The sequence below is a fragment of the Balaenoptera physalus genome (genome assembly GCF_965194825.1).
Source record: "Balaenoptera physalus genome assembly, contig: HAP1_SCAFFOLD_122, whole genome shotgun sequence".
Taxonomy (NCBI): Eukaryota; Metazoa; Chordata; class Mammalia; order Artiodactyla; family Balaenopteridae; genus Balaenoptera; species Balaenoptera physalus.
This window is the reverse complement of record NW_028126439.1, coordinates 231,628-300,304: the sequence shown is the minus strand read 5'-3', so window position 1 is coordinate 300,304 and position 68,677 is coordinate 231,628. Positions and strand designations below refer to the sequence as shown.

Genomic DNA, 68,677 nt, shown 5'->3' with positions numbered 1-68,677 from the left:
TGGTGGTAGGAGTAGCAGAGCCTGTGGTAGAAGTAGGTGCTCTCGTGGTGGTGGGAGAAGCATGAGGTTTTTTGGGGAAGTAGGCGCACTCGTGATATTGGCAGGAGTAGTAGTATCTGTGGTAGAAGTAGTTGCACTCGTTTTGATGGTAGAATTAGTATTTTCTGTGGTAGAGGTAGGAGCGTTCCTGGCGGAGGTAGGTGTAGTAGTGTCTGTAGTAGAAGTAGGGGCGCCCGTGGTGCTGGTGGGAGTAGTAGTTTCTGTGGTAGAAGTAGGAGCACTCGTGGTGGTGGTAGGAGTTGCAGGGCTTGTGGTAGAAGTAGCTGCTCTTGTGGTGGTTGTAGGAGTAGCTTGTTCTGTGTTAGAAGTAGGAGCGCTCGTGGTTGTGGTAGGAGTTGCACAGTCTGTAGTAGAAGTACTAGCGCTCGTCGTGGTGGTAGTAGTACTTTCTCTGGTAGATGTAGGAGAGCTCGTGGTGGTGGTACGAGTAGTAGTTTCTTTGGTAGAAATAGGAGTGCTTGTGGTGGTGGATGGTGTAGTAAAGTCTGTGGTAGAAGTAGGAGCGCTTGTGGTGGTGGTGGGTGTAGTAGTGTCTGTGGTAGAAGGAGGAGCACTCGTCTTGGTGGTAGGTGTAGTATTCTCTGTGGTAGAAATAGTTGCGCTCATGATGGTGGTAGGTGTAGTAGTTTCTGTGGTAGAAGTTGGAGTGCTCGTGGTGGTGGTAGTAGTAGTTGATTCTGTGGTATATGTAGGAGCGTTCTTCATGGTGGTAGGAGAAGTAGTGTCTGTCGTCGAACTACTGGTGCTTGTGGTGATGGTAGGTGTAGTAGTGTCTGTTTTAGAAGTAGCAGCCCTCGTGGTGTTGTTAGGAGTAGTATATTCTGTGGTAGAAGTACTTGAGCTCGTGCTGCAAGTAGGAGTAGTATGGTCTGTGGTAGAAGTAGGAGTGCTCGTGGTGGTGGTAGGAGTAATACTGTCTGTGGTAGAAGTAGGAGGGCTAGTGGAGGTTGTAGGTGTTGCACGGTCTGTGGTAGAAGTAGGAGTGCTTGTGGTGGTAGTAGGAGTAGTAGTGTCTGTATTAGAAATTGTTGTGCTCGTGCTCATGGTAGTAGTAGTACTTTTTGTGGTAGAAGTAGGAGTGCTCGCGCTATTGTCAGGAATAGTATTGTCTGTGTTAGAAGTAGTTGCACTCGTGGTAGTGGTAAGAGTAGTAGTGTCTGTCGTAGAAGTAGTTGCACTCTTCATGGTGGTAGGAGTAGCATGTTCTGTGTTAGTAGTAAGAGTGCTCTTGGTGGTGGTAGGAGTTGCACACTCTGTGGAAGAAGCAGAAGCACTCGTGGTCTTGGAAGTAGTCCTTTCTCTGGTAGAAGTAGGAGAGCTCCTGGTGGTGGTGGGAGTAGTACTTTCTTTGGTAGAATTAGGAGCGCTCGTGGTGGTGGTAGGAGTAGTAGTTTCTGTGGTAGAAGTAGGAGCGCTGGTGGTGGTGGTAGGTGTAGTACTGTCTGTTGTAGAAGTAGGAGCGATTGTGGTTGTAGTGGGAGTAGTAATGTCTGTGGTAGAAGTAGGAGCGCTCGTCTTGGTGGTAGGAGTAGTAGTGTCTGTAGTAGAAGTAGTTGCACTCGTGGTGGTGGTAGGGGTAGTAGTGTCTGTGGTAGAAGTAGGAGCACTCATGGTGGTGGTAGGAGTAGTATTGTCTGTGGTACAAGAAGGAGCGCTCATAGTGGAGGTAGGAGTAGTAGTTTCTGTAATAGTAGTAGGAGCTCTCGTGGTAGTGGTAGGACTAACAGGGCCTGTGGAAGAAATAGGAGCCTTGTGGAGGTGGTATGAGTAGCACGGTCTGTGGTAGAAGTAGGAGCACTCCTGGGGGTGGTAGCAGTAGTAGTGTCTGTGGTAGAAGTAGGAGTCCTCATGGTGGTGGCAGGAGTAGTAGTGTCTGTTGTAGAAGTAGGAGCACCTGTGGTGGTGGTAGAAATAGTTGTGTCTGTTGTATAAGTAGTTGCACTCGTGGTGGTGGTAGGAGTAGTAGTATCTGTGGTAGAAGTAGGAGCTCTAGTGATTGTGGTAGTAGTTGTATGGTCTGTCGTAGAAGTAGGAGGGCTCGTGGTGGTGGTAGAAGTAGCAGGTTCTGTGGTAGAAGTAGGAGCACTAGTGATGGTGGTAGGAGTAATAGTGTCTGTGGTAGAAGTAGGAGCGCTCATGGTGGTGGTAGGGTTAGTATTGTCTGTCGTAGAAGAAGGAGCGGTCGTGGTGGGGGTAGGAGTAGTTGTTCCTGTAATAGAAGTAGGAGCTCTCGTGGTGGTGGTAGGAAGAGCAGGGCCTGTGGAAGAAATAGGAGCGCTTGTGGTGGTGGTAAGAGTTGCACGGTGTGTGATAGAAGTAGGAGCGCTCATGGTGGTGGTAGCAGTATTAGTGTCTGTGGTAGAAGTAGGAGTGCTCGCGGTGGTGGCAAGAGTAGTAGTGTCTGTGGTAGAAGTAGGAGCGCTCGTGGTGGTGGTAGAAATAGTTGTGTCTGTGGTGTAAGTAGTTGCGCTCGTGGTGGTGGTAGAAAGAGTAGTTTCTGTGGTAGTAATAGTTGCACTTATGGTGGTGGTAGAAGTAGTAGTGTCTGTGGTAGAAGTAGTTGCGCTCATGGTGAGGGTAGGAGTAGTAGTGTCTGTGGTAGAAGTAGAAACACTCGTGGTGGTGGTAGGAATAGTAGTGTCTGTGATAGAATTAGGAGCGATTGTGCTGGTGGTAAGAGTAGCAGGGTCTGTGGTAGAAGTAGTTGCAATCATGGTGGTGGTAGGATTAGCAGATTCTGTGGTAGAAGAAGGGGCACTCGAGGTGGTGGTAGGAGTTGCAGTATCTGTGGTAGAAGTAGGAGCGCTCGTGGTGGCACTTGGAGTATCAGTGTCTGTGGTAGAAGTAGGAGCATTTTTGGTGCTGTTAAGAGTAGTATTGTCTGTGGTAGATGTAGTTGCGCTGGTGGTGGTGGTAGGAGTAGTAGTTTCTGTGGTAGAAGTAGTGGCGATGGTGGTGGTGGTAGGAGTAGTAGTGTCTGTGGTAGAATTAGGAACGCTAGTAGTGGTGGTAGTAGTTGCACGGTCTGTAGTAGAAGTAGTTGTGCTCGTGGTGGAGGTAAGAGGAGCAGGTACTGTGGTGGCAGTAGGAGCACTCATGGTGGTGGTAGGAGTAGTAGTGTCTGTGGTAGAAGTAGGAGCGCTAGTCTTCCTGGTAGTATTCGCACGGTCTCTGGTAGAATTAGGAGGGCTCGTGGTGGTGATAGCAATAGTAGTGTCTGTGGTAGAAGTAGTTGCGTTCGTGGTGGGGGTAGGAGTTGTAGTGTTTGTGGTAGAAGTAGAAGCACTTGTGGTGGTCGTAGGAGTAGTAGTGTTTGTGGTAGAATTAGGAGCGCTCGTGGTGGTAGTAGGAGTAGAAGTGTCTGTGGTCATAATAGTGGAGCTCGTGGTGGTGGTAGGAGTAGTTGTGTCTGTGGTAGAAGTAGGAGCACTGGTGGTGTTGGTAGGACTAGTAGGGTCGTTGGTAGAAGTAGGATCTAGGTAGGGAGATCTGTGGTAGTAGGTCTGTGTTAGAAGTAGTTTCACTCGTGGTCGTGGTAGGAGTTGCACAGTCTGTGGTAGAAGTAGTAGCGCTCGTGGTGGTGGTAGTAGTAGTTTTTCTGGTAGAATTAGGAGAGTTCGTGTTGGTGGTAGGAGTAGTAGTTACTTTGGGAGAAGTAGGAGCGCTCGTGGTGGTGGAAGGAGTAGTTCAGTCTGTTGTAGAAGTAGGAGTGCTTGTGACGGTGCTTGGAGTATTAATGTCTGTGGTAGAAGTAGGAGCACTCATGGTGGTGGTAGGTGCACTATGTCTGTGGTAGAAGTAGTTTCGCTCTTGGTGGAGGTAGGAGTAGTAGTTTCGGTGGTAGAAGTAGGAATCATCTTGTTGGTGGGAGTAGTATTTTGTCTTGCAGAAGTAGGTTCTCTCATGGTGGTGGTAGCATTAGAAGTGTCTGTGGAGGAAGTAGTGATGCTCATAATATTGGTGGGAGTAGTAATGTGTTTCATAGAAGTATGAGCGCTCGTGGTCGTGGCAGGAGTAATAGTGTGTGTAGTAGAAGTAGGAGCGTTTGTTGTGTTGTTAGGAGTAGTAGTGTCTTCGGTAGATGTAGTTGCACTCATGGTGGTGGTAGGGGTAGTATTTTATGCGATAAAAGAAGGAGTGCTCATTTTGGTGGTAGGAGTCGTAGTTTCTGTGGTAGAAGTAGGATCACTCGTGGTGGTGGTAGGAGTAGCAGAGCCTGTGGTAGAAGTAGGTGCTCTCATGGTGGTGGGAGGAGCAGGAGGTTTTGTGGGAGAAGTAGGAGCACTCGTGATATTGGCAGGAGTAGGAGTGTCTGTGGTAGAAATAGTTGCACTCGTTGTGATGGTAGAATTAGTATTTTCTGTGGTAGAGGTAGGAGCGTTCCTGGTGGAGGTAGGTGTAGTAGTGTCTGTAGTAGAAGTAGGGGCGCCTGTGGTACTTGTGGGTGTAGTAGTTTCTGTGGTAAAAGTAGGAGCACTCGTGGTGGTGGTAGGAGTTGCAGGGCTTGTGGTAGAAGTATCTGCTCTTGTGGTGGTTGTAGAAGTAGCTTGTTCTGTGTTAGAAGTAGGAGCGCTCGTGGTTGTGGTAGGAGTTACACAGTCTGTGGTAGGAGTACTAGCACTCGAAGTGGTGGTAGTAGTACTTTCTCTGGTAGATGTAGGAGAGCTCGTGGTGGTGGTACGAGTAGTAGTTTCTTTGGTAGAAATAGGAGTGCTTGTGGTGGTGGATGGTGTAGTAAAGTCTGTGGTAGAAGTAGGAGCGCTTGTGGTGGTGGTGGGAGTAGTAGTATCTGTGGTAGAAGGAGGAGCACTCGTCTTGTTGGTAGGTGTAGTATTCTCTGTAGTAGAAGTAGTTGTGCTCGTGATGGTGGTAGGTGTAGTAGTTTCTGTGGTAGAAGTTGGAGTGCTCGTGGTGGTGGTAGTAGTAGTTGATTCTGTGGTATATGTAGGAGCGCTCTTCATGGTGGTAGGAGAAGTAGTGTCTGTCATCAAACTAGTGGTGCTCGTGGTGATGGTAGGTGTAGTAGTGTCTGTTTTAGAAGTAGTAGCCTTCATAGTGGTGGTAGGAGTAGTATTTTTTGTGGTAGAAGTACTTGAGCTCGTGCTGCAAGTAGGAGTAGTATGGTCTGTGGTAGAAGTAGGAGCTCTCGTGGTGGTGGTAGGAGTAGTACTCTCTGTGGTAGAAGTAGGAGCGCTCGTCTTGGTGGTAGGAGTAGTAGTGTCTGTAGTAGAAGTAGTTGCACTCGAGGTGGTGGTAGGGGTAGTAGTGTCTGTGATAGAAGTAGGAGCGCTCATGGTGGTGGTAGGAGTAGTATTGTCTGTGGTACAAGAAGGAGTGCTCGTAGTGCGGGTAGGAGTAGTAGTTTCTGTAATAGTAGTAGGAGCTCTCATGGTGGTGGTAGGACTAACAGGGCCTGTGGAAGAAATAGGAGCGTTTGTGGAGGTGGTATGAGTAGCACGGTCTGTGGTAGAAGTAGGAGCACTCCTGGGGGTGGTAGCAGTAGTAGTGTCTGTGGTAGAAGTAGGAGTGCTCGTGGTAGTGGCAGGAGTAGTAGTGTTTGTGGTAGAAGTAGGAGCACCTGTGGTGTTGGTAGAAATAGTTGTGTCTGTTGTATAAGTAGTTGCACTCATGGTGGTGGTAGGAGTAGTAGTATCTATGGTAGAAGTAGGAGCTCTAGTGATTGTGGTAGTAGTTGTACAGTCTGTCGTAGAAGTAGGAGGGCTCGTGGTGGTGATCAGTGCAGTAGTGCCTGTGGTAGAAGTAGTTGCGCTCGTGGTGGTGGTAGAAGTAGCAGGTTCTGTGGTAGAAGTAGGAGCGCTAGTGATGGTGGTAGGAGTAGTAGTGTCTGTGGTAGAAGTAGGAGTGCTCGTGGTAGTGGTGAGAGTAGTAGTTTCTGTGATAGAAGTAGGAGTGCTCATGGTGGTGGTAGGAGTATTTGTGGCTGTGGTAGAAGTAGATGTGCTTGTGCTGGTGGCAGGAGTAGCAAGTTCTGTGGTGGAAGTAGTAGCGCTTGTGGTGGTTGTAGGAGTTGCATGGACTGTGGTAGCAGTAGGAGCGCTTGAATTGGTGGTGGTAGTAGTCGTTTGCGGGGTTGAAATAAGAGCTCTCGTTGTGGTGGTAGGAGTAGTAGTTTCTGTGGTAGAAGTGTCAGCGCTCGTGGTGGTGGTAGGTGTAGTAGTGTCTGTGGTAGAAGTAGTGGCGCTCGTTGTGGTGGTAGGAGTAGTAGTTTCTGTGGTAGAAGTAGGAGCGCTCATGGTGGTGGTATGAGTAGTAGTGTCTGAGGTAGAAGTAGTTTCGTCCGTGATTTTGGTAGGAGTAGTATTTTCTGTGGTAGAAGTAGGGGCACTCTTGGTGTTTGTAGGAGAAGTAGTTTCTGTGGTAGAAGTAGGATCGCTCATCATGGAGATAGATGTAGCAGGGCCTGTGGTAGAAGTAGGTGTTCTGGTGCTGGTGGTAAGAGTAGCAGGTTTTGATGTACAAGTAGTTGCACTCGTGGAGGTGGTAGGAGTAGTAGTGTCTGTGGTAGAAGTAGGAGCGCTTGTGGTGGTGGTAGGAGTAGTAGATTCTGTGGTAGAAATAGTTACGCTTGTGGTGGTGGTAGCAGTAGTAGTGTCTGTGGTAGAAGTAGAAGCACTTGTGGTGGTGGTAGGAATAGTAGTGTCTGTGATAGAATTAAGAGCAATTGTGGTCGTGGTAGGAGTAGCAGGGTCTGTGGTAGAAGTAGTTGCAATCATGGTGGTGGTAGGATTAGCAGATTCTGTGGTAGAAGAAGGGATACTCGAGGTGGTGGTAGGAGTTGCAGTATCTGTGGTAAAAGTAGGAGTGCTCGTGGTGGTGCTTGGAGTATTAGTGTCTGTGGTAGAAGTAGGAGCTTTTTTGGTGCTGTTAAGAGTAGTATTGTCTGTGGTAGATGTAGTTGCGCTGGTGGTGGTGGTAGGAGTAGTAGTTTCTGAGGTAGAAGTAGGTGTGTTCGTGGTGGTGGTAGGAATAGCATGGTCTGTGGTAGAAGTAGGTGCTCTCGTGGTGGTGGTAGGAGTAGTAGTGTCTGTGGTAGAAGTAGGAGCGCTCGTGGTGGTGGTAGTAGTAGTTTCTCTGTTAGAAGTAGGAGAGCTCGTGGTGATGGTGGGGGTAGTAGTTTCTTTGGAAGAAATAGGAGACCTCATGTTGGTGGAAGGAGTAGTACTGTCTGTGGTAGAAGTAGGAGTGCTTGTGATATTGGCAGGAGTAGTAGTGTCTGTGGTAGAAGTAGTTGTGCTCCTGGTGGTGGTAGGAATAGTAGTTTCTGTAGTAGAAGTCGGAGCGCTCGTGGTGCTGGTGGGATTAGTACTTTCTGTGGTAGAAGTAGGAGCGCTGATGGTGGTGGTAGGAGTTGCAGGACCTGTTGTAGAAGTAGGTGATCTCGTGGTGGTGGTAGGAGTAGCAGGATGTATGTTAGAAGTAGTTTCACTCGTGATGGTGGTAGGAGTATAATGTTCAGTGTTAGAAGTAGGTGCACTCTTGTTGGTGGTAGGAGTTGCACAGTCTGTGGAAGAAGAAGGAGTGCTCGTGCTCTTGATAGTAGTAGTTTCTCTCATAGAAGTAGGAGCGCTCGTGGTGTTGGTAAGAGTAGTAGTGTCTGTGGTAGAAGTAGGAGCACTCCTGGTGGTGCTTGGAGTGGTAGTGACTGTGGTAGAATTAGGTTCTCTTGTGGTGGTGGTAGGATTAGTAGTGTCTGTGGTCAAAGTAATGGTGTTCATAGTGTTGGTAGGAGCAGTAATATCTTTGGTAGAACTATGAGCACTCGTGGTTGTGGCAGCAGTAGCAGTGCCTGGGGTAGAAGTAGGAGCGCTCGTGGTGTTGGTAAGAGTAGTAGTGTCTGTGGTAGAAGTAGGAGCACTCCTGGTGGTGCTTGGAGTGGTAGTGACTGTGGTAGAATTAGGTTCTCTTGTGGTGGTGGTAGGATTAGTAGTGTCTGTGGTCAAAGTAATGGTGTTCATAGTGTTGGTAGGAGCAGTAATATCTTTGGTAGAACTATGAGCACTCGTGGTTGTGGCAGCAGTAGCAGTGCCTGGGGTAGAAGTAGGAGCGCTCGTGGTGTTGGTAAGAGTAGTAGTGTCTGTGGTAGAAGTAGCAGCACTCCTGGTGGTGCTTGGAGTGGTAGTGACTGTGGTAGAATTAGGTTCTCTTGTGGTGGTGGTAGGATTAGTAGTGTCTGTGGTCAAAGTAATGGTGTTCATAGTGTTGGTAGGAGCAGTAATATCTTTGGTAGAACTATGAGCACTCGTGGTTGTGGCAGCAGTAGCAGTGCCTGGGGTAGAAGTAGGAGCACTCGTGGTGGTGTTAGGAGTAGTAGTGTTTGTGGTAGATATAGTTCAACTCGTGGTGGTGGTAGGAGAAGAAGTTTCTGTGGTAGAAGTAGGAGTGCTCGTGGTGGTGGTAGGTGTAGCAGGGTCTGTGGTAGAAATAGTTGCACTCGTGGTGGTGGTAGGTGTAGTAGTTTCTGTGATAGAAGTAGGAGCACGCTTGTTGTTGGTAGGAGTAGTAGTTTCTGTGGTAGAAGTCGGATCGCTCGTGGTGGTAGTAGTAGTAGTAGCAGGGCCTGTGGTAGAGGTAGTTGCACTCGTGGTCTTGGTAGGATTAGCAGGTTCTGTGGTAGAAGTTGGATCGCTCCTGGTGGTGGTAGGAGTTGCATGTTCTTTGATAGAAGGAGGAGAGACCCTGGTGACGGCAGTAGTAGTTTCTGTGATAGAAGTAGGAGTGATCGTGGTGGTGTTAGTGGTAGTATTTTGTTTGGTAGAAGTAGGAGTGCTCGTGGTGTTGGTAGGAGTAGTAATGTCTGTGGTAGAAGTAGGAGTTCTCGTAGTGGTGGTGGGAGGAGTAGTTTCTGTGATTGAAGTAGTTTTGCTAGTTTTGGTAGGAGTAGTAGTGTCAGTGGTAGAATTAGGAGTGCTCGTGGTGGTGAGAGGAGTAGTAGTGTCTGTGGTAGAATTAGTTGCCCTCGTGGTGTTGATAGGAGTACCAGGTTCTGTTGTAGAAGTAGGAGTGCTCATGGTGGTGGTTGGATTTGCACAGTCTGTGGTAGAAACTGGAACGCTTGTGGTGGTGGTAGGTGTAGTAGAGTCTGTGGTAGAAGTAGGAGCACTTGTGGTGGTGGTAGGTATAGTAGTGTCTGTGCTAGAGGTAGTTGCGCTCATTGTTCTGGTAGGAGTAGTAGTTTCTGTGGTACAAGTAGGAGCGCTCGTCATAGTGGTAGGAGTAGTAGGGTCTGTGGTACAAGTAGGTGTTCTCGTGGTTGTGGTAGAAATAGTAGTCTCTGTGGTAGACGAAGTGGCACTTGTGGTGGTTGTAGGAGTAGTAGTGTCTGTGGTAGAAGGAGGATCGCTCGTGTTGATGGTAGGAGTAGTAGTTTCTGTGTTAGAAGTACATGTGCTCTTCGGGGAGGTAGGAGTAGTATTGGCTGTGGTAGAAGTAGGAGTGCTCGTGGTTTTGGCAGGAGTAGTAGTGTGTGTGATAGAAGTAGGAGTTCTCGTGGTGCTGGTAGGTGTAGTAGTGTCTGTAGTAGAAATAGTTGCGCTTGTGGTGGTGGTAGGAGTAGTACTTTCTGTGGTAGAGGTAGGAGCACTTTTGGTGGTGGTGGTAGTAGTTGCATGGTCTGTGGAAGAAGTAGGAAGGCTGGTAGTGGTGATAGGAATAGTAGTGTCTGTGGTAGAAGTAATAGCACTGGTGGTGGTGTTAGGAGTAGCAGGTTCTGTGGTAGAACTAGTAGAGCTTGTGTCAGTGGTAGGACTAGTTATATCTGTGGTAGAAATAGGTGCTCTTGTGGTGGGGATAAGAGTAGTATTGTATTTGGTAGAAGCAGTGGTGCTCGTGGGTGTGGTAGGAGTAGTAATGTATTTCATAGAAGTATGAGCACTTGTGGTGGTGTTAGGAGATGTAGTGACAGTGGTAGAAGTAGTTGTGCTCATGGTGGTGGTAGGAGTAGCAGTGTATGCCTTAGAAGTAGGAGCGCTCATGGTGGTGGTAGGAGTAGTAGTTTCTGTGGTAGAAGTAGTTGCGCTCGTGGTGGTGGTAGAAGTAGTAGTGTCTGTGGTAGAAGTAGGAGCGCTATTGTTGGTGGTAGCAGTTGCATGGTCTGTGTTATAAGTAGGAGTGTACGTGGTGTTGGTAGGAGTAGTAGTGTCTGTGGTAGAAGTAGGAGCGCTCGTGGAGGTTGTAGGAGTTGTAGTGTCTGTGGTCGAAGTAGTTGCGCTCATGGTGATGGTAGGAGTACTTGTGTCTGTGGTAGAAGTAGGAGCAGTCGTGGTTTTGGTAGGAGATGTAGTGTCTGTGGTAGAAGTAGGATCGCTCGTGTTGCTGGTAGGAGTAGTAGTTTCTGTGGTAGAAGTAATTGCACTCGTGGTAGTGGTAGTAGTATTGTCTGTGGTAGAAGTAGGAGTGCTAGCGGTGGTGGAAGTAGTTGCATGGTTTGTGGTAGAAGTAGGAGTGTTCATGGTAGTGGTAGGAGTAGTAGTGTCTGTGGTAGAAATAGGAGCGCTCGTCATAGTGGTAGGCGTAGTAGTGTCTGTGGTCGAAGTAGTGGCATTCGTGGTGGTAGTAGGAGTAGTAGTGTCTGTGGTAGAAGTAGGAGCGGTAGTGGTACTGGTAGGAGTAGCAGGTATTGTGGTAGAAGTAGGAGCGCTCATGGTGGTGGTAGGAGTAGTAGTGTCTGTGGAAGAGATAGGAATGGTAGTCCTGCTTGTAGTATTTGCACGGTCTCTGGTAGAAGTAGGAGGGCTCGTGGTGGTGATAGCAGTAGTAGTGCCTGTGGTAGAAGTAGTTGCGCTCATGCTGGGGGTAGGAGTAGTAGTGTCTGCTGTAGAAGTAGGAGCACTCGTGGTGGTGGAAGGAGTAGTAGTGTCTGTTAAAGAAGTGCTTGCGCTCGTAGTGGGGGTAGGAGTAGTAGTGTCTGTGGTAGAACTAGAAGCACTCGTGGTGGTGGTTGGAGTAGTAGTGTCAGTGGTAGAAGTACTTGCACTCATGGTGGTGGTAGGAGTAGTACTTTCTGTAGTAGAAGTAGGAGCACTCGGTGTTGGTAGGAGTAGTAGTTTCTCTGTTAGAATTCGGAGCGATCATGGTGGTGGTAGGAATAGAAGGGCCTGAGGTAGAAGTAGGTGCTCTCGTGGTGGTGGTAGGAGTAGCAGGGTCAGGGTTAGAAGTAGTTGCATTCGTGGAGGTGGTAGGAATAGCAGATTCTGTGGTAGAAGTAGGAGCACTCGTGGTGGTGGTAGGAGTTGCATGATCTATGGAAGAAGTAAGAGCACTCGTGGTCGTGGTAGTAGTAGTAGTGTCTGTGTTAGGAATAGGTATGCTCGTGGTGGAGGTAGGAGTAGTATTGTCTGCAGTAGAAGTAGGAGCGCTCGTGGTGCTGGTGGGAGTAGTAGTTTCTGTGGTAGAAGTAGGAGCACTCATGGTGGTGGCAAGGGTTGCAGGGCCTGTGTTAGAAGTAGTTTTGCTCATGGTGGTGGTAGGAGTAGCATGTTCTATGTTATAAATAGGAGCGTTCGTTGTGGTGGTAGGAGTTGCACAGTCTGTGGGAGAAGTATTAGTGCTCGGGGTGGTGGTAGTAGTAGTTACTCTGCTAGAAGTAGGGGAGCTCGTGGTGATGGCAGGAGCAGTAGTTTCTTTGGAAGAAGTAGGAGCGCTCGTGTTTGTGGAAGGAGTTGTACGGTCTGTGGTGGAAGTAGGAGCACTCGTGTTGGTGGTAGGAGTAGTAGTGTCTGTGGTAGAAGTAATTCCGCTCGTGGCGGTGTTAGGAGTAGTAGTTTCTGTGGTAGAAGTAGGAGCGCTCATGGTGGTGGTAGGATTAGTTGATTTTGTGGTAGGAGTAGTTGCGCTCATGGTGGTGTTGGTAGTAGTAGTTTCTGGGGTCGAAGTAGGAGCTCTCATTTTGGTGGTAGGAGTAGTAGTTTCTACGGTATAAGTAGGAGCGCTCGTGGTGTTGTTAGGAGTGGTAGTGTCTGTGGTTGAAGTAGGAGCCCTCTTGGTGTTGGTGGGAGTATTATTTTCTGTGGTAGAAGTAGGATCGCTCGTAGTGATGGAAGGAGTTGCAGGGCTTTTGGTAGAAGTAGGTGCTCTCGTGGTGGTGGTAGGAGTAACAGGTTTTGTGGTAGAAATACTTGCACTCGTGGTGGTGGTAGGAGTAGCAGGTTTTGTGGTAGAAGTAGTTGCACTCGTGGTTGTGGTAGCAGTAGTAGTTTCTGCGGTTGAAGTAGGAGTGCTCGTGGTCGCAGTAGGAGTAGTTGATTCTTTGGTAGAAGTAGGAGTGCTCATGGCAGTGGTAGGAGTAGCAGGTTCTGTGGTAAATTTGGGAGCGCTCGTGGTTATGGTAGGAGTTGCTCGGTCTGGGGTAGATGTAGGATCACTCATGGTGGTGGTAGTATTAGCAGGGCCTGTGGTAGAATTAGGTGCTCTAGTGGTGGTTGTAGGAGTAGTAGTGTCTGTGGTAGAAGTAGTTGTGCTCATGGTGGTGGTAGGAGTAGTAGTTTCTGTGGTAGAAGTAGGAGCACTCTTGTTGATGGTAAGTGTAGTATACTCTGCGGTAGAAGTAGGATTGCTCATGGTGGTGGAAGGAGTAGCAGGGCCTGTGGTAGAAATAGGTGCTCTCGTGGTGGTGGTAGGTGTAGCAGGTTATGTGGTAGAAGTAGTTACACTCGTCGTGGTGATAGGAGTAGCAGGTTTTGTGGCAGAAGTAGGAGTGCTCGTAGTGGTGGTGGTACTAGTAGTTTCTCGGGTAGAAGTAGGAGACCTCGTTATGGTGATAGGAGTAGTAGTTCCTGTTGTAGAAGTAGGAGCACTCATGGTAGTGGTAAGTATGGTAGTGTCTGTGGTAGAAGTAGGAGCGCTAGTGGTGGCTATAGTAGTTGAACGGTCTTTGGTGGAAGTAGGAGTATTCGTGGTGGTGGTAGGAGTAGTAGTGTCCTTGGTAGAAGTAGGACCTCTCATGTTGGTGGTAGGAGAAGTTGTTTCTGTGGTAGAAGTACTTGAGCTCGTGATGGAAGTTTGAGTACTATTGTCTGTGGTAGCAGTTGGAGCGCTCATGTTGTTGGTAGTAATAGTACTGTCTTTGGTAGAAGTCAGAGCGCTAGTGGGGGGGGGTAGGTGTTGCACGGTCTGTGGTAAAAGTAGGAACGCTCGTGGAGGTGGTAGGAGTAGTAGTGACTGTGGTAGAAGTTGTTGCACTTGTGCTCGTGGTAGTAGTAGAAGGTTCTGTGGTAGAAGTAGGAGCACTCGTGATATTAGCAGGAATAGTAGTGTCTGTGGTAGAAGTAGTTGCGCTCCTGGTGCTGGTAAGAGTAGTAGTTTCTGTAGTAGAAGTAGGAATGCTCGTGTTGCTGGTGGGAGTAGTACTTTCTGTGGTAGATGTAGAAGCATTCATGGTGGTGGTAGGAGTTGCAGGGGCTCTAGTAGAAGTAGGTGCTCTCGTGGTGGTGGTACGAGTAGCAGGGTCTGTATTAGAAGTAGTTGCAATCGTGATGGTGGTAGGAGTATCATGTTCTGTGTTAGAAGTAGGAGCACTTTTGGTGGTGGTAGGCGATGCACAGACTGTGGAAGAAGTAGGAGCGCACGTGGTCTTGGTATTACTACTTTTGATGGTAGAAGTAGGAGTGCTCGTGGTGTTGGTAGGAATAGTAGTGTCTGTGGTAGAAGTAGGAGCGGTAGTGGTGGTGGTAGGAGTAGTATGTCTGTGGTAGAATTAGTAACGCTCGTGGTGGAGGTAGGAGTAGTAGTTTCTGTGGTAGATGTAGGAGTGCTCGTGTTGGTGGTAGGATTAGAAGTGACTGTGGTAGAAGTAGTGGTGCTCATAGTGGTGGTAGGAGTAGTATTGTCTTTGGTAGAAGTATGAGCATTCATGGTGGTGGTAGGAGTAGTACTGTCTGTGGTAGAATTAGGAGCTCTCGTGGTGGTGTTAGGAGAAGTAGTGTCTGTGTTAGATGTAGCTGTGCTCATGGTGGTGGTAGGAGTAGTAATTTCTCTGGTAGAAGTAGGAGTGCTAATGGTTGTGGTAGGAGTAGCAGGGTCTGTGGTACAAGTAGATGCTCTCGTGGTGGTGATAGTAGTAGTAGTGTCTGTGTTAGAAGCAGTGGTGCTTGTGGGGGTGGTAGGAGTAGTAATGTCTTTCATAGAAGCATGAGTGCTCATGGTGGTGTTAAGAGTAGTAGTGACTGTGGTAGAAATAGTGCTCATGGTGGTGGTAGGAGTACTAGTGTCTGTGGTAGAAGTAGTGGCGATGGTGGTGGTGTTAGGAGTAGCATGTTCTGGGTAGAAGTAGGAGCACTCCTGGTGGTGGTAGGAGTAGTAGTGTCTGTGGTAGAAGTAGGAACGCTAGTAGTGGTGGTAGTAGATGCACGGTCTGTGGTAGAAGTAGTTGTGCTCGTGGTGGAGGTAGGAGTAGCAGTTACTGTGGTAGCAGTAGGAGCGCTCATGGTGGTGGTAGGAGTAGTAGTGTCTGTGGTAGAAGTAGGAGCACTAGTCTTCCTGGGAGTATTCGCACGGTCTCTGGTAGAATTAGGAGGGATCGTGGTGGTGATAGCAACAGCAGTGTCTGTGGTAGAAGTAGTTGCGTTCGTGGTGGGGGTAGGAGTAGTAGTGTTTGTGGTAGAAGTAGAAGCACTCGTGGTGGTCATAGGAGTAGTAGTGTTTGTGGTAGAATTAGGAGCGCTCGTGGTGGTAGTAGGAGTAGACGTGTCTGTGATCAAAGTAGTGGAGCTCGTGGTGGTGGTAGGAGTAGTTGTGTCTGTGGTAGAAGTAGGAGCATTCATGGTGTTGGTAGGACTAGTAGGGCTGTTGGTAGAAGTAGGATCTAGGTAGGTAGATCTGTGGTAGTAGGTCTGTGTTAGAAGTAGTTTCGCTCGTGGTGGTGGTAGGAGTAGCATGTTCTGTGTTAGCAGTAGCAGCACTCGTGGTGGTGATAGGAGTTGCACAGTCTGTGGTAGAAGTAGTAGCGCTTGTGGTGGTGGTAGTAGTAGTTTTTCTGGTAGAATTAGGATAGTTCGTGGTGGTGGTAGGAGTAGTAGTTACTTTGGTAGAAGTAGGAGCGCTCGTGGTGGTAGAAGGAGTAGTTCAGTCTGTTGTAGAAGTAGGAGCTCTCGTGGCGGTGCTTGGAGTATTAATGTCTGTGGTAGAAGTAGGTTCTCTCGTGGTGGTGATAGGATTAGATGTGTCTGTGGAGGAAGTAGTGATGCTCATAGTGGTGGTGGGAGTAGTAATGTGTTTGATAGAAGTATGAACGCTCGTGGTCATGGCAGGAGTAGTAGTGTCTGTGGTAGAAGTAGGAGCGTTCGTCGTGGTGTTAAGAGTAGTAGTGTCTTCGGTAGATGTAATTGCGCTCGTGGTGGTGGTAGGGGTAGTATTTTATGCGATAAAAGAAGGAGTGCTCGTTTTGGTGGTAGGAGTCATAGTTTCTGTGGTAGAAGTAGGATGACTCGTGGTGGTGGTAGGAGTAGCAGAGCCTGTGGTAGAAGTAGGTGCTCTCGTGGTGGTGGGAGAAGCATGAGGTTTTTTGGGGAAGTAGGCGCACTCGTGATATTGGCAGGAGTAGTAGTATCTGTGGTAGAAGTAGTTGCACTCGTTTTGATGGTAGAATTAGTATTTTCTGTGGTAGAGGTAGGAGCGTTCCTGGCGGAGGTAGGTGTAGTAGTGTCTGTAGTAGAAGTAGGGGCGCCCGTGGTGCTGGTGGGAGTAGTAGTTTCTGTGGTAGAAGTAGGAGCACTCGTGGTGGTGGTAGGAGTTGCAGGGCTTGTGGTAGAAGTAGCTGCTCTTGTGGTGGTTGTAGGAGTAGCTTGTTCTGTGTTAGAAGTAGGAGCGCTCGTGGTTGTGGTAGGAGTTGCACAGTCTGTAGTAGAAGTACTAGCGCTCGTCGTGGTGGTAGTAGTACTTTCTCTGGTAGATGTAGGAGAGCTCGTGGTGGTGGTACGAGTAGTAGTTTCTTTGGTAGAAATAGGAGTGCTTGTGGTGGTGGATGGTGTAGTAAAGTCTGTGGTAGAAGTAGGAGCGCTTGTGGTGGTGGTGGGTGTAGTAGTGTCTGTGGTAGAAGGAGGAGCACTCGTCTTGGTGGTAGGTGTAGTATTCTCTGTGGTAGAAATAGTTGCGCTCATGATGGTGGTAGGTGTAGTAGTTTCTGTGGTAGAAGTTGGAGTGCTCGTGGTGGTGGTAGTAGTAGTAGATTCTGTGGTATATGTAGGAGCGTTCTTCATGGTGGTAGGAGAAGTAGTGTCTGTCGTCGAACTACTGGTGCTTGTGGTGATGGTAGGTGTAGTAGTGTCTGTTTTAGAAGTAGCAGCCCTCGTGGTGTTGTTAGGAGTAGTATATTCTGTGGTAGAAGTACATGAGCTCGTGCTGCAAGTAGGAGTAGTATGGTCTGTGGTAGAAGTAGGAGTGCTCGTGGTGGTGGTAGGAGTAATACTGTCTGTGGTAGAAGTAGGAGGGCTAGTGGAGGTTGTAGGTGTTGCACGGTCTGTGGTAGAAGTAGGAGTGCTTGTGGTGGTAGTAGGAGTAGTAGTGTCTGTATTAGAAATTGTTGTGCTCGTGCTCGTGGTAGTAGTAGTACTTTTTGTGGTAGAAGTAGGAGTGCTCGCGCTATTGTCAGGAATAGTATTGTCTGTGTTAGAAGTAGTTGCACTCGTGGTAGTGGTAAGAGTAGTAGTGTCTGTCGTAGAAGTAGTTGCACTCTTCATGGTGGTAGGAGTAGCATGTTCTGTGTTAGTAGTAAGAGTGCTCTTGGTGGTGGTAGGAGTTGCACACTCTGTGGAAGAAGCAGAAGCACTCGTGGTATTGGAAGTAGTCCTTTCTCTGGTAGAAGTAGGAGAGCTCCTGGTGGTGGTGGGAGTAGTACTTTCTTTGGTAGAATTAGGAGCGCTCGTGGTGGTGGTAGGAGTAGTAGTTTCTGTGGTAGAAGTAGGAGCGCTGGTGGTGGTGGTAGGTGTAGTACTGTCTGTTGTAGAAGTATGAGCGATTGTGGTTGTAGTGGGAGTAGTAATGTCTGTGGTAGAAGTAGGAGCGCTCGTCTTGGTGGTAGGAGTAGTAGTGTCTGTAGTAGAAGTAGTTGCACTCGTGGTGGTGGTAGGGGTAGTAGTGTCTGTGGTAGAAGTAGGAGCACTCATGTTGGTGGTAGAAGTAGTATTGTCTGTGGTACAAGAAGGAGCGCTCATAGTGGAGGTAGGAGTAGTAGTTTCTGTAATAGTAGTAGGAGCTCTCGTGGTAGTGGTAGGACTAACAGGGCCTGTGGAAGAAATAGGAGCCTTGTGGAGGTGGTATGAGTAGCACGGTCTGTGGTAGAAGTAGGAGCACTCCTGGGGGTGGTAGCAGTAATAGTGTTTGTGGTAGAAGTAGGAGTGCTCGTGGTAGTGGCAGGAGTAGTAGTGTTTGTGGTAGAAGTAGGAGCACCTGTGGTGTTGGTAGAAATAGTTGTGTCTGTTGTATAAGTAGTTGCACTCATGGTGGTGGTAGGAGTAGTCGTATCTATGGTAGAAGTAGGAGCTCTAGTGATTGTGGTAGTAGTTGTACAGTCTGTCGTAGAAGTAGGAGGGCTCGTGGTGGTGATCAGTGCAGTAGTGCCTGTGGTAGAAGTAGTTGCGCTCGTGGTGGTGGTAGAAGTAGCAGGTTCTGTGGTAGAAGTAGGAGCGCTAGTGATGGTGGTAGGAGTAGTAGTGTCTGTGGTAGAAGTAGGAGCACTCATGGTGGTGGTAGGGGTAGTATTGTCTGTCATAGAAGAAAGAGTGGTCGTGGTGGGGGTAGTAGTAGTTGTTTCTGTAATAGAAGTAGGAGCTCTCGTGGTGGTGGTAGGAATAGCAGGGCCTGTGGAAGAAATAGGAGCGCTTGAGGTGGTGGTAAGAGTTGCACGGTGTGTGATAGAAGTAGGAGCGCTCATGGTGGTGGTAGCAGTATTAGTGTCTGTGGTAGAAGTAGAAGCGCTCATGGTGGTGGCAGGAGTAGTAGTGTCTGTGGTAGAAGTAGTTGCGCTGGTGGTGGTGGTAGGAGTAGTAGTTTCTGTGGTACAAGTAGTGGCGATGGTGGTGGTGTTAGGAGTAGCAGGTTCTTTGGTAGAAGTAGGAGCGCTCCTAGTGGTGGTAGGAGTAGTAGTGTCTGTGGTAGAAGTAGGAACGGTAGTAGTGTTGGTAGTAGTTGCATGGTCTGTGGTAGAAGTAGTTGTGCTCGTGGTGGAGGTAACAGTAGCAGGTACTGTGGTAGCAGTAGGAGTGCTCATGGTGGTGGTAGGTGTAGTAGTGTCTGTGGTAGAAGTAGGAGAGCTAGTAGTGGTGGTAGTAGTTGCACGGTCTGTGGTAGAAGTAGTTGTGCTCGTGGTGGAGGTAGGAGTAGCAGGTACTGTGGTAGCAGTAGGAGCGCTCATTGTGGTGATAGGAGTAGTAGTGTCTGTGGTAGAAGTAGGAGCGCTAGTCTTCCTGGTAGTATTTGCACGGTCTCTGGTAGAATTAGGAGGGCTCGTGGTGGTGATAGCAATAGTAGTGTCTGTGGTAGAAGTAGTTGCGTTCATGGTGGTGGTAGGAGTAGTAGTGTTTGTGGTAGAATTAGGAGCGCTCGTGGTGGTAGTAGGAGTAGAAGTGTCTGTGGTCAAAATAGTGGAGCTCGTGGTGGTGGTAGGAGTAGTTGTGTCTGTGGTAGAAGTAGGAGCACTCGTGGTGTTGGTAGGACTGGTAGGGTCTTTGGTAGAAGTAGGATCTAGGTAGGGAGATCTGTGGTAGTAGGTCTGTGTTAGAAGTAGTTTTGCTCGTGGTGGTGGTAGGAGTAGCATGTTTTGTGTTAGCAGTAGGAGCACTCGTGGTGGTGGTAGGAGTTGCACAGTCTGTGGTAGAAGTAGTAGCGCTCGTGGTGGTGGTAGTAGTAGTTTTTCTGGTAGAATTAGGAGAGTTCGTGTTGGTGGTAGGAGTAGTAGTTACTTTGGGAGAAGTAGGAGCGCTCGTGGTGGTGGAAGGAGTAGTTCAGTCTGTTGTAGAAGTAGGAGCGCTTGTGACGGTGCTTGGAGTATTAATGTCTGTGGTAGAAGTAGGAGCACTCATGGTGGTGGTAGGTGTACTATGTCTGTGGTAGAAGTAGTTTCGCTCTTGGTGGAGGTAGGAGTAGTAGTTTCAGCGGTAAAAGTAAGAATCATCGTGTTGGTGGCAGGACTAGTATTTTGTCTGGTAGAAGTAGGTTCTCTCGTGGTGGTGGTAGGATTAGAAGTGTCTGTGGAGGAAGTAGTGATGCTCATAATAGTGGTGGGAGTAGTAATGTGTTTGATAGAATTAGGAACGCTTGTGGTCGTGGCAGGAGTAGTAGTGTCTGTGGTAGAAGTAGGAGCGTTTGTTGTGTTGTTAGGAGTAGTAGTGTCTTCGGTAGATGTAGTTGCACTCATGGTGGTGGAAGCGGTAGTATTTTATGCGATAAAAGAAGGAGTGCTCCTTTTGGTGGTAGGAAACGTAGTTTCTGTGGTAGAAGTAAGATCACTCGTGGTGGTGGTAGGAGTAGCAGAGCCTGTGGTAGAAGTAGGTGCTCTCATGGTGGTGGGAGGAGCAGGAGGTTTTGTGGAAGAGGTAGGAGCATTCGTGATATTGGCAGGAGTACTAGTGTCTGTGGTAGAAATAGTTGCACTCGTTGTGATGGTAGAATTAGTAGTTTTTGTGGTAGAGGGAGGAGCGTTCCTGGCAGAGGTAGGTGTATTAATGTCTCTAGTAGAAGTAGGGGCGCCCGTGGTACTGGTGGGAGTAGTAGTTTCTATGGTAAAAGTAGGAGCACTCGTGGTGGTAGTAGGAGTTGCAGGGCTTGTGGTAGAAGTAGCTGCTCTTGTGGTGGTGGTAGGAGTAGTAGTGTCTGTGGTAGAAGTAGGAGCACTCATGGTGGTGTTAGGAGTAGTATTGTCTCTGTTAGATGTTGCCTGTGCTCGTAGTGGTGGTAGGAGTAGTAGTTTCTGCAGTAGAAGTAGGAGTGCTCGTTGTGGTGGTAGGAGTAGTAGTTTCTCTGGTAGAAGTAGGAGTGCTAATGGTTGTGGTAGGAGTAGCAGGGTCTGTGGTACAAGTAGGTGCTCTCGTGGTGGTGATAGTAGTAGTAGTGGCTGTGGTAGAAGCAGTGGTGCTTGTGGGGGTGGTAGGGATAGTAATGTCTTTCATAGAAATATGAGCGCTCGTGGTGGTGTTAAGTGTAGTAGTGACTGTGGTAGAAGTAGTTGTGCTCGTGGTGGTGGTAGGAGTAGTTGGGTCTGTGGTAGAAGTAGGAGCACTTCTGGCGCTGTTAGGTGTAGTAGTGTCTGTAGTAGAAGTAGGGGCGCTCGTTGTATTGGTGGGTGTAGTAGTTTCTCTGGTAGAAGTAGGAGCTCTGGTGGTGGTGGTAGGAATTGCAGGGGCTGTGGTAGAAGTAGGTTCTCTCGTGGTGGTTGTAGGAGTAGCAGGGTGTGTGTTAGAAGTAGTTTCGCTCATGGTGGTGGTAGGAGTAGCATGTTCTGTGTTAGAAGTAGGAGCGCTTGTGGTGGTGGTAGGTGTTGCACAGTCTGTGGTAGAAGTAGTAGCGCTTGTGGTGTTGGTAGTAGTAGTTTTTCTGGTAGAAGTGGGAGAGTTCAAGTTCGTGGTAGGAGTAGTAGTTACTTTGGTAGAAGTAGGAGCTCTCGTGGTGGTAGAAGGGGTAGTTCAGTCTGTTGTAGAGGTAGGAGCTCTCGTGGCAGTGCTTGGAGTATTAATGTCTGTGGTAGAAGTAGGTTCTCTCGTGGTGGTGGTACGGTTAGAAGTGTCTGTGGAGGAAGTAGTGATGCTCATAGTGGTGGTGGGAGTAGTAATGTGTTTGATAGAATTATGAGCACTCGTGGTCGTGGCAGGAGTAGTAGTGTCTGTGGTAGAAGTAGGAGCGTTCATCGTGGTGTTAGGAGTAGTAGTGTCTTCAGTAGATGTAGTTGCACTCGTGGTGGTGGTAGGGGTAGTATTTTATGCGATAGAAGAAGGAGTGCTCGTTTTGGTGGTAGGAAACATAGTTTCTGTGGTAGAAGTAGGATCACTCGTGGTGGTGGTAGGAGTAGCAGAGCTTGTGGTAGAAGTAGATGCTCTCTTGGTGGTGGGAGGAGCAGGAGGTTTTGTGGGAGAAGTAGGAGCACTCGTGATATTGGCAGGAGTAGTAGTGTCTGTGGTAGAAATAGTTGCACTCATTGTGATGGTAGAATTAGTATTTTCTGTGGTAGAGGTAGGAGCGTTCCTGGCGGAGGTAGGTGTAGTAGTGTCTGTAGTAGAAGTAGGGGTGCCCGTGGTACTGGTGGGAGCAGTGGTTTCTGTGGTAAAAGTAGGAGCACTCGTGGTGGTGGTAGAAGTTGCAGGGCTTGTGGTAGAAGTAGCTGCTCTTGTGGTGGTGGTAGGAGTAGTAGTGTCTGTGGTAGAAGTAGGAGTGCTCATGTTGGTGTTAGGAGTAGTAGTGTCTGTGTTAGATGTAGCTGTGCTCGTAGTGGTGGTAGGAGTAGTAGTTTCTGTAGTAGAAGTAGGAGTGCTCGTTGTGGTGGTAGGAGTAGTAGTTTCTCTGGTAGAACTAGGAGTGCTAATGGTGGTGGTAGGAGTAGCAGGGTCTGTGGTACAAGTAGGTGCTCTCGTGGTGGTGATAGTAGTAGTAGTGTCTGTCGTAGAAGCAGTGGTGCTTGTGGGGGTGGTAGGGATAGTAATGTCTTTCATAGAAGTATGAGCGCTCATGGTGGTGTTAAGAGTAGTAGTGAGTGAGGTAGAAGTAGTTGTGCTCGTGGTGGTGGTAGGAGTAGTTGTGTCTGTGGTAGAAGTAGGAGCACTCGTGGATGTTGGTGGGACTAGCAGGGTCGGTGGTAGAAGTAGGATTGCTCGTGGTGGTGGTAGGAGTAGTAGTTTCAGTGGTAGAAGTACGTGCGCTCATGGTGGAGGTAGGAGTAGCATTGTCTGTAGTAGAAGTAGGAGCGCTCATGGACGTGGTAGGTATAGTATTGTCTGTGGTAGAAATAGGAGCGCTAGTGGTGGTAGTAGGTGTTGTATGGTGTGTGGTAGAGGTAGGAGAGCTCCTAGTGGTGGGAGGACTAGTAGTGCCTGTGGTAGAAGATGTTGGCTCGTGGTGGTGGTAGTAGTAGTAGTTTCCTTGGTAGATGTAGGAGTCCGTGTGATACTGGCAGGTGTAGTAGTGTCTGTGGTAGAATTAGATGCACTCGTGGTGGTGGTAGCGGCAGTAGGGTCTGTGGTAGAAGTAGGTGTGCTCGTGGTGGTGGTAGAAGTAGCAGTTTCTGTGGTAGAAGTAGGAACACTTCTGGCACTGTTAGGTGTAGTAGTGTCTGTAGTAGAAGTAGGGGCGCTCGTTGTACTGGTGGGTGTGGTAGTTTCTCTGGTAGAAGTAGGAGCTCTGGTGGTGGTGGTAGGAGTTGCAGGGGCTGTGGTAGAAGTAGGTGCTCTCGTGGTGGTTGTAGGAGTAGCAGGGTGTGTGTTAGAAGTAGTTTCACTCATGGTGGTGGTAGGAGTAGCATGTTCTGTGTTAGAAGTAGGAGCGCTCGTGGTGGTGTTAAGAGTAGTAGTGACTGTGGTAGAAGTAGTTGTGCTTGTGGTGGTGGTAGGAGTAGTTTTGTCTGTGGTAGAAGTACGAGTGGTCGTGGTATTGGCAGGAGAATTAGTGCCTGTGTTAGAAGTAGTTGCACTCGTGGTGATGGTAGGAGTAGTAGTTTATGTGGCAGAAGTAATATCGCTCGTGGTCGTGGTAGAAGTAGTAGTTTCTGTGGTAGAATTAGGAGTGCTCATGGTGGTAGTAGGAGTAACAGGGTCTGTGATAGAAGTAATTTCAATCATGGTGGTGTTAGGAGTAGCAGATTCTGTGGTAGAAGTAGGAACGCTCGTGGTGGTGGTAGTAGTTGCATGGTCTGTGGTAGAATTAGGTGTGATCATGGTAGTGGAAGGAGTAACTGTGTCTATGGCAGAAGTAGGAGCCCTCATGGTGGTGCTAGGAGTAGTAGTGTCTGTGGTCGAAGTAGTGGTGCTCGTGGTGGTGGTAGTGGTAGTAGTGTCTGTGGGAGAAGTAGAAGCACTCATGGTGTTGGTAGGAGTAGTAGTGTCTGTGGTGGAAATAGGAGCACTCGTAGTGATTGTAGGAGCATTAATGTCTGTAGTAGAATTAGGAGCGCTTGTTGTGCTGGTGGGAGTAGTAGTTTCTCTGGTAGAAGTAGGAGTGCTCGTGGTTTTGGTAGGAGTTGCACGGTCTGTGGTAGAAGTAGGATCACTCGTGGTGGTGGTAGGAGTAGCAGGGCCTGTGGTAGAAGTAGGTGCTCTCTTTGTGGTGGTAGGATTAGTAGTGTCTGTGGTAGAAGAATTTGCACTCGTGGAAGTAGTGGGAGTAATAGTTTCTGTGGTAGAAGTAGGAGCGCTCATGGTTGTGGTAGGTGTAATAGTTTCTTTTGTAGAAGTAGAGGCGCTCGTGATGGTGGTAGTTTTAGTATTGTCTTTGGTAGAAATAGGAGCGCTAGTGGTGGTGCTTGTAGTTGCAAGATCTTTGGTCAAAGTAAGAGTGTTAGTGGTGGTGCTACGTGTAGTACTGTCTGTGTTAGAAGTAGGAGCACTCGTCGTGGTGGTAGGAGTAGTAGTGTCTGTCGTCGAAGTAGGGGCTCTCGTGGTGGTGGTAGGAGAAGCTGTTTCTGTGGTAGAAGTACTTGCGCTCGTGATGGAGTTTGGAGTTGTATTGTCTGTGGTAGAACTAGGAGCGCTCGTGGTGGTGGTAGGAAGAGTACTGTCTGTGGTAGAAGTAGGAGCACTTGTAGAGGTGGTAGGTATTTCATGGTCTGTGGTAGAAATGGGTGCACTCGTGGTGGTGGTAGGAGTAGTAGTGACTGTGGTAGAAGTAGTTGTGCTCCTGGTGGTGGTAGGAGGAGTAGTTTCTGTAGTAGAAGTCGGAGCACTCGTGGTGTTGGTGGGAGTAGTACTATCTGTGGTAGAAGTAGGAGCGCTCGTGGTGGTCGTAGGTGTTGCTGGACCTGTGGTAGAAGTAGGTGATCTTGTGGTGGCGGTAGGAGTAGCAGTGTCTGTTTGAAGTAGTTTCGCTCGTGGTGGTGGTAGGAGTATCATGATCAGTGTTAGAAGTAGGAGCACTCTTATAGGTGGAAGGATTTGCACTGTCTGTGGAAGAAGAAGCAGCACTCAAGCTCTTGATAGTAGTAGTTTCTCTGGTAGAAGTAGGAGCACTTGTGGTATTGGTAGGTGTAGTAATGTCTGTGGTAGAAATAGGAGTGCTCGTGGTGGTGCTTGGCATAGTAGTGTCTGTGGTAGAAGTAGGAGCGTTCGTGGTGGTGGTAGGAGTAGCATGGTCTGTGGTAGCAGTAGTAGCACTCATGGTGTTGGTAGGAGTAGCAGGTTTTGTTGTAGAGGTAGGAACGCTCGTATTGGTGGTGGTAGTAGTAGTTTTTGGGGTAGAAGTAAGAACTCTTGTTGTGGTGGTAGGAGTAGTACTTTCTGTGGTAGAAGTGGCAGCACTCGTGGTGGTGGTAGGAGTATTTGTGTCTGTGCTAGAAGTAGTTGTGCTCGTGGTGGTGGTAGGAGTAGTAGTTTCTGTGATAGCAGTAAGAGCACTCTTGGTGTTGGTTGTGCTCATGGTCTTCGTAGGAGTAGCAGGTTCTGTGGTAGAAGTTGGATCACTCGTGGTGGTGGTAGGAGTTGCAAGTTCTGTGGTAGAAGGAGGAGAGATCCTGGTGACGGTAGTAGTAGTTTCTGTGGTAGAAGTAGGAGTGATCGTGGTGGTGTTAGTGGTACTAGTTTCTTTGGTAGAAGTAGGAGTGCTTGTGGTGTTGGTAGGAGTAGTAATGTCTGTGGTAGAAGTAGGAGTTCTCGTGGTGGTGTTGGTAGTAGTAGTTTTTGTGGTAGAAGTAGTTGTGCTCTTCGTGGTAGGAGTAGTAATTTCAGTCGTAGAATTAGTAGTGCTCGTGGTGGTGAGAGGAGTAGTAGTGTCTGTGGTAGAATTAGTTGCCCCCGTGCTGTTGATAGGTGTACCAGGTTCTGCTGTAGAAGTAGAAGCACTCGTGGTGGTGGTTGGATTTGCATGGTGTGTGGTAGAAGAAGGAGCACTCATGGTAGTAGTAGGTGTAGTAGGGTCTGTGGTAGAAGTAGGAGCACTTGTGGTGGTGGTAGGTCTGGTAGTGTCGGTGGTAGAAGTAGCTGCACTCGTGGATCTGCTAGGAGTGGCAGTTTCTCTGGTACATGTAGGAGCACTCGTCATAGTGGTAGGAGTAGCAGGGTCTGTGGTACCAGTAGGGGCTCTCGTGGTTGTGGTAGAAATAGTAGTGTCTGTGGTAGAAGTAGTGATGCATGTGGTGGTTGTAGGAGTAGTAGTGTCTGTGGTAGAAGTAGGATCGCTCGTGTTGGTGGTAGGAGTAGTAGTTTCTTTGTTAGAAGTACTTGTGCTCTTGTGGGAGGTAGGAGTACTATTGGCTGTGGTAGAAGTAGGAGCGCTTGTGGTGTTGACAGGAGTACTAGTGTGTGTGGTAGCAGTAGGAGCGCTTGTGTTGCTGGTAGGTGTAGTAGTGTCTGTGGTAGAAGTAGTTGCGCTCGTGGTGGTGGTAGGAGTAGTAGTGTCTGTGGTAGAAATAGGAGCGCTTGTGTCAGTGGTAGGAGTAGTAATGTCTGTGGTAGAATTATGAGGGCTCGAGTTGGTGGTAGGTGTAGTAGTTTCTGTGGTTGAACTAGGAGTGCTAGTGTTGGTGGTAGTAGTTGCACGCTCTGGTAGAAGTAGGAGTGTTCATGGTGGTGTAGGAGTAGTAGTGTCTGTGGTAGAAGTGTGAGCGCTCATCGTGGTGGTGGGAGTAGTAGTGTCTGTGGTCGAAGTAGTGGTGCTCGTGGTAGTAGTAGGGGTAGTAGTGTCTGTGGTAGAAGTAGGAACACTCATGGCGTTTGTAGGAGTAGTGGTGTCTGTGGTAGAATTAGGCATGCTCATAGTGGTGGTAGGAGTAGTAGTTTCTGTGGTAGAAGTACTTGCGCTCGTTGTGGAGGTAGGAGTACTATTGTCTGTGATAGAAGTAGGAGCGCTAGTGAAGGTTGTAGGTGGTCCAAGGTCTGTGGTAGAAGTAGGAGTACTCGTGGTGGTGGTAGGAGTAGTAGTGTCTGTGGTAGAAGTAGTTGCGCTCATGGTGGGGGTAGAAGTAGTGTCTGTGGTAGAAGTAGGAGCGCTAGTGTTGGTGGTAGTAGTTGCACAGTCTGTGATAGAAGTAGGAGGGCTCTTGGTGGTGATAGGTGTAGTAGTGTCTGTGGTAGAAGTAGTTGTGCTCATGGTGGTGGTAGGAGTAGCAGATATTGTGGTAGAAGTAGGAGTGCTTGTGGTGGTGGTAGCAGTAGTAGTGTCTGTGGTAGAAGTAGGAGCGCTAGTCCTGCTGGTGGTATTTGCACGGTCTCTGGTAGAAGTAGGAGGGCTCCTGGTGGTGATAGCTGTAGTGGTGTCTGTGGTAGAAGTAGTTGCCCTCGTGGTGGTGGTAGGAGTAATAGTGCTGTTGTAGAAGTAGAAGTGCTCACGGTGGTGGTAGGAGTAGTAGTGTTTTTCAAAGAAGTAATTGCACTCATGGTGGTGGTAGGAAGAGTAGTGTCTGTGGTAGAAGTAGGAGCATTAGCAGTGGTGGTAGTAGTTGCACAGTATGTGGTAGAAGTAGGAAGGCTCATAGTGGTTATAGGAATAGTAGTGTCTGTGGTAGAAGTAGTTGCGTTGGTGGTGGTGTTAGGAGTAGCAGGTTTTGTGCTAGAACTAGTAGAGCTTGCGTTGGTGGTAGGAGTAGTAATGTCTGTGGTAGAAATATATGAGGGCTCGTGTTGATGGTAGGTGTAGTAGTTTCTGTGGTTGAAGTAGGAGCAGTAGTGTTTGTGGTAGTAGTTGCATTGTCTGTGTTAGAAGTAGGAGTGTTTGTGGTGTTGGTAGGAATAGTAGTATCTGTGGTAGAACTAGGAGCACTCGTGGAGGTACTAGGAGTTGTAGTGTCAGTGGTCGAAGTATTGGTGCTCATGATGATGGTAGGAGTAGTTGGGTCTGTGGTAGTAGTTGGGGCACTCATGGTGTTGGTAGGAGTAGTAGTGTCTATGGTAGAAATAGGATCACTCGTGGTGTTGGTAGGAGTAGTAGGGTCTGTGGTCCAAGTAGGTTCTCTCGTGGTGTTGGTAGGAGTAGTAGTGCCTGTGGTAGAAGTATTGGCGCTCGTGGTGGTGGTAAGAGTAGCAGTGTCTGTGGTAGAAGTAGGAACTCTTGTGGTGGTGGCAGTAGTAGTACTGTCTCTGGTAGAAGTAGGAGCGTTCGTGGTGCTCTTAGGAGTAGTAGTGTCTCTGGTAGATGTAGTTACGCTCATGGGGGTGGTAGGGATAGTAGTTTCTGCGGTAGAAGTAGGAGTGTTCATTGTGGTGGTAGGAGTAGTAGGTTCTGTGGTAGAAGTAGGAGTGCTCGTGCTTAAGTCGTAGGAGTAGTTTCTGGTGTAGAAGTAGGAACTCTCGTTGGAGTGGTGGGTGTATTAGTGTCTGTGGTAGAAGCAGTGGTTCTCATGGGGGTGGTAGGAGTAGTAATATCTTACATAGAAGTATGAGCGCTCGTGGTGGTGGCAGGATTAGCAGTGTCTGTGGTAGAAGTAGTTGCGCTCGTGGTGGTGTTATGAGTAGTAGTTTCTGCAATAGAAATTGGAGCACTCTTGGTGGTGGTAGGAGTCGTATTTTTTGTGGTAGAAGTAGTTGTGCTCGTGGTGGTGGTAGAAGTAGTAGTGTCTGTGCTAGAAGTAGGAGTGCTAGTGGTGGTGGTGGTAGTTGCACGGTCTTTGGTAGAGGTAGGAAGGCTCCTGGTGTTGATAGTTGTAGTAGTGTTGGTGGTAAAACTAGGAGTGCTCGTGGTAGTAGTAGGAGTAGTAGTGTCTGTGGTAGAAGTAGAAGCACTCGTGGTGGTGGTAGGAGTAGTAGTGTCTGTGGTAGTAGTTGTTGTGCTCGCGGTGGTTGTAGAAGTAGTAGTTTCTGTGCTGGATGTAGGAGCATTCCTGGTGGTGGTAGGGGTAGTAGTGTATGTAGTAGAAGTAGGAGCACTCATGGTGCTGGTGGGAGTAGTAGTTTCTGTGGTAGAAGTAGGAACACTCGTGGTGGTGTTACGAGTATCACTAACTGTGTTAGAAGTAGGAGCGCTCATTGTGGTGGTAGGTGTTACACAGTCTATGATAGAAGTAGTAGTGCATGTGGTGGTGTTAGTAGTAGTTTCTCTGTTAGAAGTAGGAGCGCTCGTGGTGGTGGAAGGTGTAGTACTGTCTGTGGTAGAAATGGGAGGGCACGTGGTGTTGGTGGGAATAGTTGTGTCGGTGCTAGAAGGAGCAGTGCTTGTCTTTGTGGTAAGAGTAGTAGTGTCTGTGGTAGAAGTAGGAGTGCTCTTGTTGGTGGTAGGAGTAAAATTTCTGTGGTAGAAGTAGGAGTGCTCGTGGTGGTGGCAGGAGTAGCCAGGTCAGTGGTACAAGTAGGTGCTCTCGTGGTGGTGGCAGGTGTAGTAGTGTCTGTGGTAGAAGTATGAACGCTCGTGGTGGTGTTAGGAGTAGTATTCTCTGTGGTAAAGTATGAGTGCTCGTTGTTGTGGTAGGAGTAGTAATGTCTGTGGTAGCATCAGTGGTGCTCGTGCGGGTGGTAGGAGTAATAATGTCTTTCGTAGTTGTGTGAGTGCTCGTGGTGGTGGCAGGAGTAGTAGTGTCTGTGGTAGAAGTAGTTGTGCTTGTGGTGGCGGTAGGTGTAGTAGTTTCTGCCTTAGAAGTAGGAGCACTCATGGTGGTGGTAGTTGTTTCACGGTCTGTGGTAGAATAGGAGGGCTCATAGTGGTGCTAGGATTAGTAGTGTCTGTGGTAGAATTAGGAGCGCTCATGGTGGTGGTAGGAGTAGCAGGCAGTTTGGTAGAAGTAGGTGCTCTCGTGGTTGTGGTAGGAGTAGCAGGGTCTGTGGTAGAAGTAATTGCAGTCGTGGTGGTGTTAGGAGTAGCCCTCACACTACTTGCAACTCAGGCACTAACACTACTCCTATCTCAGGCTCTGACACAGTCCCTAACTAAAGCAAAGACACTACTCCCAAGACAGGCACTGACACTGCCCCTAACAAAGGCCCTGACACTACTGCTAACTGAGGCATTGACACTGTCCCTAAATAAGGCCCTCACACTACTCCTAACTCAGGCCCTAACACTACTCCTAACTCATACACTGACTCTGTCCCTAACTAAGTCCTTGTCACCACTCCTAACTCAGGGCCTTACAATGTCCCTAAATAAGGCTCTGACACTACTCCTAACTCAGGCCCTGACAAGGTCCGTAACTAAGGTCCTGACACTTCTCCTAACTCAGGCACTGACACTGTCCCTATCTAAGGCCTTGACACTACTCAACACAGGCACTGACACTGCCCCTAACTAAGGCCCTGAAACTACTCCCAACTCAGGCATTGACACTTTCAGTAACTAAGACACTGACACTACTCCTAACTCGGGCACTGACACTGTCCCGAATTAAGGTTGTGACACTACTCCTAACTCAGGTGCTGGCACTGTCCGTAACAAAGTCCTTGACACTATTCTGAACTCATGGCCTTACACTCTCCCTAAGAAAGACACTGAGAATACTCCCAACTCAGGCACTAACACTTTCCATAACTAAGACCCTGACACTTCTCATAACTCAGGCACTGACACTGTCAATAATTAAAATATTGACAGTATTCCTAACTCAGACACTGACACTAATGAAAACTAAGACTGTGACACTACCCCTAACTCAGGAACTGGCACTGTCCCTAAGTAATGCCCTGACACTTCACATAACTCAGGCACTGACATTCCCCGTAACTAAGGCCTTGACACTACTCAACACAGGCACTGACACTGCCCCTAACTAAGGCCCTGACACTACTGCTACTCCAGGCACTGAAACTGTCCCTAACTAAGGCCCTCACACTACTCCTAACTCAGGCCCTAACACTATTCCTAACTCAGGCACTGACACTGTCCTTACTAAGGCCCTGACACTATGCCCAATGCAGGCGCTGACACTATCCCTAACTAAGGCCATGACAGTACTCCCAAATCAGGAACTGACACTTTCCGTAACTATGACCCTGACATTACTCGTAACTCAGGCACTGACACTGTCCCTATTTAGGGTCGTGACACTACTCCGAACTCAGGCACTGACACTGTCCCTAACTAAGGCCTTGACACTACTCTTAACAAAGGCACCATCACTGTCCCTAAATAAGGCCCTCACACTACTCCTAACATAGGCCCTAACAATACTCCTAACTCAGGCACTGACACTGACCCTAACTAAATCCGTGACACTACTCCTAACACAGGCCCTGACACTGTCCCTAAGTAAGGCCCTGACACTACGCCTAACTCAGGCACTGACACTCTCCCTATCTAAGGCCTTGATAGTAATCTCAACATACGCACTGGCACTGTCCCTAACTAAGGCCCTGATACTACTCCTAACTCAGGCACTGACACAGTCCCTAACTAAGGCCCTGCCTCTACACCTAATTCAGGCACTGACACTTCTCTAACTAAGGCCCTCACACTCATCCTAACTCAGGCCCTAATGCTATTCCTAACTCAGGCACTGACACTCTCCCAACTAAGGCCTTGACACTACTCTTAACACAGGCACTGACACTGCCCCTAACTAAAAACCTGACACTACTGCTGACTCAGGCACTGACACTGTCCCTAAATAAGGCCTTCACACAACTCCTAACTTAGGCCCTAACACTACTCTTAACTCAGTGCCTTACACTGTCCCTGACTAAGACTCTGACAGTACTCCTATCTCAGGCACTGGCACTGTCCGTAACTAAGGCCCTGACACTAGTCCTAACTCAAGCACAGAACTTGTTCCTAACTAAGGCCCTCACACTACTCCTAACTCTGGCCCTAACACTACGCCTATCTCAGGCACTGACACTGTGCCTAACAAAATCCGTGACACTTCTTCTAACTCAGGGCCTTACAATATCCCTAACTAAGGCCTTGACACTACTCTTAAAACAGGCACTGACACTGTCCCTAACTAAGGCCCTCACACTACTATTAACTCAAGCATTGACACTGTCTCTAACTTAAGCCCTCACACTACTCCTAACTCAGGCCCTAACACTACTCCCAACTAAGGCATTGACTCTGTCCCTAACTAAGTCCCTGACACTACTCTTAACTCAGGGGCTTACACTGTCCCTAACTAAGGCTCTGACACTACACCTAACTCTGGCACTGACGCTTCCCTAACTAAGGTCCTCACACTACTCCTAACTCAGGCTCTAACACTACGCCTATGTCACGCACTGAAAATCTCACAACTAAGCCCTTGACAGTACTCTTACCACAGGCACTGACACTGCCCCTAACTAAGGCCCTGACACCACTGCTGACCCAGGCAGTGACACTGTCCCTAAATAAGGCCCTCACACTACTCCTAACTCAGGCCTTAACACTACTCCAAACTCAGGAACAGACACTATCCATAACAAAGACCCTGACACTACTCATAACTCAGGAACTGACACTGTCCCTAATAAAGTTCGTGACACTACTCCTAACTCAGGCACTGACACTGTCCCTAACTAAGGCCGTGACACTACTCTTAACTCAGGCACTGACACTCTCCCTAACTAAGGCCTTGACAATACACTTAACAAAGGCACTGACACTGTCCCTAACTAAGGCCCTGACACTACTCCTAACACAGGCACTGACTCAGTCCCTAACTAAGGCCCTCACACTACTCCTAACACAGGCAATGACACTGACCCTAACTAAATCCGTGACACTACTCCTAATATAGGCCCAGACACTGTCCTTAAGTATGGCCCTCACACTACACCTAACAAAGTCCGTGACACTACTCGTAACTCAGGGGCTTACACTGTCTCTAACTAAGGCTCTAACACTACTTCTAACTCAGGCACTTACGCTGTCCCTAACTAAGGCCCTCACACTACTCCTAAATCAGGCCCTTTCACTACTCCTAAATCAGGTGCTGACACTATCCCTAACTAAGGTCCTGAGACTACTCCCAACACAGGCACTGACATCGTCCTTACTAAGGCGCTGACACTAGTCCTAACACAGGTGCTGACTCTGTCCCTAACTAAGGCCCTCAAACTACTCCTAACTTTGGCCATAACCATACTCCTAATGCAGGCCTTCTCACTGTCCCTAAGTAAGGCCTTGACACTATGCCTAACTCAGAAACTGACACTATCCCTAATAAAGGCCCTCAAACTACTCCTATCTCAGGCCCTAACACTACTTCTAACTCAGGTACTGACACTGTCCCTAACTATGTCTGTGACACTACTCCTAACTCAAGGCCCTACACTGTCCATAATTAAGACTCTGACACTACTCCTAACTAACACACTGACACTGTTCCTAACTACGGCCCTGACACTACTCCTAACTCAGACTCTGACACTGTCCCTAACTAATGCCCTGACACTACTCCCATCTCAAGCACTGACACTCTCCCTAACAAAGGCCTTAACACTATTCAGAACACAGACACTGAAACTGTCAATAACTAAGGCCCTGACACTACTCTCAACTCAGGCACTGACACTGTCCCTAACTAAGGGATGACACTACTCCTAATACAGGCCCTAACACTATTCCTAACTCAGGCACTGAATCTGTCCCTATCTAAGTCCGTGACACTATTCTTACTTCAGGGCCTTACACTGTCACAAACTAAGGCACTCACACTACTTGTAATTCAGGCGCTAACAGTACTCCTAATTCAGGCAGTGACGCTGTACCTAAGGCTCTGGCACTACTACTATCTCAGGCACTGACACTGTCCCTAACTAAGACCGTAACACTACCCCTAAGGCAGGCCCTAACACTGTCCCTAAGTAACGCCCTGACAGTACACCTAAATAATTCCTGACACTCTCCCTAACTATTGCCCTGACACTTCTCCCAACACAGGCGCTGAAACAGTCCCTAACTAAAGCCATGACACTACTCCTAACTCAGGCACTGACACTGTCCCTAACTAAGTGATAACACTGCTCCTAACTCAGGCACTGACACTGGCTCTAACTAAGGCCCTCACACTACTCCTAACATTGGCCCTAACACTACTCTTAACTCAGACACTGACACTGTCCCTAACTAAGACCGTGACACTACTCCTAACTCAGGGACTTACACTGTCCCTAACTAAGGCTCAGAAACTACTCTTAACTCAGGCACTGAAACTGTCCCTACCTAAGGCCCTCACACTACTCCTAACACAATCACTGACACTGTCCCTAACTAAGGCCCTAACACTGCTGCTAACTCAGGGACTGACACTCTCCCTAACAAAGTCCTTGACACTACTCTTAACACAGGCAGTGACACTGCCCTTAACTAAGGCCCTGACACTACTCCCAACACAGGCACTGACACTTTCCGAAAGTAAAACCCTCACACTACTCCTAATTCAGGCACTGTCACTGTCCCTAATTAAGGTAGTGATACTACTCCTGACTCAGTCACTGACACTGCCGCTAACTAAGGCCGTGATACTACTCCTAACTCAGGCACTGACACTATCCCTAACTAAGGGATGACACTACTCCTAATTCAGGCCCTAACACTATTCCTAACTCAGGCACTGAATCTGTCCCTATCTAAGTCCGTGACACTATTCCTACTTCAGGGCCTTACACTGTCACAAACTAAGGCCCTCACACTACTTGTAACACAGGCACTAACACTACTCCTAACTCAGGCAGTGATGCTGTCCTTAACTAAGGCTCTGACACTATTACTATCTCAGGCACTGACACTGTCCCTAACTAAGGCGCTGAAACTACTCCCAACTCAGGCACTGACACTCTCCCTAACTAAGGCCATGTCACTTCTCCTAACTCAGGCACTGACACTGTCCCTAACTAAGGCCCTGAGACTACTCCTCACTCAGACCCTGACACTGTCCCTAACTAAGGTCCTGACACTACACCTAATTCAGGCACTGACACTGTCCCTAACTAAGTCCGTGACACTACTTCTTACACAGGGTGTTATGGTGTCCCTAACTATGGCCCTGAGACTTCTTCCTACCTCAGACCCTGACACCTTCTCTAACTAGGCCCTGAAACTACTCCCATCTCAAGCAGTGACACTCTCCCTAACTAAGGCCTTAACACTACTCTGAAGACAGATACTGACACTGTCAATAACTAAGGCCCTGACACTACTCCTAACACTGGCCCTTACACTGTCCCTAAGTAAGGCGCTGAGAGTACACCTAACTCAGTCCCTGACACCCTTCCTAACTAAGGCCTGGACACTACTCTTAACACATGCACCATCACTGTCCTTACTTAAGGCCCTGACACTACTCCTAACTCAGGCCCTGAACCTACTCCATACTCAGGCACTGACACTGTCCCTAAATAAGGCCCTGACACTACACCTGACACACACACTGACACATCCCTAACTAAGGCCATGAAACTACAACTTATTCAGGCACTGACACTGTCCCTAACTAAGGCCCTGAAACTACTCCTCACTCAAACCCTGACACTGTCCCTAAGTAAGGCCCTGACACTACTCCTAACTCAGGCACTGACACTGTCCGTAACTAAGGCCCTGATACTACTGCTAAATCAGGCACTGTCACTGTCCCGAAGTAAGGACCCCACACTACTCCTAAATCAGGCCCTAACACTACTCCTAACTCAGGCACTGACACTGTCCATAACTAAGGCCCTCACACTACTCTAAACGCAAGCACTGACACTGCCCCTAACAAAGGCCCGAACATGAATCCTAACTCTGGCCCTGACACTGTCCCTAAATAACGACGTGACACTATTCCTAATTCAGGCACTGACACTCTCCCTAACTAAGGCCTTGACACTACTCTTAATGCAGGCAGTGACACTGCCCCTAACTAAGGCCCTGACATTACTCCTAGCTCAGGCACTGACACTGTCCCTAATTAAGGTCGTAACACTACTTATAATTCAGGCACTGGCTCTGTCCCTAACTAAGGCCATGACACTTCTCCTAAGTCAGACACTGACATTGTCCCTAACTAAGGCCCTGACACTACTCCTATCTCCGGCACTGACACTGTCCCTAACTAAGGCCCTGAGACGACTCTTCATTCAGACCCTGACACTGTCCCTAACTAAGGTCCTGACACTACACCTTATTCAGGCACTGACACTGTCCATAACTAAGGCCCTCACACTACTCCTAACACAGGCCCTATCACTAAAACCAACTCAGGCACTGACACTGTCCCTAACTAAGTCCGTGACACCACTCCTAACTCACGATGTTACAGTGTCCCTAACTATGGCCCTGAGACTACTCCTACCTCAGACCCTGACACTGTCCCTAACTAAGGCACAGACACTACTCCCTCCTCAGGCACTGACACTTTCCGTAACTAAAACCCTGACACTTCTCCTAACTCAGGCAGTGACACTGTCCTTAATTAAGTTTGTGACACTACTCCTAACTCCAGCACTGACACTGTCCCTAACTAAGGCAGTGACAGTACTCCTAACTCAGGTACTGACACTGTCCGTAACAAAGGGATGACAGTACTCGTTACTCAGGCACTGACACTGTCCCTAACTAAGTCCCAGAGACTACTCATCACACAGACCCTGACACTGTCCCTAACTAAGGCCCTAACACTACTCCCAACTCAGGCACTGAAACTTTCTGTAAGTAAGACCCTGACACTACTCCTAACTCAGGCACTGACACTCTCCCTAACTAGGGCCTTGACACTACTCTTAACACAGGCACTGACACTGTCCCTAACAAAGGCCCTGACTCTACTCCTAACTCAGGCACTGACTCTGTCCCTAACTATGTCCTCACACTACTCCTAACTCAGGCCCAAACAGTACTCCTAACTCAGCCACTGACACTGACCCTAACTAAGGCCGTGACACTACTTCTAACGGAGGCCCTGTCACTGTCCCTAACTAAGGCCCTCAGACTACTTCCAACACAGGCAATGGCACTGTACATAACACAGGATCTGACACTACTTCTAACATATGGACTGACACTGTCCGTAACGGAGGCTGTGACACTACTCCTAACTCAGGCCCTGACACTGTCCCTAACTAAGGCCCTTACAATACTCCTTTCTCAGGCACTGGCACATTTTCCCTCCAGGATCACTGAGTACCTCCAGGCCCCTTTGGGCCTGCTGAGCAACATCAAGGCTCATAGGTCCCTGGGAGGCCCTCTGTGTATGCCGAGTGATGGGCAAGACTCTGCACGTTCCTTCAGGAGAGCTACATTTCGAGAGCACACAAACAGCATCAGGACCACAGTTCTAGCCAGTCCAACGTGCCCTGGAAGTCTTCGTCATGGCCCTCGTCTGAGCTGCCATGAGAAAGCACGCTGCTTAGAATTCTTTGAGGACCTCGTCCCTGAAGTCTCTCTACTCAAGGAGAAAGCCAGCATCCTGCCATGCTGTGTCACTCATGGGACTCTCAACGTGAGGACTCGCCTCAAGGTAAGGCCCTGAATTGACATGCAGAAGCAGAGGCATGCAGCAGTTTCCATGAGGCCGTAGACTCTGCTCTGCAGCATTTTAATGCCAGTATGCTTTTCAGGACTCCTAGGAGCCTCACGTGGGCAACCTATTCCCTGCAAGAACACTGAGCACCCCCAGGCTGCACTGAGCCTGCAAAGCAACATCCAGGCCCCTAGCCCTTCGGACTCACTCTGGGTAGGGCGAGTGTAGGGCAACACACTGCAGTCTTTCTTGGGACTGCTTGATGTTTCCACCACTCCCACAGATTCATGAACCCGGGGGTGAGGAGTAGTAGTGTCTGTGGTAGAAGTAGGAGCGCTCGTGGTGGTAGTGGGAGTAGTAGTGTCTGTGGTTGAAGTAGGAGCGCTCATGGTGGTGGAAGGTTTAGTAGTTTCTCTGTTAGAAGTAGTTGGGCTTGTGGTGGTGGTATGAGTAATAGTTTCTGTGGTAGAAGTAGGAGCACTCATGATGGTGTTAGGAGTATTAGTTTCTGTGGTAGAAGTAGGAGCACTCGTGATGGTGTTAGGAGTATTAGTTTCTGTGGTTGAAGTAGGAGCACTCGTGGTGGTGGTAGGTGTAGTAGTGTCTGTGTTTGAAGTAGGAGCACTTGTGGTGGTGGTACTAGTTGCATGGTCTGTGGTAGAAGTGGGAGTGTTTGTGGTGGAGGTAGGAGTAGTAGTGTCTGTGGTAGAAGTTGGAGAGCTTGTGGTGGTTGTAGGCATATTAGTGTCTGTGGTCGAAGTAGTGGTGCTCATGATGTTGGTAAGAGTAGTTGTTTCTGTGGTAGAAGTAGGAGCACACGTGGTGTGGGTAGGAGTAGTAGTGGTTTTGGTAGAAGTAGGATTGCTCATGGTAGTGGGAGGAGTAGTAGTTTCTGTGGTAGAAGAACTTGCACTCGTGGGGGAAGTAGGAGTAGTACTGTCTGTTGTAGAAATAGGAGCGCTAGTGGTGGTGGTATATGTTGCATGATCTGTGGTAGAAGTAGGAGCGCTCGAGCTGGTGGTAGGAGTAGTAGTGTCTGTGGTAGAAGTAGATGCACTCTTTGTGGTGGTAGGTGTAGTTGTTTCTGTGGAAGAAGTAGGAGCGCTCATATTGGTACGAGAAGTAGTGTCTGAGGTAGAAGTAGTTGCGCTTGTGGTCGTGGTATGAGTAGTAGCTTCTGTTGTAGGAGTAGGAGCACTCTTGATAGTGGCAGGAGTAGGAGTGTCTGTGATAGAAGTAGTTGCACTTGTGGTGGTGGTAGGAGTAGTACTGTCTCTGTTAGAAGTAGTTGGGCTCATGGTGGTGGTATAAGTAGTAGTTTCTGTGGTAGATAGGAGCATTCCTGGTGGTGATAGGGGTAGTAATTTCTGTAGTAGAAGTAGGAGCCCTCATTGTGCTGGTGGGTGTAGTAGTTTCTTTGGTAGAAGTAGGAACGCTCGTGGTGGTGGTAGAAGTTGCAAGGCCTGAGGTAGAAATAGGTGCTCTCCTGGTGGTTTTAGGGGTAGCAGGGTCTGTGTTAGAAGTAGTTTTACTCGTGGTGGTGGTAGGAGTACCATGTTCTGTGTTAGAAGAAGGAGTGCTCATTGTGGTGGTAGGTGTTGCACAGTCTATGGTAGAAGTAATAGTGCATGTGGTGGTGTTAGTAGTAGTTTCTCTGGTAGAAGTTGGAGAGCTCGTGGTGATGGTAGGAGCAGTAGTTTCTTTGGTAGAAGTAGGAGCGCTAGTGGTGGTGGTAGGAGTAGTACTGTCTGTGGTAGAAGTAGGAGTGCTCGTCATGGTGGTGGGAATAGTAGTGTCTGTGGTAGAAGGAGGAGTGCTCGTCTTGGTGGTAGGAGTAGTAGTGTCTGTGGTAGAAGTAGTTGTGTTCGTGGTGTTGTTAGGAGTAGCAGGTATTGTGTTAGAATTAGGAGCGCTCGATCTGGTGGCAAGAGTAGTAGTGTCTGTGGTAGAAGTAGGAGCGCTAGTCCTGCTGGTAGTAGTTGCACGGTCTCTGGTAGAAGTAGAAGGGCTCGTGGTGGTTTTGGCAGTAGTACTGTCTTTGGTAGACGTAGTTGCACTTGTGGTGAGGATAGGAGTAGTAGTGTCTGTGGTAGAAGTAGAAGCACTCGTGTTGGTGGTAGGAGAAGTAGTGTCTGTGGTAGAAGTAAGAGTGCTCATGGTGGTGGTATGAGTAGTAGTTTCGGTGGAAGAAGTTAGAGCACTCTTGGTGTTGGTAGGAGAAGTAATTTGTCTGGTGGAATTAGGGGCGCTCGTGGTGGTGGTAGGAGTAGCAGATGCTGTGGTAGAAGTAGGAGCGCTCATGGTGGTGGTAGGAGTTGCACAGTCTGTGGTAAAAGTAGGAGTGGTCGTGGTAGGGGAAGGAGTAGTAGTGTCTGTGGTAGAAGTAGGATCGCTCATGCTGGTGGTAGCAGTAGTAATGTCTGTGGTAGTAGTATGAGCGCTCATGGTGGTGGTAGGTGTAGTAGTGTCTGTGGAAGAAGTAGGAGCACTAGTGGTGGTGGTAGTAGTTGCACAGTCTGTGGTAGAATTAGGAGTGTTCGTGTTGGGGGTAGGAGTAGTAGTGTCTGTGGTAGATGTAGGAGCGCTCGTGGTGGCAGTAGGAGTAGTAGTGTCTGTGGCCAAAGTAGTGGCACTCGTGGTGGTGGTAGGAGTAGTTGTGTCTGTGGTAGAAGTAGGAGCACTCGTGGTGTTGGTAGGAGTTGTAGTGTCTGTGGTAGAAGTAGGATCTCTCGTGGTGGTGGTAGGAGTAGTAGTTTCTGTGGTAGAAGTACTTGCCCTCGACATGGAGGTAAGAGTAATATTGTCTGTGTTAGAAGTAGGAGCACTCTTGGAGGTGGTAGGAATACTATTGTCTGTAGTAGAAGTAGGAGTGCTAGTGGTGGTTGTAGGTGTTACACGGTCTGTGGTAGAAATAGGGGCGCTTGTGGTGGTGGTAGCGGTAGTAGTGTGTGTGGTAGAAGTTGTTGTGCTCGTGGTGGTGGTAGTACTAATAGTTTCTGTGGTAGGAGTAGGAGCACTCGTGATAGTGGCAGGAGTACTAGTGTCTGTTGTAGAAGTAGTTGCACTCATGGTGGTGTTAGGGGTAGTAGTGTCTGTGGTAGAAGTAGTTGCACTCGTGTTGGTGGTAAGAGTAGTAGTTTCTGTGGTAGAATTAGAAGCACTCATTGTGGTGGTAGGAGTAGTAGTGTATGTTGTAGAAGTTGTTGCACTCGTGGTGGTGGTAGGAGTAGTAGTTACTGTGGTAGAAGTAGAGTTTCTGATGGTGGTAGGAGTAGAAGTGTCATTAGTAGAAGTAGGAGTGCTCGTGGTGCTGGTGGATCTGGTAGTTTCTCTGGTAGAATTAGGAGTGCTCTTGGTGGTGGTAGGAGTTGCAGGGCCTGTGGTAGATGTAGGTGCTCTAGTGGTGGTGGCAGGTGTAAGAGGGTCTCTGTTAGAAGTAGTTTTGCTCGTAGTGGTGGAACGAGCAGCATGTTCTGTGTTAGAAGTAGGAGCGCACTTGGTGGTGGTAGGAGTTTCACACTCTGTGGAAAAAGGAGGAAAGCTCGTGGTCTTGGGAGTAGTAGTTTCTCTGGTAGAAGTAGGAGAGCTCGTGGTGGTGGTAGGAGAAGTAGTTTCTGTGGTAGAAGTAGGAGTACTCGTGGTGGTGGTAGGAGTAATACTCTCTGTGGTAGAAGTAGGAGCACTCGTGGTGGTGATGAGAGTAATATTGTGTGTGGTAGAAGTAGGAGCGCTCATCTTGGTGGTAGGAGTAGTAGTTTCTGAAGTAGTAGTAGTTGTGCTCGTGGTGGTATGAGTAGTAGTTTCTGTGGTAGAAGCAGGAGCGCTCATGGTTGTGGTAGGAATAGTACTGTCTGTGGTAGACATAGGAGCGCTCGTGGTGGTGGTGGGTGTAGTATTGTCTGTGGTAGAAGTACTAGCGCTCATCTTGGGGGTAGGAAGAGCAGTTTCTGTAGTAGAAATAGTTGTGCTCGTGGTGGTGGTAGTAGTAGCAGTTTCTGTGGTAGAAGTAGGAGAGTTCCTGGTGGTGGTAGGAGTAGAAGGGTCTGTAGTAGAAGTAGGATCACTCGTGGTGCTGGTGGACCTAGTAGTTTCTCTGGTAGAAGTAGGAGCGCTCCTGGTGGTGGTAGGAGTTGCAGGGCCTGTGGTAGAAGTAGGTGCTCTCGTGGTGGTGGTAGGTGTAGCAGGGTCTGTGTTAGAAGTAGTTTTGCTCATAGTGGTGGTATGAGCAGCATGTTCTCTGTAAGAAGTAGAAGCGCACTTGGTGGTGGTAGGAGTTTCACACTCTTTTGAAAATGTAGGAGCGCTCGTGGTCTTGGTAGTAGTAGTTTCTCTGGTAGAAGTAGGAGAGCTCGTGGTGTTGGTAGGAGTAATAGTTTGTTTGGTAGAAGTAGGAGCGCTCATGGTGGTGGTAGGAGTAGGACTTTCTGTGGTAGAAGTAGGAGTGCTCATGGTGGTTGTAGGGGTAGTAGTGTCTGTGGTAGAAGTAGGAGTGCCCGTGGTGGTGGTGGGTGTAGTATTGTTGGAGGTAGAAGTACTAGCGCTTATCATGGTGGTAGGAGTAGCAGTTTCTGTAGTAGAAGTAGTTGTGATCGTGGTGGTGGTAGGAGAAGTAGTTTCTGTGGTATAAGCAGGAGTGCTCGTTGTGGTGGTAGGAGTATTTGATACTATGGTAGAAGTAGGAGCCATCGTGGTGGTGGTTGGATTAGTACTGTCTGTGGTAGAAGTAGTTGCACTCGTGGAGGTGGTAGGAGTAGTAGTGTCTGTGGTAGAAGTAGTTGCGCTCGTGGTGGTGGTATTAGTAGTATTTTCTGTGGTAGAAATAGGAGCGTTCCTGGCAGTGGTAGGGGTATTTGTGTCTGTAGTAGAAGTAGGAGTGCTCGTGGTGCTGGTAGGAGTAGTAGTTTCTGTGGTAGAAGTAGGAGCGCTCCTGCTGGTAGTAGAACTTGCAGGGCCTGTGGTAGAAATAGGTGCTCTCGTGTTGGTTGTAGGAGTAGCAGGGTCTGTGATAGAAGTAGTTTCGCTCATGGTGGTGGTAGGAGTAGCATGTTCTGTGTTAGAAGTAGGAGTGCTCGTTGTGGTGGTAGCAGTTGCACAGTCTGTAGTAGAAGTAGTAGTGCTCGTGGTGGTGGTGGGAGTAGTAGTGTCTGTCATAGAAGTAGTTGCGCTTGTGGTGGTGGTAGGAGTAGTAGTTTCTGTGGTCTAAGTAGGAGTGGTCATGTTGGTGGTAGGAGTAGTTGATTTTGTGGTAGAAGTAGGAGCGCTCGTGGTGGTGGTAGGAGTTGCAGGGTCTGTGGTAAAGGTGGGAGCGCTCGTGGTTGCAGTAGGTGTTGCAAGGTCTGTGGTATCAGTAGGATAGCTCTTGGTGGTGGTAGGAGTAGCAGGGCCTGTGGTAGAAGTATGTGGTCTCGTGGTGGTGGAAGGAGTAGGAGGTTTTATGGGAGAAGTAGGTGCGCTCATGGTGGTGGTGGTAGTAGTAGTTGATGGGGTAGAAGTAGGAGCTCTCGTTTTGGTGGTAGGAATAGTAGTTTATATGGTACAAGTAGGAGCACTTGTGGTGGTGGTAGGATTAGTAGTGTCTGGGGTAGAAGTAGGAGCACTCTTGGTGTTGGTAGGAGTAGTACTTTCTGTGGTAGAAGTAGGATCACTCATGGTGGTGAAAGGAGTAGAAAGGACATTGGTAGAAGTAGGTGCTCTCGTGGTGGTGGTACAAGTAGCAGGTTTTGTGGTAGAAGTAATTGCACTCGTGGTGGTCGTAGGAGTACTAGTTTCTGTGGTAGAAGTAGGAGCACTCGTGGTCATAGTAGGAGTGGTTGATTCTTTGGTAGAAGTAGGAGCACTCCTGGCGGTGGTAGGAGTAGCAGGTTATGTGGTAAATTTGGGAGCACTCGTGGTTATGGTAGGAGTTGCTTGCTCTGTGGTAGAAGTAGCATCACTCTTGGTGGTGGTAGGAAAAGCAGGGGCTGTGGTAGAAATAGGTGCTCTCGTGGTGGTGGTAGGAGTAGGATGTTTAGTGTTAGAAGTAGTTGCACTCGTGGTGGTGGTAGGAGTAGCATGATTTGTAGTAGAAGAAGGAACGCTCGTGGTGGTTGTGGTAGTAGTAGTTTCTGGTGTAGAAGTAGGGGCTCTCGTTGTGGTGGTAGGAGTAGTATTTTCTGTGGAAGAAGTAGGAGCGCTCATGGTGGTGGTAGGAGTAGTAGTGTTGGTGGTAGCACTAGTTACGCTCGTGGTGGTGGTAGGAGTAGTAATTTCTGTGGTAGAAGTAGGAGCACTCTAGGAGTTTGTAGGAGTAGTATTTTCTGTGGTAGAAGTAGGATTGCTCGTGATGGAGGTAGAGGTAGCAGGGCCTGTGGTATAAGTATGTGCTCTCGTGGTGGTGGTAGGAGTAGAAAGTTTTATGGTACAAGTAGTTGCACTGGTGGTGGTAGTAAGAGTAGCAGGTTTTGTGGTAGAAGTATTATCACTCGTGGTGGTGGTAGGAGTTGTATGTTCTCTGGTAGAAGTAGGAGTGCTCATGGTTGTGGTAGGGTAGTAGTTTCTTTGATAGAAGTAGGAGCGCTCCTTGTGTTGGTAGGAGTAGTAGTGTCTGTGGTAGAAGTAGGAGCGCTCATGATAGTGGCAGGAGTAGTAGTGTGTGTGGTAGAAGTAGTTGCACTCATGGTGGTGGTAGGAGTAGTAGTGTCTGTGGTAGTAGAAGTAGTTGTACTCGAGTTGGTGTTAGGAGTAGTAGTTTCTGTGGTCGAAGTAGGAGAGTTCCTGGTGGTGGTAGGAGTAGTATTTTCTGTAGTAGAAGTAGGAGCGCTCATGGTGCTTATGGGACTAGTATTTCTCTGGTAGAAGTAGGAGTGCTTCTGGTTGTGGTAGCAGTTGCAGGGCCTGTGGTAGAAGTAGTTTTGCTCGTGGTGGTGGTAGAAGCAGCATGTTCTCAGTTAGAAGTAGGAGCGCACTTGCTGGAGGAAGGTGTTTCACAGTCTGTGGAAGAAGTAGGAGTGCTCGTGGTCTCTGTAGTAGTAGTGTCTCTGGTAGAATTAGGAGAGCTCGTGGTGGTGGTAGGAGTAATAGTTTGTTCGGTAGAAGTAGGAGCACGCGTGGTGGTGGTAGGAGAACTAGTTTCTGTGGTAGAAGTAGGAGTACTCGTGGTGGTTGTAGGAGTAGTACTGCCTGTGGTAGAAGTAGGAGCACTCGTGGTGGTGATGGGAGTAGTATTGTCTGTGGGAGAAGTAGGAGCACTCGTCATGGTGGTAGGATTAGTAGTTTCTGGAGTAGAAGTAGTTCTGCTCATGGTGGTGGTAGGAGTAGTAGTTTCTGTGGTAGAAGCAGGATCACTCGTGGTGGTGGTAAGAGTATTTGATTCTGTGGTAGAAGTAGGAGACTTCGTGGTGTTGGTAAGTGTAGTAGTGTCTGTGGTAGAAGTAGGATCACTCGTGGTGGTGGTAGGTGTAACAGGGCGTTGGTAGAATTAGGTGCTCTTGTGGTGGTGGTAGGAGTAGCAGGCTTTGTGTTAGAAGTAGATGCACTCATGGTGGTGGTAGGAGTAGCAGGTTTTGTGATAGAAGTAGGAGCACTCGTGGCAGTTGTGGTAGTAGTAGTTTCTGGGGTAGAAGTAGGAGCTCTCGTTCTGGTGGTAGGAGTAGTAGTTTCTGTGGTAGAAGTAGGAGCACTCATGCTGGTGGTAGGAGTAGTAGTGTCTAAGGTAGAAGTAGTTGCGCTCGTGGTTTTGGTCTCGTTGTGGTGGCAGGAGTAGTAGTTTCTGTGGTAGAAGTAGGAGAATTCATGGTGTTGGTAGGAGTAGTAGTTTCTGCGGTACAAGTAGGATTGTTCGTCATGGAGAAAGGAGTAGCAGAGCCTGTGATAGAAGTAGGTGCTCATGTGCTGGTGGTAGGAGTAGCAGGTTTTGTGGTACACGTAGTTGGCTCGTGGTGGTGGTTGGAGTAGCAGGGACTGTGGTAGAAGTAAGTTCTCTTTTGGTGGTGGGAGGAGTAGTAGTTTCTGCAGTAGAAGTTGGAGCACTCCTTTTGGTGGTAGGAGTAGCAGGGTCTGTGGTAGAAGTAGGTGATCTCATGGTGGTGGTAGGATTAGTAGTGTCTGTGGTAGAAGTAGTGGTGCTCATAGTGGTGGTAGGAGTACTATTGTCTTTGGTAGAAGTAGGAGTGCTTGTGGTGGTGGCAGGTTTAGTACTGTCTGTGGTAGAAGTAGGAGCGCTCATGGTGATGTTAGGAGTAGTAGTGTCTTTGGTAGATGTAATTGCGCTCGTGGTGGTGGTAGGAGTAATAATTTTTGTGGTAGAAGTAGAAGTACTCATGGTGGTGGTAGAAGTAGTACTGTCTTTGGTAAAAGCAGTGGTGCTTGTGGGGGTGGTAATAGCAGTAATGACTTTCGTAGAAGTATGTGCACTCGTGGTGGTGGCAGGAGTAGTAGTGTCTGTGGTACAAGTAGGAGCACTCGTGGTTGTGTTAGGAGTATTAGTGTGTGTGGTAGAAGTAGTTGTGCTCGTGGTTGTTGTAGGAGTAGTAGTTTCTGCCATAGAAGTAGGAGCGCTTGTGGTGGTGGTAGGTGTAGTAGTTTCTGTGGTAGAATTAGTTGCGCTTGTGGTGGTGGTAGAAATAGTAGTGTTTGTGGTAAAAGTAGGAGCGCTAGTCCTGCTGGTTGTAGGTGCACAGTCTCTGGTAGAAGTAGGAGGTCTCTAGGTGGTGATAGCAGTAGTAGTGTCTGTGGTAGAAGTAGTTGTGCTCGTGATGAGGGAAGGAGTAGTAGTGTCTGTGGTAGAAGTAGAAGCACTCGTGGTGGTGGTAGGAGTAGTTTTGTCCGTGGTAGAATTAGGAGAACTCATGATGTTGGTAGGAGTAGTAGTGTCTGTGGTAGAAGTAGGATCGCTCGTCATGGTGGTAGGAGTAGTATTTACTTTGGTAGAAGTACCTGCGCTCATGGTGGAGGTAGGAGTATTATTGTCTGTGGTAGAAGTAGGAGCGCTAATGGAGGTGGTAGGTATAGTATTCACTTTTGTAGAAGTAGGAACGCTAGTGGTGGAGGTAGGTGATGCACGGTCTGTGGTAGATGTAGAAGCGCTTGTGGTGGTGGTGGGTGTAGTAGTGTCTGTGGTAGAAGGCAGAGCACTCGCCTTGGTGGTAGGAGAAGTAATGTCTGTGGTAGAAGTAGTTTTGTTCGTGGTGGTGGTAGGAGTAGTAGTTTCTGTGGTAGAATAAGGAGTCCTCGTGATAGTAGTAGGACTAGATGATTTTTTGTTAGAAGTAGGAGCATTCGTGGTGGTGGTAGGTGTAGCAGGTTCTGTGGTATATTTGGGAGTGCTCGTGGTTGTGGTAGGAGTTGCACGTTCTGTGGTAGAAGTAGAATTGCTCATGGAGGTGGAAGGAGTAGCAGGGCCTGTGGTAGAATTAGGTGCTCTCGTGGTGGTGGTAGGAGTAACAGGTTCTGTGGTAGAAGAAATTGCACTCGTGGTGGTGGTAGGAGTAGCAGATTTTGTGGTAGAAGTAGGAGCGCTCGTGGTGTTTGTGGTAGTAGTAGTTTCTGGGGTAGAAGTAGGGGCTCTCGTTTTGGTGGTAGGTGTAGTAGTTTCTGTGGTAGAAGTAGGAGCACTCATGGTGGAGGTAGGAGTACTAGTGTCTGTGGTAGAAGTAAATGCACTCTTTGTGGTGGTAGGTGTAGTAGTTTCTGTGGTAGAAGTAGGAGCGCTCATGGTGGTGGTATGAGAAGTAGTGTCTGAGGTAGAAGTAGTTGCACTCGTGGTGGTGGTAGGAGTCATAGTTTCCGTGGTAGAAGTAGGAGCACTCTTGCTGTTGGGAGGAGTAGTAGTTTCTGTGTGAGTACTAGGATTGCTCGTTATGGAGATAGGTGTAGCAGGGCCTGTGATAGAAGTAGGTGCTCTTGTGCTTGTGGTAGGAGTAGCATGTTTTGTGGTACAAGTAGTTGCACTCATGGTGGTGGTAGTAGTAGCAGGTTTGTAGTAGAAGAACAATAATTCTTGGTGGTGGTAGGAGTTGCAAGTTCTGTGATTGAAGTAGGAGCGCTCATGGTGGTTGTAGGGTAGTAGTTTCTTTGGTAGAAGTAGGAGCGCTCGTGGTGTTGGTAGGAGTAATAGTAGTCTGTGGTAGAAATAGGAGCACTCGTGGTGGTGCTTGTAGTAGTAGTGTCTGTGGTAGAAGTAGGAGAGCTCGTGGTGGTGGTAGGATTTGTAGTGTCTGTGGTAGAAGTAGTTGCACTCATGGTGGAATTAGGAGTACTAGATTGTGTGGTAGAAGTAGGAGTGCTCGTGTTGGTGGTAGGAGTAGTAATTTCTGTGTTAAAAGTAGGAGCACTCGTGCTGGTGGTAAGAGTAGTAGGGTCTGTGGTAGAAATAGGTGCTCTCGTGGGGGTGGTAGGATTAGTAGTGACTGTGGTAGATGTAGTGGTGCTCGTAGTGGTGGTAGGGGTAGTAATGTCTTTGGTAGAAGTAAGAGCAATCATGGTGGTGGCAGGAGTAGTAGTGTCTGTGGTTGAAGTAGGAGTGCTCGTGGTGCTGATAGGAGTATAAGTGTCTGTGGTAGATGTAGTTGCCCTCATGGTGGTGGTGGGAGTAATATTTTCTGCGGTAGAAGTAGGAGTGTTCGTTGTGCTGGTAGGAGTAGTAGTTTCTGTGGTAGAAGTAGGAGTGCTCGTGGTTGTGGTAGGAATAGCAGGGGATGTGGTACAAGTACTTGCTCTCGTTGTGGTGGTAGGAGTAGTAGTGTCTGGTAGAAGTAGGAGCACTACTGGTGGTGGTAGTAGTTGCATGGTTTGTGGTAGAATTTGGAGGGCTCATGGTGGTAAAAGGAATAGTAGTGTCCATGGTTGAAGTAGTTGTGCTCGTGGTGGTGGTAGGAGTAGAAGGGATTGTGGTAGAAGTAGGAGTGCTCGTGGGTGTGATAGGAGTAGTAGCGTCTATGGTAGAAGTAGGAGCGCTAATACTGCTGGTAGTACTTGCACGGTCTCTGGTAGAAGTAGCAGGGATCGTGGTGGTGATAGCAGTTGTTTTGTCTGTGGTAGAAGTAGTTGCGCTCGTGGTGAGCGTACGAGTAGTACTGTCTGTGGTAGAAGTAGAAGCACTCGTGGTGGTGGTAGGAGTAGTAGTTTCTGTGGTAGCATTAGGAGCACTCATGTTGCTGGTAGGAGTAGTAAGGCCTGTGATAGAAATAGGTGCTCTCGTGGTGGTGTTAGGAGTAGCAGGGCTTGTGGTAGAAGTAGTTGCAATCATGGTGGTGGTAGGAGTAACAGATTCTGTGGTAGAAGTAGGAGCGCTCGTGGTGGTGGTAGGAGTTACGCGGTCTGTGGTAGAAGTAGGAGCGCTCGTGGTCGTGATAGGAGTAGTAGTGTCTGTGGTAGAAGTAAGAGTGCTCGTTGTCGTGGTAGGAGTAGTAGTGTCTGTTGTAGAAGCAATGGTGCTCGTGGGGATTGTAGGAGTAGTAATATCTTTCGTTTTTGTATGCGTGCTCGTGGTGGTGTTAGGAGTAGTAGTGTCTGTGGTAGAAGTAGTTGCGCTCGTGGTGGTGGTAGGAGTAGTAGTGTCTGTGGTAGAGTTAGGAACACTCATGGTGGTGTTAGGAGTAGCAGGGCCTATGGTAGAAGTAGGTGCTCTCGCGGTTGTGGTAGGAGTAGCAGGGTCTTTGGTAGAAGTAATTGCAATCATGGTAGTGTTAGGAGTAGCCCTATCACTACGTGTAACTCAGGCACTAACACTACTCCTATCTCAGGCACTGACACTGTCCCTAACTAAGGCGCTGACACTACTCCCAACACAGGCACTGACACTGCTCCTGACAAAGACCCTGACACTACTGCTAACTGTGGATTTGACACTGTCCCTAAATAAGGCCCTCACACTGCTCCTAACACAGGCCCTAACACTACTCCTAACTCAGTCACTGACTCTGTCCCTTACTAAGTCCTTGTCTCCACTCCTAACTCAGGGCCTTACAAAGTCCCTAAATAAGGGTCTGTCACTACTCCTAACTCAGGCCCTGACAATCTCCGTAACTAAGGCCCTGAAAATTCTCCTAACTCAGGCACTGACACTGTCCCTATCTAAGGCCTTGACACTACTCTTAACACATGCACAGACACTGCCCCTAAGGCCCTGACACTACTCCCAACTCAGGCATTGACACTTTCAGTAACTAAGACACTGACACTACTCCTAACTCAGGCACTGACACTGTCCCGAATTAAGGTCCTGACACTACTCCTAACTCAGAAGCTGGCATTGTCCGCACCAAAGTCCGTGACACTATTCTGAACTCACAGCCTTACACTGTCCCTAAGTAAGGCCCTGAGACTACTCCCAACTCAGGCACTAAAACTTTCCATAACTAAGACCGTGACACTTCTCTGAACTCAGGTACTGACACTGTCGATAATTAAAATCTTGAAATTACTCCTAACTCAGGCACTGACACTGACAATAACTAAAGCCGTGACACTACCCCTAACTCAGGAACTGGCACTGTCCCTAAGTAAGGCCCTGACACTTCACATAACTCAGGCACTGACACTCCCCGTAACTAAGGCCTTGACACTACTCAACACAGGCACTGACACTGCCACTAACTAAGGCCCAGACTCTACTGCTAACCCAGGCACTGACACTGTCCCTAACTAAGGCACTCACACTACTCCTATCTCAGGCCCTAACACTACTCCTAACTCAGGCGCTGACACTGTCCCTAACTAAAGCCCTGACAGTATGCTCAACGCAGGCACAGACACTATCCCTAACTAACGCCATGACACTACTCCCAAATCAGGAACTGACACTTTCTGTAACTATGACCCTGACACTACTCCTAACTCAGGCACTGACACTGTCCCTAACTAAGGCCCTGACACTTGTCCTAGGTCAAGCACTGACCCTGTTCCTGACAAAGACCCTCACACTACTCGTAACTCTGGCCCTAACACTATGCCTAACTCAGGCACTGACACTGTGCCTAACAAAATCCGTGACACTTCTCCTAACTCAGGGCCTTACGATGTCCCTAACTAAGGCCGTGACACTACTCCTAACTCAGGCACTGACACTGTCCCTAACTAAGGCCTTGCCACTAATCTTAAAACAGGCACTGACACTGCCCCTAACTAAGGCCCTGACACTACTCCTAACTCAAGCATTCACACTGTCTCTAACTTAAGCCGTCACACTACTCCTAACTCAGGCCCTAACACTACTCCCAACTCAGGCACTGACTCTGTCCCTAACTAAGTCTCTGACACTACTCCCAACACAGGCCCTGAAACTACTCCCTACTCAGGCACTGACACTGCCTCTAACTAAAGTCATGGCACTACTCCTAACTCAGGCACTGACACTGTCCCTAACTAAGGGATGACACTACTCCTAAATCAGGCACTGACACTGGCTCTAACTAAGGCCCTCACACTACTCCTAATTTAGGCCCTAACACTACACTTAACTCAGACACTGACACTCCCTAACTAAGACCGTGACACTACTCCTAACTCAGGGCCTTACACTGTCCCTAACTAAGGCTCAGAAACTACTCTTAACTCAGGCACTGAAACTGTCCCTACCTAAGGCCCTTCCACTACTCCTAACACAATCGCTGACACTGTCACTAACTAAGGCCCTAAAACTACTGCTAACTCAGGCACTGACACTCTCCCTAACAAAGGCCTTGACACTACTCTTAACACAGGCAGTGACACTGCCCCTAAATAAGGCCCTGACACTACTCCCAACTCAGGCACTGACACTTTCTGAAAGTAAAACCCTCACACTACTCCTAACTCAGGCACTGACAGTGTCCCTAATTAAAGTAGTGACACTATTCCTGACTCAGCCACTGACACTGTCCCTAACTAAGGCCGTGACATTACTCCTAACTCAGGCACTGACACTGTCCCTAACTAAGGGATGACACTACTTCTAATTCAGGCCCTAACACTATTCTTAACTCCGGCACTGACTCTGTCCCTATCTAAGTCCGTGACACTATTCCTATTTCAGGGCCTTACACTGTCACAAACTAAGGCCCTCACACTACGTGTAACTCAGGCACTAACAGTACTCCTAACTCAGGCAGTGACACTGCCCCTAATAAGGCCCTGACACTACTCCCAACTCAGGCACTGACACTTTCTGAAAGTAAAACCCTCACACTACTCCTAACTCAGGCACTGACAGTGTCCCTAATTAAAGTAGTGACACTATTCCTGACTCAGCCACTGACACTGTCCCTAACTAACGCCCTGACACTACTCCTATTTAAGGCACTGACACTGTACCTAAATAAGGCCCTGACACAATCCCAACACAGGCGCTGACACTGTCCCTAACTAAGGCCCTGAGACTACTCCTCACTCAGACCCTGACACTGTCCCGAAGGCCCTGACACTACTCCCAACTCATGCACTGACACTTTCCCTAACTAAGACTCTGACATTACTCCTAACTCAAACACTGACACTGTTCCTAATTAAAGTCGTGACACTACACGTAACTCAGGCCATGACACTGTCCGTAAGTAAAGCACTGACAATACACCTTACTCAGGCCCCGACACTCTCCCTAACTAAGGCCTGGGCACTACTCTTAGCAGAGGCATTGGCACTGTCTCTAACTAAGGCCCTGACACTACTACTAAATCAGGCCCTGAAACTACTCCCTACTCTAGCACTGACACTGTCACTAACTAAGGCCCTGAAACTACTCCCAACACAGCCACTTACACTGTCCCTAACGAAGGCCATGACACTAGTCCTAACTGAGGCACTGACACTGTCCCTAACTAAGGCCCTGAGACTATTCCTCACTCAGACCCTGACACTGTCCCTTACTAAGGCCCTGATACTACTCTCATTTCAAGCACTGACACTCTCCCTAACTAAGGCCTTAACACTACTCTGAACACAGACACTGACACTGTCAGTAACTAAGGCCCTGACACTACTCTCAACTCAGGCACTGACACTGTCCCTAACTAAGGCCGTGACACTACTCCTAACGCTGGCCCTGACACTGTCCCTAAGTAAGGCCCTGAGAGTACACTTAACTCAGTCCCTGACACTCTCCCTAACTAAGGCCTGGACACTACTCTTAACACAGGCACTGGCACTCTCCCTACATAAGGCCCTGACACTTCTTCCGACACAGGCACTGACACATCCCTAACTAAGGCCATGACACTACTCCTTACTCAGGCACTGACACTGTCCCTAACTAAGACCCTGAAACTACTCTCACTCAGACCCTGACACTGTCCCTAACTAAGGCCCTGACACTACTCCCAACTCAGGCACTGACACTTTCCATAACTAAGAGCCTGACATTACTCCTAACTCAGACACTGACAATGTCCCTAATTAAGGTCGTGACACTACTCTTAACTCAGGCAGTGACACTGTCTGTAACTAAGGCCCTGATATTATTCCTAACTCAGGCACTGACACTGTCCCTAACTAAGTCTGTGACACTACTCCTAACTCAGGGCCATACACTGTCCCTACCTAATGCTCTGACACTACTCCTAACTCAGACACTGACACTGTCCCTAACTAAGGCCTTGACACTATTCTGAACTCAGGCTCTGATACTGTCTCTAACTACGGCCCTGACAATACTTCTAACTCAGACCCTGACACTGTCCCTAACTAAGGCCCTGACACTACTCCCATCTCAAGCACTGACACTCTCCCTAACTAAGGCCTTAACACTACTCTGAACACAGACACTGACACTGTCAGTAACTAAGGCCCTGACATTACTCTCAACTCAGGCACTGACACTGTTCATAACTAAGGCACTCAGACTACTCCTAACACAGGCCCTAACACTACTCTTACCTCAGACACTGAAACTGTTCCTAACTAAGTACGTGACACTACTCCTAGCTCAGGGCCTTACACTGTCCCTAACTAAGGCTCTGACACTACTCCTAACTCAGGCACTGACGCTGTCCCTAACTAAGGCCCTCACACTACTCCAAACACAAGCACTGACACCGCCTCTAACTAAGGCCAGAACACGAGTCCTAACTCTGGCCCTGACACTGTCCCTAACTAATGCCGTGACACTATTCCTAACTCAGGCACTGACACTCTCCCTAACTAAGGTCTTGACACTACTCTTAACACAGGCAGTGACACTGCCCCTAACTAAGGCCCTGACACTACTCCTAGTTCAGGCACTGACACTGTCCCTAATTAAGATCGTAACATTTCTTATAATTCAGGCACTGATTCTGTCCCTAACTAAGGCCGTCAAACTACTCCTAAATTAGGCTGTAACACTACTCCTAACTCAGGAACTGACACTGACCCTAAATTAGGCCATGACACTACTTCTAACGCAGGCCCTGACACTGTCCCTAAGTAAGGCCCTGTCACTATGCCTAACTCAGACATTGACACTCTCCCTAACTAAAGCCTTGATACTACTCTTAACACAGGCACTGGCACTCTCCCTAACTAAGGTCCTGACAATACTCCTAATTCAAGCACTGACACTGTCCCTAACTAAGGCCCTCAGACTACTCCTAACACAGGCCCTAACACTACTACTAACTCAGGCGCTGACACTTTCTGTAAGTAAAACACTCACACTACTCCTATCTAAGGCACTGACACTGTCCCTAATTAAGGTAGTGACACTACTCCTGACTCAGGCACTGACGCTGTCCCTAACTAAGTCCATGACACTACTCCTAACTCAGGCACTGACACTGTCCCTAACTAAGGATAGACACTACTCCTAATTCAGGCCCTAAGAGTATTCCTACCTCAGGCACTGACTCTGTCCCTATCTAAGTCCGTGACACTATTCCTACTTCAGGGCCTTACAATGTCACCAACTAAGGCCCTCACACTTTTTGTAACTCAGGCCCTAACTCTACTCCTAACTCAGGCACTGACATTGTCCCTAACTAAGACCCAGACACTACTCACAACTCAGACACTGAAATTGTCCCTAACTAACGCCCTGACACTTCTCCAAACTCAGGGAGTGAAACTGTCCCTAACTAAGGACCTGAGACTACTCCTCACTCAGACCATGACACTGTCCCTAAATAAGGTCCTGACACTACACCTTATTCAGGCACTGACACTGTCCCTAACTAAGGCCCTCACACTACTCCTAACACAGGCTCTGTCACTAATACCAACTCAGGCACTGACACTGTCCCTAACTAAGTCCGTGACACTACTCCTAACTCAGGCCATTACAGTATCCCTAACTATGGTCCTGAGACTACTCCTACCTCAGACCCTGACACTACTCCCTCCTCAGGCACTGACACTTTCCTTAACTAAAACCCTGAAACTTCTCCTAACTCAGGCACCTACACTAAACCTAACTAAGGCCGAGACAGTACTCCTAACTCAGGTACTGACACTGTCTGTAACAAAGGGATGACACTACTCGTAACTCAGGCACTGACACTGTCCCTAACTAAGTCCCAGAGACTACTCATCACACAGACCCTGACACTCTCCCTAGCTAAGGCCCTAAGACTACTCCCAACTCAGGTACTGACACTTTCTGTAACTAAGACCCTGACACTACTCCTAACTCAGGCACTGACACTGTCCATAATTAAGGCCCTCACACTACTCCCAACACAGGCAATGGCACTGTACCTAACACAGGATCTGACACTACTTCTAACTTATGGACTGACACTGTCCATATCTAAGGTCCTCACACTACTCCCAACACAGGCAATGGCACTGTACATAACACAAGATCTGACACTACTTCTAACTTATGGACTGACACTGTCCGTAACGAAGGCTGTGACACTACTCCTAACTCAGGCCCTGACACTGTCCCTAACTAAGGCGCTCACAATACTCCTTTCTCAGGCACTGACACATTTTCCCTCCAGGATCACTGAGTACCTCCAGACCCCTGTGGGCCTGCTGAGCAACATCAAGGCTCATAGGTCCCTGGGAGGCCCTCTGTGTATGCCGAGTGATGGGCAAGACTCTGCACGTTCCTTCAGGAGAGCTACATTTCGAGAGCATTCAAACAGCATCAGTACCACAGTTCTAGCCAGTCCAACGTGCCCTGGAAGTCTTCGTCATGGCCCTCGTCTGAGCTGCCATGAGAAAGCACGCAGCTTAGAATTCTTCGAGGACCTCGTACCTGAAGTCACTCTACTCAAGGAGGAAGCCAGCATCCTACCATGCTATGTCGTTCACGGGACACTCAACGTGAGGACTCGCCTCAAGGTAAGGCCCTGAATTGACATGCAGAAGCGGAGGCATGCAGCAGTTTCCATGATGCCGTAGTCTCTGCTCTGCAGCATTTTAATGCCAGTATGCTTTTCAGGACACCTAGGAGCCTCACATGGGCACCCTATTCCCTGCAAGAACACTGAGTACCCCCAGGCTGCACCGGGCCTGCAAAGCAACATCCAGGCCCGTAGCCTTTCGGACTCACTCTGGGTAGGGCGAGTGTAGGGCAACACACTACAGTCTTTCTTGGGACTGCTTGATGTTTCCACCACTCCCACAGGTACATGAACACATTTCTAGCAAGTTCCAACATGCCGTGGAAGTCGCACTCATTCCCTAGTCTGAGCTGCAATGAGAAAAAGCCTCGGCTTCACATTCTATTTAGGACCTCCTACCTGCAGTCACCCGACTTCAGGAGAAAGTCGGCTTGCTTTCCTATTGCCACTTAAACAAATTTCTTCCTGTATCACCGCAGGCTTTTGAAGAGGCACAGGCCCAGAGGCAAGCTAGGGCATTCATTGTTTGAGGCAATTCACTAGATGCAGAACACCCTGTCTCGAGAAGTTGATTCAGGGAAGGATTCAGTGTGTACTCTGTGTCTCTTTTGACTTGTTAGAAACCACAGGGATGTATGCTGCATGTGCCCATGGAAATGGGGGTGTGATGGTAGTAGCCTTGCTTTTCCATTTGGAAAGCTCCATTCATGTTGCCTTGAAGCTCCCTGAAATTCTCTGCTGTTGACAAGCCTCTGGCCACTGTAGGCCTGGCTCTGGGAAGAAAATGAGTTTTCTCTGGCTACACAGGGTGCTTCCATGGCCAGGGTGGGGCTCATCCTGCCATGCGCTTGAGCTAAAGGGAAACTCATCGTGAATAATTGCCTAGAGGAAAGGCTGTGGTAACAATGTAGAAAAGCAGGCATGTAGTTGTTTCCTTGTGGTCCTAGACGCTGTTCCACTTTATTTTAAAGGAAGTACCCTTTTCAGGACTCCTAGGCCCCTCAGGTGTGCATCATTCTCCCACCAAGATCACTGAGTGCCTCCAGTCACCTGTGGGCCTGCCGAACAACATCGAGTCCCATAGGTCCCTTGGTGGCCCTCTGTGTCAGCTGATTATTGGGCAACACACTGCACATTACTTCAGGAGAGCTACATTTCCAGAGCACTCGAATAGCATCAGGATCATATTTCTAGCCAGTCCAACGTGCCCTGTAAGTCTTCATCATAGCCCTCGTCTGAGCTGCTGTGAGAAAACACTCTGCTAAGAATTCTTCATGGACCTCGTCCCTGAAGTCACTCTACTCAAGGAGAAAGTCAGCATCCTACCATGCTGTGTCACTCACGTGACACTCAATGAGAGGACTTGCCTTGAGGTAAGGCCCTGAATTGCCATGAAGAAGCGGAGGATTGCAGCAGTTTCCATGAGGCTGTATTTGCAGCTCTGCAGTATTTTAAGCACTTTTCATGACACCTAGGAGCCTCGCGTGGGCACTGTATTCCATGCAAGAACACTGAGTATCCCCAGGCTCCCCTGAGCCTTCTACGCAACATCCAGGCCTGTAGTCCTTCAGAGTCACTCTGTGTATGCCGAGTGTCGGGCAACACACTGCACTCTTTCTTAGGACTGCTTGATGTTTCCACCACTCCCACAGGTTCACGAATCCAGGGGGTAGGAGTAGTAGTGTCTGTGGTAGAGGTAGGAGTGCTCGTGGTGGTGGTAGGAGTAGTAGTTTCTGTGGTAGAAGTACTTGCGCTTGTGGTGGTGGTAGGAATAGTAGATTCTGTGGTAGAAGTAGGAGCGCTCGTGGTGGTGGTAGGAGTAGTAGCGTCTGTGGTAGAAGTAGGAGCGCTAGTGGTAGTGGTGGGTGTTGAACGGTCTGTGGTAGAACTAGAAGCACTCTTGGTGATGTTAGGTGTAGTAGTTTCTGTGGTAGAAGTAGTGGTGCTCGTGATGGTGGTAGGAGTAGTAGTGTCTGTGGTAGAAGTAGTGGCAATGGTGGTGGTGTTAGGAGTAGCAGGTTCTGTGGTAGAAGTAGGAGTGCTCCTGGTCGTGGTAGGAGTAATAATGTCTGTGGTAGATATAGGAGCGTTAGTGGTGGTGGTAGTAGTTGCACGGACTTTGGTAGAAGTAGGCGAACTCATGGTGGTGATAGGAGTTGTAGTCTCTGTGGTAAAAGTAGTTGCGCTTGTGGTGGTGGTAGGTGTAGTACTGTCTGTGGTAGAAGTAGTTGCACTCCTGGTGGGTGTAGGAGTAGTAATGTCTGTGGTAGAATTAGGAGGGCTAGTGGTGGTGATAGGTGTTGCACGGTCTGTGGTAGAAGTAGGAGGGCTCATGGTGGTGATAGGAATAGTAGTGTCTGTGATAGAATTACTTGCACTCGAGGTTGGGGTAGGAGTAATAGTGTCTGTGGTAGAAGTAGGAGCCTCATGGTCGTGATAGGAGTAGTAGTTTCTGGGGTAGAAGTACTAGTGCTCGTGTTGGTGGTAGGAGTAGTAGTGTCTGTGGTAGTCGTAGGAATGCTCGTGTTGGTGGTAGGAGTAGAAGTGTTTGTGATAGAATTAGGAGAGCTCGTGGTGGTGGTGGGAGTGGTAGTTTCTGTGGTAGAAGTAGGAGCACTCGTGGTGGTGGGAGGAGTAGTTGTGTCTGTGGTAGAATTAGGAGTGCTCGTGGTGGTGGTAGGAGTAGTAGTGTCTGTGGTAGAAGTAGGAGCCCTCATGGTGGTGCTAGGGGTAGTACTGTCTCTGGTAGAAGTAGGAGAGCTAGTGGTGGTGGTAGGTGTTGCAAGGTCTGTGGTAGAAGTAGGAGCACTTTTGGTGGTGTAAGTGTAGTAGTGTCTGTGGTAAAAGTAGTTGCACTCGTGGTTGTGATAGTAGTATCAGTTTCTGTGGTAGAAGTAGGAGAGCTCGTGATAGTGCTAGGAGTAGTAGTGTCTGTGGTAGAAGTAGTGGCACTAGTGGTGGGGGTAGGAGTAGTCGTGTCTGTGGTAGAAGTAGGAGTGCTCGTGCTGGTGGTAGGAGTAGTCGTGTCTGTGGTAGAAGTAGTTGTGCTCGTGGTCGTGGTAGGAGTAGTATAGTGTGTGGTAGAAGTAGGAGAGCTCATGTTCATTGTAGGTGTAGCAGGTTCCATGGTAGAAGTCAGAGAGCTCGTGTTGGTGGTAGAAGTGGCAGGTTCTGTGGTTGAAGGAGGAGCACTCGTGGTGGTGGTAGTAGTAGTTTCTGGGGTAGAAATACTTGAGCTCGTGGTGGTGGTAGCAGTAGTAATGTCTGTGGGAGAAGTAGTTGCACTCCTGGTGGTGGCAGGAGTACTAGTTTCTCTGGTAAAAAGAGGAGTGCTTCTGGTGGTGGTAAGAGTAGTAGTGTCTTTGGTAGAAGTAGGAGAGTTCGTGGTGGTGGTGGGAGTAGTAGTGTCTTTGGTAGAAGTAGGAGACCGGGTGGTGGTGGTAAGAGTAGTATTGTCTGTGGTAGATGTAGGAGCACTAGTGGTAGTGGGAGTTGTTGCACGGTCTGTGGTAAAAGTAGGAGGGCTCGTATTGGTGATAGGAGTAATATTGTCTATGGTAAAATTAGTGGTGCATGTGGTGGTGGTAGGAGTAGTTGTGTCTGTGATAGAAGGAGGTGCACTCGTGGTGGTGGTAGGGGTAGTAATGTCTTTGGTAGAAGTAGAAGAGTTCGTGGTGGTGGTGGGAGTAGTAGTTTCTGTGTTAGAAATATTTGCACTCGTGGTGGTGGTAGTAGTAGTAGTTTCTGTGGTAGAAGTAATAGCGCTCGTGATAGTGGTAGGAGTAGTAGTGTCTGTGGTAGAAGTAGTTGCACTCGTGGTGGTAGTAGGAGTAGTAGTTTCTGCCTTAGAAGTAGGAGCACTCGTGGTGGTTGTAGGAGTAGTAGTTTCTGTGGTAGAAGTAGTTGTGCTCGTGGTGGTGGTAGATGATGTAGTGTCAGTGGTAGAAGTAGGAACGCTAGTGGTGGTGGTAGTATTTTCATCGTCTATGGTAGAAGTAGGAGTGTTCATGGTGGTGGTAGGAGTAGCAGTGTCTGTGGTAGAAATAGGAGCGCACATGGTGGTGGTAGGAGTAGTAGTGTTTGTTTTTGAAGTAGTTGTGTTCGTGGTGGGGGTAGTAGTAGTAGTTTCTGTGGTAGAAGTAGGAACGCTCATGATAGTGGCAGGAGTAGTAGTCTGTGGTAGAAGTACTTACACTCGTGGTGGTGGTAGGTGTACTAGTGTTTGTGGTAGAAGTAGGAGCACTCATGCTGGTGGTAGGAGTAGTCGTGCCTGTGGTAGAAGGAGTTGTGCTCGTGGTGATAATAGGAGTAGTAGTGTCCTGGTAGAAATAGGAGCGCTCATGTTGGTGGAAGGATTAGTAGTGTCTCTGGTAGAAATACTTGCGCTGGTGGTGGTGGTATGAGTAATAGTTTCTGTGGTTGAGGTAGGAGCACTCGTGGTGTTGGTAGGTGTAGCAGGGTCTGTGGTAGAAGTAGTTGTGCTCGTGGTGGTGGTAGGAGTGTCAGTTTCTGTGGTAGAAGTAGGATCCCTCGTGATGGTGGTAGGAGTAGCACGGTCTGTGGTAGAAGTCGGAGCGCTCGTGGTGGTGGTAAGATTAACAGGTTCTATGGTAGAATTATGAGCGCTCGTGTTGGTGGTAGGCGTACTAGTGTCTGTGGTTGAAGTAGGAGCACTCATGGTGGTGGTAGTAGTGGTTTCTGGGGTAAAAGTATTTGAGTTCCTGGTGGTGATGGGAGTAGTAGTGCCTGTGGAAGAAGTAGGAGAGCTCGTGGTATGGGTAGGAGTAGTAGTGTCTGTGGTAGAAATAGAAGAGCTCATGGTAGTGGTGGGAGTAGTAATTTCTGTGGTAGAAGTAGGAGCGCTCGTGGTGGTGATAAGAGTAGTACTGTCTGAGGTAGAAGTAGGAATGCTCGTGGTGGTAGTAGGAGAAGCAGGGTCTGTGGTACATGTAGGTGCTCTCATGGTGGTTGTAGGAGTCATAGTGCTTGTGCTAGAAGAGGTGGCCCTTGTGCTGGTGGTAGGAGTACTAGTGTCTGTGGTAGAAGTAGGAGAGCTCGTGGTGTTGGCAGGAGTAATAGTGACTGTGGTAGAAGTAGGAGTGCTCGTGGTGGTGGTAGTAGTAGTGTCTATGTTAGAAGTAGTTGCGCTCATTGTGGTGGAAAGAGTAGTAGTGTCTGTGGTAGAAGTGGGAGCGCTATTGGTGTTGGTAGTAGTTGCACGGGCTGTGGTAGAAGTAGGAAGGCTCATGGTGGTGATAGGATTAGTAGTGTCTGTGGTAGAAGTAGTTGCACTCGTGGTTGTGTTAGGAGTAGCAGATTTTATGGTAGAAATAGGAGCACTCATGGTGTTGGTAGGTGTAGTAGTGTCTGTGGTAGAAATAGGAGCGCTAGTGGTGTTGGTAGGAGTACTGGTGTCTGTGGCAGAAGTAGGAGTGCTCGTGGTTGTGGTAGGTGTAGTATTGTCTGTGGTTGAAATAGGAGTGCTAGTGGTGTTGGTAGGAGTACTAGTGTCTGTGGTAGAAGTAGGTGTGCTCGTAGTGGTGGTAGGAGTAGTAGTGTCTGTAGTAGAAGTAGGAGCACTCGTGGTGGTGCAGGGAGTAGTACTGTCTGTGGTAGAAGTAGGAGTGCTCGTGCTGGCGGTGATAGTAGTAGTTTCTGCTGTAGAAGTAGGAGGGCTCGTGCTGGAGGTCGAGGTAGTACTTTCTGTGGTCGAAGTAGACGCGCTCCAGGTGGTGGTCAGAGTAGCAGGGTCTTTGGTATAAGTAGGTGCTCTCGTGGTGGTGGTAGGAGTAGCATGTTTTGTGGTACAAGTGGTTGCACTCATGCTGGTGGTGGGAGTAGCAGGTTTTGTGGTAGAAGTAGTATCATCTCTGGTGGTGGTAGGAGTTGCATCTTCTGTTGTAGAAGTAGGAGCGCTCATGGTGGTGGTAGCGTAGTAGTTTCTTTGGTAGGAATAGGAGCTCTCGTTTTGTTGGTAGGAGTAGTAGTGTCTTTGGTAGAAGTAGGCGCGCTCATGGTGGTGCTTCGAGTAGTATTGTCTGTTGTAGAAGTAGTAGTGCTCATGGTGGGCGTAGGAGTAGTACTGTCTGTGGCAGTAGTAGTTGTGCTCGTGGTGGAGATAGGAGTAGTAGTTTCTGTGGTAGAAGTAGGAGTGCTCGTGTTGGTCGTAGGAGTAGTAATTTCTGTGGTAGATGTAGGATCGCAAGTGGTGGTGGTACGAGTAGCAGGGTCTGTTGTAGAAGTAGGTGTTCTCGTGCTGGTGGTAGGATTAGTAGTGTCTGTGATAGAAGTAGTGGTGCTCGTAGTGTTAGAAGGAGTAGTTATGTCTTTGGTATAAGTATGAAGGCTCATGGTAGTGGCAGGAGTAGTAGTGTCTGTGGTAGAAGTAGAAGAAATCGTGGTGGTGGTAGGAGTAGTAGTGTCTGTGGTAGAAGTACTTATGCTCATAGTGGGGGTACGGGTAGTAGTGTCTATGGTAGAAGTAGAAGCACTCGTGGTGGTTGTAAGAGTAGTAGTGTCTGTTGTAGTAGTAGGAGCGCTACCCATGCTGGTAGTATTTGCAAGGTCTCTGGTAGAAGGAGGGCTCGCAGTTGTGATAACAGTAGTAGTGTCTGTGGTAGAAGTCATTGCACTCTTGGCGGGGGTATGAGTAGCAGTGTCTGTGGAATAAGGAAAAGCACTCGTAGTGATGGTAGGAGAAGTAGTGTCTGTGGTAGAAGTACTTACGCTCGTAGAAGTGCTAGGAGTAGCAGTTTCTGTGGTAGAAATAGGAGCACTCTTGGTGTTGGTAGGAGTAGTAGTTTCTCTGGTAGAAATAGGAGCGTGGGTGGTGGTGGTAGGAGTAGCAGGGCCTGTAGTAGAAGTAGGTGCTCTCGCGGTGTTGGTAGGAGTAGCAGGGCCTGTGGTAGAAGTAGTTGCAATCGTGGTGGTGGTAGGAGTAGCAGATAGTGTGGTAGAAGTAGAAGCACACGTGGTGGTGGTAGGAGTTGCATGGTCTGTGGTAGAAGTAAGAGAGTTCGTGGTCGTGGTAGGAGTAGTAGTGTCTGTGGCAGAAGTAAGAGCACTTGTGGTGGTGCTTGGAGTAGTAGGGTCTCTGGTAGAAGTAGGATCACTCGTGGTGGTGGTAGGAGTAGTAGTTTCAGTGGTAGAAGTACTTGCGCTCATGGTGGAGCTAGGAATAGTATTGTCTGTGGTAGAAGTAGGAGCGCTTGTGGACGTGGTAGGATTACTATTGTCTGTGGTAGAAGGAGGAGCCCAAGTGGTGGTGGTATGTGTTGCACGGTCTGTGGTAGAAGTAGGAGCACTCGCGGTGTGGTAGGTGTATTAGTGCCTGTGGTAGAAGTTGTTGGCTCGTGGTGTCGATAATAGTAGTAGATCCTCTGGCAGAAGTAGGTGCTCTCGTGGTGGTGGTAGGAGTAGAAGGGTCTCTGGTAGAAGTAGTTTTGATCGAAGTGGTGGTAGGAGTATCATGTTCTGTGTCAGAAATAGGAGCGCTCTTCATTGTGGTAGGCATTGCACAGTCTGTGGAAGAAGTAGGAGTGCTCGTGGTCATGGTAGTAGTAGTTTCTATGGTATAAGTAGGAGCACTCGTGGTATTGGTAGGAGTAGTAGTGTCTGTGGTAGAAGTAGGAGCGCTCGTGGTGGTGTTTGGAGTAGTATTGTCTCTGGTAGAAGTAGGAGCACTAGTGGTGGTGGTAGGAGTAATATGTCTATGGTAGAAGAAGTAGCTCTCGTGGTGGAGGTAGGAGTAGTAGTTTCTGTGGTAGAAGTAGGAGTGATCGTGTTGGTGGTAGGAGTAGTAGTTTCTGTTGTAGAAATAGGAGTGCTCATGGTGGTGGTAGAAGTAGCAAGGTCACGGGTAGAAGTAGGTGCTCTCGTGGTGGTGGTATGATTAGTAGTGTCTGTGGTAGAATTAGTGGTGCTCATATTGGTGGTAGGAGTAGTAATGTCTTTGGTAGAAGTATGAGCGCTCGTGGTGGTGGTAGGAGTAGTGTCTGTGGTAGATGTAGGAGCGCTCGTGGTGGTGTTAGGTGTAGTAGTGTCTCTAGTAGATGTAGTTGTGCCTGAGGTGGTGGTAGGAATAGTAGTTTCTGTGGTAGAAGTAAGAGTGCTCGTGGTGATGGTAGGAGTAGCAGGATCTGTGGTACAAGTAGGTGCTGTCGTGGTGGTGATAGGAGTAGTAGTGACTGTGGTAAAAGTAGCTGTGCTCGTGGAGGTAGTAGGAGTACTAGTATCTGCCGTAGAAGTAGGAGCATTCGTGGTGGTGGTAGGAGTAGTAGTTTCTGTGGTAGAAGTAGTTGTGCTCATGATAGTGGTAGATGTAGTAGTCTCTGGGGTAGAAGTAGGAACGATAGTGGTGGTGGTAGTAGTTGCATCATCTATGGTAGAAGTAGGAGTGTTCTTGGTGGTGGTAGGTGTAGTAGTGTCTGTAGTAGAAGTAAGAGCGTTCATGGTGGTAGTAGGAGTAGAAGTGTCTGTGGTAGAAATAGAGGCGCTGTCAGTGGTGATAGGAGTAGTTGTGTCTGTGGATGAAGTAGGAGCACTCATGGTGTTGGTAGGACGAGTAGTATCTCTGGTACAAATAGGATCGCTCGTGATGGTGGTAGGAGTAGTAGTGTCTGTGGTAGAAGTACTTGCACCTGTGGTGTTGGTAGGAGTAATAGTGTCTGTGGTAGAAGTCGGAGCACTCGTCTAGATTGTAGGAGTAGTAGTTTCTGTCATAGAAGTAGGAGCACTCTTGGTGTTGGTAGGAGTAGTATTTTCTCCCGAAGAAATAGGAGTGCTCGTGTTGGTGGTAGGAGTAGCAGGGCCTGCGGTAGAAGTAGGTGCTCTCGTGGTGGTGGTAGTAGTAGCTAGGTCTGTGGTAGGAGTAGTTGCAATCGTGGTGGTGGTAGGAGTAGCAGATCTTGTGGTAGAAGTAGGAGCACTCGTGGTGGTGGTAGGAGTTGCATGGTGTGTGGTCGAAGTAGGAGTGTTTGTGGTGGTGGTAGGGGTAGTAGTTTCTGTGGTAGAATTAGGAGCGCTCCTGGTGGTAATAAGAGTAAAATGTCTGTGGTCAAAATAATGGCGCTCGTGGTGTTGGTAGGAATAGTTGTGTCTGTGGTAGAAGTACTTGCGCTCATGGTGGAGGTAGGAGTAGTATTGTCTGTGGTAGAAGTAGGAGCACTCGTGGACGTGGTAGGAATAGTATTGTCTGTGGTAGAAGCAAGAGTGCTAGTATTGGTGGTAGGTGTTGCACGGTCTGTGGCAGAAGTAGGAGCGCTCGTGCTGGTGGTAGGAGAAGTAGTGTGTGTGGTAGAAATTGTTGCACTCGTGGTGGTGGTAGTAGTACTAGTTTCTCTGGTAGAAGTAGGAGCGCTTGTGATACTGACAGGAGTAGTCATGTCTGTGGTAGAAGAACTTGCGCTCATGGTGGTGGTAGAAGTAATAGTTTCTGTGGTAGAAGTAGTAGCGTTCCTGGCGGTGGTAGGTGTAGTAGTGTCTGTAGTACAAGTAGGGGTGCTCGTGGTACTAGTGGGAGGAGTAGTTTCTCTGGTAGAAGTAGGAGTGCTCATGGTCGTGATAGGAGTTGCAGGGCCTGTGGTATAAGCAGTTGCAATCGCAGTGGTGGTAGGTGTAGCAGATTCTGTGGTAGAAGTAGGAGCGCTTGTGGTGGTGGTAGGTGTAGTGGTGTCTGTGCTAGACGTTTTTGCGCTTGTCGTGGAGGTAGTAGTAGTAGATTCTCTGGTAGGAGTAGGAGCGCTCGTGATAGTGGCAGAAGTAGTAGTGTCTGTGCCAGAAGTAGTTGCACTCGTGTGGTGGTAGGAGTAGTAGTGTCAGTGGTAGAAGTAGTTGAGCTTGTGGTGCTGGTAGAAGTAGTAGTTTCTGTAGTAGAAGTAGGAGTGCTCGTGGTGCTGGTTGGAGTAGCAGGTTCTGTGTTAGAATTAGGAGCGCTCGTGGTGGTGGTAGGAGTTGCACAGTCTGTGGTAGAAGTAGTAGCGCTCGTGGAGGTTGTAGTAGTAGTTTCTCTGGTAGAAGTGGGAGCGCTCGTGGTGGTGGAAGGAGTAGTACTGTCTATGGTAGAAGTAGGAGCGCTCGTGGTGGTGGTGGGTGTAATAGTATCTGTGGTAGAATGAGGAGCGCTCGTCCTGGTGGTAGGAGTAGTAGTGACTGTGGTAGAAGTAGTTGCACTCTTGGTGGTGGTAGGAGTAGTAGTTTCTGTGGTAGAATTGGAGCACCCGCATTGGTGGTAAGAGTAGTTGATCCTGTGGTACAAGTAGGAGTGCTTGACGTGGTGGGAGGGGTAGTACTGTCTGTCGTCGAAATAATGGCACTCATGTTGATGGCAGGTGTAGTAGTGTCTGTGGTAGAATTAGGAGCACTCATGGTGGTGGTAGGAGTAGTAGTTTCTGTGGTAGAAGTACTTGCGCTCGTGGTGGATGTAGGAGTAGTAAGGTGTTAGGTAGAAGTAGGAGTGATCGTGGTGGTGGTGGGAACAGTGCTGCCTCTTCTAGAAGTAGGAGGACTAGTAGCAGTGGTAGGTGTTGCACGGTCTCTGGTAGAAGTACGAAGGCTCGTGGTGGTGGTTGGTGTAGTAGTGTCTGTTGTAGAACTTGTTGCGTTTGTGCTAGTGGTAGTAGTAGTAGTTTCTGTGGTTGGAGTAGGACCGCTCATGATATTGGCAGGAGTAGTAGTGTCTGTGGTAGAAGTAGGAGCGCTCATGGTGGTGCTTGGTGTAGTAGGGTCTGTGGTAGAAGTAGTGGCACTCGTGGTTGAGGTAGGAGTAGTAGTTTCTGTGTTAGAAGTAGGAGCACTCATGGTGGTGGTAGGAGTAGCAGGGTCTGTGGTACAAGTAGTTGCACTCGTGGAGATGATAGGAGTAGTAGTGTCTGTGGTAGAAGTAGTTGCGCTCGTGGTGGTGGTAGAAGTAGCAGTTTCTGTGATAGAAATAGGAGCACTCCTGGCAGTGGTAGGAGTAGTAGTGTGTGTAGTAGAAGTAGGAGTGCTCATCATGCTGGTTGGTGTAGTAGTTTCTGTGGTAGAAGTAGTAGTGTCTGTGGTCAAGGTAGTGGCGCTCATGGTGGTGGTAGGAGAAGATTTGTCTGGGGTAGAATTAGGATCACTCGTGATGTTGGTAGGAGTAGTAGTGTCTGTGGTAGAAGTAGGATCACTCGTTGTGGTGGTAGGAGTAGTATTTACTTTGGTAGAAGTATTGCGCTTGTGGTGGAGGTAGGAGTAGTATTGTCTGTGGTAGAAGTAGGAGCGTTCATGGAGGTGGTAGGTATAGTATTCACTGTTATAGAAGTAGGAACACTAGTGGTGGTGGTAGGTGTTGCACGGTCTGTGGTAGAAGTATGAGCGCTCGTGGTGGTGGTGGGTGTAGTAGTGTCTGTGGTAGAAGGTGGAGCGCTCGCCTTGGTGGTAGGAGAAGTAGTGTCTGTGGTAGAAGTAGTTGTGCTCGTGGAGGTGGTAGGAGTAGTTGTTTCTGTGGTAGAATAAGGAGTGCTCGTGGTAGTAGTAGGAGTAGTTGATTTTTTGTTAGAAGTAGGAGCATTCGTGGTGGTGGTAGGTGAAGCAGGTTCTGTGGTATATTTGGGAGCGTTTGTGGTTGTGGTAGGAGTTGCACGTTCTGTGGTAGAAGCAGAATCGCTCATGGAGGTGGAAGGAGTAGCAGGGACGGTGGTAAAATTAGGTGCTCTCGTGGTGGTGGTAGGGTAACAGGTTCTGTGGTAGAAGAAATTGCACTCGTGGTGGTGGTAGGAGTAGCAGATTTTGAGGTAGAAGTAGGAGCGCTCGTGGTGGTTGTGGTAGTAGTAGTTTCTGGGTTAGAAGTATGGGCTCTCTTTTTTTGGTAGTTGTAGTAGTTTCCGTGGTAGAAGTAGGAGCACTCATGGTGGTGGTATGAGAAGTAGTGTCTGAGGTAGAAGTAGTTGCACTCGTGGTGGTGGTAGGATTAGTAGTTTCTGTGGTAGAAGTAGTAGCACTCTTGCTGTTGGTAGGAGTAGTAGTTCCTGTGTGAGAAGTAGGATCACTCATCATGGAGATGGGTGTAGCAGGGCCTGTGGTAGAAGTAGGTGCTCTTGTGCTGGTGGTAAGAGTAGCATGTTTTGTGGTACAAGTAGTTACACTCGTGGTGGCGGTAGTAGTCGCAGGTTTGTAGTAGAAGTACAATAATTCTTAGGGGTAGTAGGAGTTGCAAGTTCTGTGATAGAAATAGGAGCGTTCATGGCGGTTGTACGGTAGTAGTTTCTTTGGTAGAAGTAGGAGCTCTCATGGTGTTGGTAGGAGTAGTAGTAGTCTGTGGTAGAAATAGGAGCGCTTGTGGTGGTGCTTGTAGTAGTAGTGTCTGTGGTAGAAGTAGGGGCGCTCGTGGTGGTGGTAGGAATTGTAGTGTCTCTGGTAGAAGTAGCTGCATTTGTGGTGGAGTTAGGAGTACTAGATTGTGCGGTAGAAATAGGAGTGTTCGTGTTGGTGGTAGGAGTAGTAGTTTCTGTGTTAAAAGTAGGAGCACTCGTGGTGGTGGCAAGAGTAGTAGGGTCTGTGTTAGAAATAGGTGCTCTCGTGGTGGTGGTAGGGTTAGTAGTGACTGTGGTAGAAGTAGTGGTGCTCGTAGTGGTGGTAGGGGTAGTAATGTCTTTGGTAGAAGTAAGAGCGCTCGTGGTGGTGGCAGGAGTAGTAGTGTCTGTGGTAGAAGTAGGAGCGCTCGTGGTGCTGATAGGAGTATAAGTGTCTGTGGTAGATGGAGTTGCGCTCGTGGTGGTGGTAGGAGTAGTAGTTTCTGCGGTAGAAGTAGGAGTGTTTGTTGTGCTGGTAGGAGTAGTAGTTTCTGTGGTAGAAGTAGGAGTGGTCATGGTGGTGGTAAGAATAGTAAGGCCTGTGTTACAAGTACATGCTCTCGTGGTGGTGGTAAGAGTAGTAGTGTCTGTGGTAGAAGCAGTGGAGCTCTTGGGGGTGGTAGGAGTAGTAATGTCTTTCGTAGAAATATGAGCGCTTGTGGTGGTTGCAGGACTAGTACTGTCTGTGGTAGAAGTAGGAGTGCTCATGGTGGTGTTACGAGTAGTAGTGTCTGTGGTAGAAGTAGTTGTGCTCGTGATGGTGATAGGAGTAGTAGTGTTTGTGGTAGAAGTAGTGGCGATGATGGTGGTGTTAGGAGTAGCAGGTTCTGTGGTAGAAGTAAGAGAGCTCCTGGTGGTGGTAGGAGTAGTAGTGTCTGTGGTAGAAATAGGAGCGCTAGTGGTGGTGGTAGTAGTTGCATGGCCTTTGGTAGAAGTAGGAGGGCTCGTGTTGGTGAAAGGAGTTGCAGTGTCTGTGGTAAAAGTAATTGCGCTCATGGTGATTGTAGGAGTAGTAGTGTCCTTGGTAGAGGCAGTTGCATTGGTGGTGGGTGAAGGAGTAGTAGTGTCTGTGGTATAATTAGGAGTGCTAGTGGTGGTGGTAGGTGTTGCATGGTCTGTGATAGAAGTAGGAGGGTTCGTGGTCATGATAAGTGTAGTAGTGTCTGTGGTAGAAGTAGCAGCGCTCGTGGTTTTGATAGGAATAGTAGTTTCTGCGGTAGGAGTAGTAGAGCTCTTGTTGGTGGTAGGAGTATTAGTGTCTGTGGTAGAAGTAGGGGTGCTCGTGTTGGTGGTAGGAATAGTAGTGTTTGTGATAGAATTAGGAGAGCTCGTGGTGTTGGTGGGAGTGGTAGTTTCTGTGGTAGAAATATCAGTGCTCGTGGTAGAGGCAGGAATAATAGTGTCTGTGGTAGAAGTAGGAGTGCTCGTGGTAGTTGTAGGAGTAGTAGTGTCTGTGGTAGAAGTAAGAGCCCTTGTGTTGGTGGTAGGTGTAGTACTGTCTCTGGTAGAAGTAGGAGAGCTAGTGGTGGTGGTAGGTGTTGCACGGTCTGTGGTAGAAAAAAGAGCGCTTGTGGTGGTGGTAGGAGTAGTAGGGTCTGTGGTAAAAGTAG

At 48.5% G+C, this 68,677-nt stretch overlaps 1 long non-coding RNA gene across 1 annotated transcript; it reads right to left on the bottom strand.

Annotated features, from left to right (window-relative positions):
- Positions 1 to 32,494: 32,494 nt before the first annotated feature.
- Positions 32,495 to 51,619, bottom strand: LOC309653473. Its single transcript, XR_014259208.1, has 3 exons — positions 51,570 to 51,619; positions 50,382 to 50,400; positions 32,495 to 32,572 (listed from the first exon to the last, which is right to left on the bottom strand). It is a non-coding gene; the product is annotated as an uncharacterized lncRNA (long non-coding RNA).
- Between the last annotated feature and the right edge of the window lie 17,058 nt (positions 51,620 to 68,677).